This window comes from Punica granatum, unplaced genomic scaffold, assembly GCF_007655135.1.
Source record: "Punica granatum isolate Tunisia-2019 unplaced genomic scaffold, ASM765513v2 Contig00057, whole genome shotgun sequence".
NCBI lineage: Eukaryota > Viridiplantae > Streptophyta > Magnoliopsida > Myrtales > Lythraceae > Punica > Punica granatum.
This window is the reverse complement of record NW_022204062.1, coordinates 1-66,592: the sequence shown is the minus strand read 5'-3', so window position 1 is coordinate 66,592 and position 66,592 is coordinate 1. Positions and strand designations below refer to the sequence as shown.

The 66,592-nt window shown below is 43.7% G+C and overlaps 4 protein-coding genes and 1 long non-coding RNA gene across 7 annotated transcripts; 3 read left to right on the top strand and 2 right to left on the bottom strand.

The window, feature by feature from the left end:
* Positions 1–15: 15 nt before the first annotated feature.
* LOC116189984 (asparagine--tRNA ligase, cytoplasmic 1-like) lies at positions 16–1,709 on the top strand. The gene is given in 5 exon segments (XM_031519651.1): positions 16–173; positions 176–302; positions 372–501; positions 571–629; positions 1,202–1,709. Coding segments are annotated over 5 exon segments (639 nt in total). The 5' UTR covers positions 16–34; the 3' UTR covers positions 1,386–1,709.
* A 26,768-nt stretch (positions 1,710–28,477) lies between these two features.
* LOC116189988 (50S ribosomal protein L20-like) lies at positions 28,478–29,995 on the bottom strand. Of its 2 annotated transcripts, XM_031519655.1 has the most exons (3): positions 29,911–29,995; positions 29,546–29,773; positions 28,478–28,669 (listed from the first exon to the last, which is right to left on the bottom strand). In XM_031519655.1, the coding sequence occupies exons 2-3, from the start codon at positions 29,729–29,731 to the stop codon at positions 28,478–28,480; spliced, it is 378 nt and encodes a 125-aa protein (XP_031375515.1). In that variant the 5' UTR covers positions 29,732–29,773; positions 29,911–29,995. The 2 variants fall into 2 exon arrangements, with proteins under 2 accessions (XP_031375515.1, XP_031375516.1); XM_031519656.1 differs by lacking the exon at positions 29,911–29,995 and having other exon boundaries at positions 29,546–29,861.
* A 3,141-nt stretch (positions 29,996–33,136) lies between these two features.
* LOC116189987 (50S ribosomal protein L20-like) lies at positions 33,137–34,741 on the bottom strand. 2 transcript variants are annotated; one of them, XM_031519653.1, is made up of 3 exons: positions 34,657–34,741; positions 34,292–34,519; positions 33,137–33,415 (listed from the first exon to the last, which is right to left on the bottom strand). In XM_031519653.1, the coding sequence occupies exons 2-3, from the start codon at positions 34,475–34,477 to the stop codon at positions 33,224–33,226; spliced, it is 378 nt and encodes a 125-aa protein (XP_031375513.1). In that variant the 5' UTR covers positions 34,478–34,519; positions 34,657–34,741; the 3' UTR covers positions 33,137–33,223. The 2 variants fall into 2 exon arrangements, with proteins under 2 accessions (XP_031375513.1, XP_031375514.1); XM_031519654.1 differs by lacking the exon at positions 34,657–34,741 and having other exon boundaries at positions 34,292–34,607.
* Positions 34,742–36,969: 2,228 nt separating this feature from the next.
* Positions 36,970–37,764, top strand: LOC116189986. The gene is made up of 3 exons (XR_004152580.1): positions 36,970–36,981; positions 37,132–37,211; positions 37,416–37,764. It is a non-coding gene; the product is annotated as an uncharacterized LOC116189986 (long non-coding RNA).
* Positions 37,765–38,410: 646 nt separating this feature from the next.
* LOC116189985 (asparagine--tRNA ligase, cytoplasmic 1-like) lies at positions 38,411–41,495 on the top strand. Its single transcript, XM_031519652.1, has 6 exons — positions 38,411–38,975; positions 39,097–39,678; positions 39,832–40,088; positions 40,158–40,287; positions 40,357–40,415; positions 40,988–41,495. The coding sequence occupies exons 1-6, from the start codon at positions 38,496–38,498 to the stop codon at positions 41,169–41,171; spliced, it is 1,692 nt and encodes a 563-aa protein (XP_031375512.1). The 5' UTR covers positions 38,411–38,495; the 3' UTR covers positions 41,172–41,495.
* The last annotated feature ends 25,097 nt before the right edge of the window (positions 41,496–66,592 follow it).

The following is a 66,592-nucleotide window of genomic DNA, read 5'->3' as shown; positions in this document are numbered from 1 at the left end:
ATGAATATGGGAAAATTTAGTTATTAAATTCCTGATGTTTTTGAAGGACGATATGAACTGCGCGGAGGCGTACGTGAAATTTCTGTGCAAATGGTTGCTTGACAACTGTCTTGATGACATGGAATTCTTGGCCAAGAACTATGACAAAGGCTGCATCGATCGACTAAGAATGGTGGTTCTACTCCCTTTGAGCGGGTTTCATATACGGAAGCAGTCGCCATGCTAGAGGAGGTTGTAAAGGGTGGTAAAGAGTTTGAGAATAAGGTGGAATGGGGAATGGATCTAGCATCTGAACATGAAAGGTATGCTTCTTGATTAGAACAATGTTTGCTCTCGTGATAGGTACTAAAGATATTATTGTCCAACTACAGATACTTGACCGAGGTGATATTTCAAAAGCCCGTTATCGTGTACAATTACCCTAAAGGAATTAAAGCGTTCTATATGAAGCTTAATGATGACGGGAAAACTGTGGCAGCTATGGATGTCCTTGTACCCAAGGTTGGTCCACTCTTCTACTGTAAAACTCGTATATTAAGAAATCAGTCTTACTGATTCCTGGGACTGTAGGTGGGAGAACTGATTGGTGGAAGCCAAAGGGAAGAGCGCTACGAGATTATCAGGGACAGGTAACAAGTCGCTTTTACTTGCTCTTATGGAACTTGACATAAGGTGCTGGCTAATTTGGGATGCATTGTTTTAACTGCAAACCATCTTTTCTACTTTCAAGTTTTGCTTGCAGACCGGTTTGCACCTTGAAGTTTTCATGTCACTTATCTTTGCCTTGTAGTCTTGAGTTTAAGGTCGCGCATGCTGAATAGTACATAACTTTAATTTTTATTTGATTCCATGTATAATCCACAACACATTTTAGAAAGCTGCGCCAGGAAGAAAAAGAGGGTGAGGTTGCCGAGATTGAATGAGTTGCTGAGAGGTGATGTATAGTCAGGAAGAATAGTGTTAGCTATATGGTGCTAAGTAGAACAAAATTTGGCACTTGAAGGTAAGTTGTTAAAAGAAAAAAAGGGTCTCAACGCCAAACTTAGAACAGCATGGTGCAGATTGTTAAAACCTATACAGACAAACTTAAAGGTGCAAAAATTAATTGATTCTGAAAGGACCTCCAAATTTTTGTTGGATCTGCAGTTCTCCTTATTTGTTTTTTGTTTTTAAATTTGTTGGCATTTTTTTTTTCTGACAGGATTACAGAGATGGGGCTGCCTCTCGAACCCTATGAATGGTACCTTGACCTTCGACGTTATGGTACCGTAAAGCACAGTGGTTTTGGGTTAGGTTTTGAGCGGATGATTCTATTTGCTACTGGTATTGATAACATCAGAGATGTTATTCCGTTCCCTCGGTACCCAAACAGAGCAGATCTCTGAGTTCATTATGCTCAGTTTTCTGCTACGGCTGCTATTATTATTTGCTCTTCTTGTCTAAGGGAAAGCAACTGTCCTTACATAGCCTTTGCTCTTCGAGTTATTTTTGGCATGAATGATGGCATTATAGATGAATTTAGAAGCAGTGCTTATCTGCAGTACCCCTCTTGTTGAATACAGATTAACCGACTTGCCCGATTTCAGTAGAAAAGTTATTATAGAAGAATGGTTTGTAATTTTCTATCTTGTATTGTAAAAAATGACTGATTTATAGGTGTGGCCTTCAGAAATGTGGAATCATTATGTTTCAGAAAAATTCTGGCTCAAGCAAGATGGCACCAATTTTGCTTTCTTAGCTTTGATGCAGAGCTCTCCAGATATTCATTAGTTGATGACAAGGAATGCATGCTTAAGTAAAGCTAGGCGAAAGGCTTGCGAGTGTGTGCAGGCCGAGTTATTGGTTATCGTATTGAAAGCCAATCAAATATTAAGGTATAAGTTATTCCATTATAGCCTTTATAAAGTTAATTTCTTACTTAGACTTCTACATATTTATAGCGTTATATATGGAAATAATCCCTTACCTTGAAAATATTGAGCGATCTTAATATTCAGCTCACTCAAGTGAATGTACTTAATTCCATTCCACGAACAAAAAGACTAATGAACTATTAAAAAAAAGAAAAAAAAAGAGAGACAGAAAGGCTGAACAATATATCAGATTTCATGTATTATATCACTGTAAACTCTTTAGCCTAGTGGTAAGGAGGAGTTTAAGTATGCACTTGATCTCGGGGTTTGAAACTCCTAGGAGCCACCAGAGCGCCTTTGACGTGATTACCTGTTTTGTGAGTCGCCGGGAGTTCACGGAGCTTTGGAAATTAGTGGGGCGAAGTCCGGATATCTCGTTTTAGCAAAAAAAAAAAAAAAGTATTACATCACTGTATATATTTCAACAGTAGAAAGTTCTTGACATATTTGCACGGAAACCTCGCTTTCTAGTTAATGTCGAATTATCTCCCAACTAATCGATTTGTAATATAAATTACTCACCTCGAGATGATGGAGGCCTTCATGGTTTTAAGACTACTTTTATAGTTTTCATTTGGGAGAGCTGATGAACTTTCCAATCCAAATTTTCCTCCTAACCGGAGATGGTAAAGCTGAAAACGGTGGTTTCTCTAGTGGACAACTCGTCTATAGATATTCAATAATCAAACCCAATCAATTATAAATGCAAATCATAAATATATGGCTCGTGACTTTCCATGAATTCAAATCCTTTCGGCTTCGTGAACGGGGTTTGCAACATGATGTAGTGCCAATTGTCACGTGATCTTGATGGTGACTCGAAAGATCTTACAATCAGAGATCTACTCCATCCTACTCAGCACATTTCGATAAATCGTCTCTGTTTCTGTAATATTGTATATAGATAGGGGAAGGGCCCTACTGAATGCAAGACGAGGCATTCACCGCATTCATAAAGTTCTCGCTATGTTGCTTTTGAGTTGAGTTTGGATTAACAAATTGTCCTGGTTTGGTTTCTATCAGTGAATGATAATATAGTTGGAATCCGATAGTTGGCGTGTACCAAAACCCCGCTCTGCTTCACGATATGTGCTGTTCTTTTGACAAACCCGAGCTGGGAATTTCGGATGAGAAGCAATAACATCGGGGAAGTATTGATCCGACTTGCAAACGTAGGAACCTATGTTGCATTCGCTTCGTCCTCAGGCTTACAGTAAACACAGTAATATTCTCATGGCGAGTGGAAAGAGAGCTGGCGCTGTTTGGGTACAGACTGAGCACGGATGCCATTCGACTTCTGTGCACTAGAAGGGCACAAGCAGCTTACTCTGTCCATTCGTACATGGAAAAGCCTTGTTTCTCTCAACGTATAGGGTAGTGGAACTTTCTTGCTCGTCGAATCAATGCGAGAGTTCGGCTTTCATTCTATACAATATCATGCAAATAAACCGTTCGACTTTGAAGCACAAAACGAATGTATCTGAGGAGTTTTGCCCCCTTCGTTTTCAAACATGGGGGACAGCGATGATAATTCTCGATTATATTACATGCGAGGGAAGAATCAACAGCTGCATTCCCATTTTCATATTTCTCTCTTGAACCCTGCTTGACGTTTCCACTGATAAGTCTTTCAGAAAAATCGAAGGGGGCACATCTTCCTCGAGGCATAAGCCTATCAATGTTAATTGAATCATCAATCTCGTAAGGTGACCTTGGCTGCACTTCAGGTCGAAAAAGTACAAGAGTTGAACAAAGTGGGTAATTGCCGCCACAGTGCAGGACCTGATCAATACTGCTAATTGATTCAATTTGGCAGGATGATCCTTGAGTCTATCAGAAGAAGATGCATAGAAGAACAAAGAAGTTGGCCGTGCTGGAGTCGCTGTCTGAGCGGCCTGACAGAGAGTTTGCAGAATGACTGAGCTTTTCCTAACGCTGGACGTTAACTATAGCTCATAAGTCGCCCAAATGTGATAACAACAACCATATGAGATGACAGTTTCACCATGTAATAGATACTTGAGATGACAATAAGATGAAGGTGGGTTTTTCGAAACTAGAAATAGCAGGTAAGGTAATAAAGACTGGATAGATATTTATGTAAATTATGTTTTTGTCTATAAACAAATGGTTTACACTACGAGATTTTACCACACAAACTCAAAGGGCTTCCGAAGGAGCAGAAATTAACTTCAAATTCCTTGCAGCAGTTACAATTTATTTTGGGAGATGGCATGGATAAACACGCACATGTTGAAGCTAAGTCAATACTTGCTAATAATAGATGTTTTAGACATGCAAGCTGAAAACAAGTTGATGCAGAGAGCCAGTGGCCGTGAATACAGACTTCCTCCTGTCAAGACGATGGCCACATTGAAAACATTTCAAAGATAAAATACAAGAAGGGTAAAAAGGAAGCTTAAGTTGAGAAGCATAGTGATCCATATAATTACAAGCGAGGTCATGAATTCTTAAGCAATTATCTGACTGTAAATTAGAATGAGATGAATACGTGCATAACTATTGACTGACGTAATCGATCAGCTTAACTTGTTTGAAATCAAACTAGTAAACCTATGCTAGACTTGCTAGGCTTACACTGTTTCTAAAGTCAATTAGCGTTTGCGCAATTAAGGAAAATTCCAAGTCAGTCTTGCAGATATCTCAAGAAGGCACGCGATGGGATCGAACTATTTGCTAATTCTCAAAAGATGGGGGCAGGAGGGAGGGCCAAAGAGCAGCCATGAACCAAGCGCAAGAAGTTGAATTCTGGAACTAGATGCCCCTTGTTAGTAGAAGTTCAAATTGCCCGTTTTTCTTAAGAATTAACTATTATGATATTAGGAATATATACCTATATATAGAGTAAACTAACAATTTATCCGATATTACATTAAATTTGATCTCAAAAAATATTTTATATCAATTTTGACCTTGACCGATTAAATGTAGATCATATTGCCCATTCCATCATCTTCCGTTAAGAATTTGATGGGAAATGCTAATTTCTCATTATTTCTTACCACTTTTTATTCTTTATTTCTCTCTATGCATTTCGTTACAATATAATATCCGTTCTTTCCTTTTATTACAGTAGTTTGTCTTAAATAAAAAATGTAAAAAGAAAGTCAGAAAATTTGCTCCCTCGATTTCCAGAGTCCACGCTGTCCAATCTCATATGTCCTCCCTTTCTCTTCACAAAACCAAGAAGATGATGAAACACAAACTCATACATTCAAATCGATCAAAAACAAACTCCGGAATCTCCCGCCCCCGCATCAGCGGTACCTCCTCAGGGACGTCGTCGCAGGCTCCACCACCAGCATTCTCTCCGAGGCGATGCTCCTCTCGAACCCGAAAGAGTAGGATCTCTTCAGCATGAAGTCCCTGAATCGATCGTCGGACCCCGGGTTCCCTCTCCTGGGGGATGGCTCCTCACTAATCTCTCCAATAGCCGAAGAGGACGGGGTAGATCGGAATTCCCATCGCCAACCCAACAGACCTCTGCCTCATTCCATCTTCTGCGACCACCGTAGCGGCTGCTTCCAGTCTGCTCCGCCTCTTTCCTCAGTAAAATTTGGCTTCTCAATCCGACAACCATCTCAGCAACCTTTGCTCATCTCTGATATCGTCCTCCTTCTCTCACCGGGGCTGCCCCTTCCATTAACCATGCTCGAGCCACTGCATTGACTCAAATGAACAGCTGCAACGAATTCTATCTCCATCGTCGATCAGGTCGATTCATCGATGAGTTCGATTAACGTGCTTTGATTAGAGTTAGGCAGCTGGGGGACATGAACTTGGGGGTTATTGATTTGTGGTTCAGAGATTTGGGGGTTAACGATTGAATCCAGATAGCAAGGGCCCGCGGGTTACAGAGGAAAGAAAAAAAATTAAAAGAAAAAACAAGAAATAAATAGAAGAGATGGATGAAATAATAACTCCTGAAAAAAATAATAAAATAATGTCATGTCAGGTCGAATTACGGGACATTAGAGGATTCCGTTGACTTTTTAGTGGCAAATAGACGGACGAGATAATATGATCTTCATTTAATATGTACATTTAATGTAATGTCGATCCCTCGAGAGATAAATCGGTGATTTACTCATCTCTATATAACCGTGAAGAAAATAAATATTGAAAATACATGCGATATCTTCTCGTAATATTATAGAATTAGTGTTAGTTGATGTAATCTTATACATTATCTTATCGTTTATATTTATTTATACACTATAATGAAATTTGGAGATTATAAGGAAGGCCTTTTATATAATTCACTTTCTTAAAAACTTCTTGAGAAAATTGTGCACCATAAAACTTCTTAAAAAATAAGTTTAATTAATAATAATCACATAATTACGAATATAAAATTGTATTTTTATATCTATAAATATTTTCTTTTAATTCTTATATAATAATACAACCCAAGAATCTCCAATTTTTTGCTAAGGCAATATGTGGACATTATTATTTAGAAGTTTTTTTTTCATTACATACATATATATTCCTATGCCTAACAAATCCGCCTTTTGTATTATCCATTATATTATTACGATTATAAAGAGAATTAGAGGGGCTTTGGTCACTTTCTTATTTCTATATTCTCATGTTACATTTTCTATTTCTTTTTTTTTCTTTTTGATTTTTTTGGTAGATCAGGTTAGGTATATTCTTTTAATTATCATCATCATCACATAAGAATCATTTATTCTGAATTAAGATGATAAATTTACTCACATATATTACCCACTAACTTCTCTTTTTCACTCACTCTTTCCTCCCAATTTTTCTCCCCCCTCGCCTCTCCCTCCTCTCTCTTCTCTTCATTGTATTCGTTCTTTCTTCATTAGTTAGGCAATTTATTTTTTTGGGTTAATTACCTAAAAAAATACAAACTTTTCATATTTTATCAATTTCAGCACGAATTTTTTTGACCTAAAAATGCACAAACTATTAGTTTGGTATTAATTTTAGCACGCCTCAATATTTCCGTTAATTTAAACGAGAATCTATGGCCATACCCTCCGATCGAGGTAGGGGTGGCAATGGGCCTCGATAAGATCCTCATTGCCTGAATTTGAAAAGGAAAAAGTAAAATTGAGAAAATAATGAATGGATAAAGTAATGGAAGTCTCATTGGCGGCCACCATCCCCCTAATTGAGGTCATTGGAGACCTTTACCGTCATGGGCAATTCTGATTGAGCGAGCAGTGGTTGTCATTGAGACCCACCGATTGAAAAAATGAAAGTCATGCTAACATTGATATCAATTGATAATTTGTACATTTTTATGTCAATAAAAAGTTCCTGCTATAATTGATAAAATGTGAAAATTTTGTATTTTTTCATCGAACAGGTGCTGCCTGTGAGCAGGGGAACGTGACCAGTGCAAGTTACGGATGTAAGCAATACAGGACCAATCCAAACACGACGTACAAATTATAATGCTATTTCATCAAACCCCTTCACAGAGATTTCATCGAACAGGTGTTGCCTGTAAGCAGGGGAACGTGACTAGTGCAAGCTACGGAGGTCAGCAACACAAAACCAATCCAAACAGATCAGTATTTTCGCATTTGAAGCAGTTGGAATTAAGAAATTCACCAACAGCAATAACAAAATCCACCAATCAACTACTACACAGACAACAATCAAACGGAAATCGAGCAAAAATCAAATATTTCTTCAACCAACAGTGTGGGCAAAGAACTTCCCCCAACCCGCCATAACGATGCAAAATCACATAATATAACATGAAATTGGTGGAAGAAATTACCTTTCACTTTGATATGGAAGTGGCAAGTGAAGAAGACGCCTCTTAAGAAGAGTACCCACTGGTAGGGGCCCGGCAAAATTCGTCGTTTGTCCACTGCTTGCATTGGCGACCGAATGCTGCAGGGGTAGGGGATGGCTTCAAGCGTTCGCAGAGGACTGGGAATGTGGGGTAGAATCGACAGATTCGCAAAGAAAATCTTGAACGATGTAGAGCAGAGAAGGAAGAAGGGGGCCGGCAATCTGTCGCAAGGGAAGAAGAAGATTGGGAGGGTAGGGGTTGGCTTCTATTTTGGCTACCAGTCAAATGATCCAACTGAAAGTCACGGGTTGAGTTGGGGTGGGGTGGGGGGGCAGGGAGATAGAAGGGGAGGTGGGGTCCACAAACGGCTAAATTTTTTTTTATCCTTTTCCGCAATTAAAATCTCAGTTACTAATTCAAAACTTTAACTCTGAAATCAAACGGATTGTTAAGCACTGGATGTGTTCAAGTACTATAAAGACCGAGATTAAAAACCAACTTGGGAAGAGGATTAAGACTGTTAGATTTGACCATGGTTGTGAATACTGTAGAGGATTTGATGGGTCAAGCGAACATAGTCCAAGATATTTTGCTAAATCCCTATATGAATATGTTATTGTCTCACAGTACACCATGTTAGACAATCCCAACATCATTGGTGTTGCTGAGAGACGAAACATGACACTTATCACTTTACCAAAATTAGTTTTGGCAGAGGCACTAAAGGCTGTGGCTTGCTTATTTAATAGAGTGCCAATTAATGCTGTATTGAGAACCCCTTATGAACTATGGATAGGTAAGAAGCCTAGCTTAAAGCATCTATGTTTTTCGGCTTGTCCAGCTAAGGCAAGGCCAAATATGTCAAATTCAAGAAATTGGACACAAAAACGGTAAATTGCTATTTTTTGTTGGGTCCTCGGAAAGATCCAAGGTTTATAGATTTTATGATCCTACTATTAAGTGATTATTTGGGATGAGGAATGCTCGATTTATGAGGATGTTTAATTTGGGGGAGATAAGAATAAGGGTGTTGTCTTTGAAGAGGGATTTTGTTTTTCTTCCTGCAGCAGTTGTTGTCTCTGATATTGATCAAGCAATAAATTCGGAACAACATGACAATATTAAAGTTCTCCTTATCCAGTCTCAAGAGGCTACTTCGGAAGAATAAATTCAACAACCTCAAGAACAAGGGCAATCAAAAACTTTGTTTTGGGAGACCCAAAGAAGATGGTTTGCAAATTCATTTACGAGCAAAAGTAGGCATCTCGTCAATATTGTCATAAATTTCATCAAGTTGTCATCCATTTGGTTTCGAGATGAATGCGATTGATGGATATAGATACAATAAGTCTAGTGGGAGTAATTTTATTTACATGAAAGATTGCAAATCTACCCCCGTTGCTAAAGGAGATAAGTTTCTTTCTCAATCAGTGCCCCGATAATAAGTTTGAACAAAAACAATTGTAGTAGATCTCCTATGCATTTGCGGTGGATTCCAATGCATGCATAGGTATGTACGTATTTGAACTTTACGTACATAGTTGGAAAGTTTAGGAGATACTTAAGTAAATTCGATGTGGATCATTTTGGTAAGTAGCAAAACAAGTTTCTTCGGTATTTACAGAGAACAAAGTGTTTCGTGCTCACATACAAGAAGTCAAATTGGTTGGAGATCATTAAGAATGTGTTTGGTTTTTGAGTTGAGTTGAGTTTTGGTTTTAATTGGTTTGTAATGATTGTATAGTTAAATTATAAGAAAAAGTTATGAATAGTTATAAGAAAATAATGATCAAGTAATGATTGTGTTGTTGAATTGTGAAAACAGTAATGAATAGTTGAGAGAATTTAATATTAAAAAATGAATTGAAAGGTTAAAATTTTTTTAAAAAAATGAAAAAAGTGATGATTGTGTTGTTGAATTGAAGATAAGTGGAATTTAGTTGAGTAGAGTTGAAAATTTTTTAAAAACCAAATACACCCTGTATTCTAATTTTGATGGATGTCGAAACAGTTTACAATCAACGTCTGGTGTGCGCAACCAAATTTCGTCTCGTCGGGGCACGTATGCGCTCGCCTAAATGCAATGCGGCTTGGGAGTGTCCACCTTCCCGGGGACGCACGACGGACGCACGTGAGAAGGAGTCGCCACTACCTATTTACGACTCGAAGGTCGAGGGCCGTTGAGTTGCCCGGGTCTAGGGGAATAAGATACACTTAGTATGCTAAGGCAATGGTCTGTACGGAACCTGAAATTCTAAATTCGGGGGTTCTATTACGTGTGGGTCTATTTCCCACACGCCCTTTCGGTACTCTAGCTTGCTAGGCTTGCCATTTTATTTATTTACCGCATGATTTAGGGTTGCACTTGACTCGCCCGTTTTGACACCGTAAATTCGAGGAAACGCTCCGATTGTCCACTCTCCGACCGGGATTCTTACATAAATAAATGCACAACATTAAACCTTCACATTGCTCTCTCAAATAAAAATACAAATTACAATGACTGAATCCCGATTGGTTTGCATTTGGTCATTAATCTACTCGTGCTCACCGTGTGGTTTGAAAAGACTGAAATTGAAATTAATATGCGCGCTCAGTGATTGGGGAATTAGATTCCGTGATTGACGGTTACGAGCGTTGGATCCTGTGTGAATCGTATCCTAAAAGATCAAGCTCGACCCGCAACAAAAACAAACAAAAACAGATAAAAACATATGAAAACAGACAAAAACATATAAAAACATATGAATACAGACAAGTTGTGTTTTAAATGCCGTGTTTACGTTATTTATCAAGTTATGCACCGGGGTTACTTGGCAAGCGAAATCCTACCCTAAACAGGCAAACAGGGTGATGGAGAGGGCATGTAACATTCAACGTTATTTTAGTGGACCTGACAAACACGATGTCTGTAATCAAGTCTCGAATATGTGGATTATTTTTAAATTATTCTGTACCGTGACGATGTGGCTTTTACAGATTATGACAAAAATGTTTTCGCCTAAAAACCCAAAATCTATCCCATTTTGCCTATTTACCCATGTTTGATTATGCCGAATGCCCAGTTAGTCAAATTCTGGATTTTATGACAGAAGAACTTGTTCTTAAATTATCGGTGCGGTTACCGATAATTGATCAATTTATGCATTTTGCTTAAAACCGAGTGATTTATTTAGCCCAATTACACGTCCCTTTCCCCGTACGTGGAATTATTGAGTTCAATTAAAATATGCCGAATGCTTTAGTTTGCGAGTTTCGAGCCATCGAGCTAGTCATTAGTGGACCGTCCGACAAAAGCTCTAATTCCCGACTGTCCTGAATTTAAATTCAATTTTTAAACTGAGTTTATATGATTAATCCAAATTCGTATGAGATTTTAATTAAATTATCAAGGAAACATCCAGACACACAACTCACAGGCACACAATCATGTCAAGCTCATCGAATTCACTCGTCGAACATCGAAAGACCTATTGCATGTTACTAAGATGGAGATTTATACCTGATCCAAAGAGATTCTCAGGATGAGCTAGCTCGGAAGATCCTTGACTACCACGGACCTAGGTGGCCTTCAAGTCGAGACTCAACCTAAGCCTAGGTAAGTCTCCCCGTCATCTTCGAGCCCTACCGGTATCGGCCTACTATATTCTTATCTCTCCGACTTTCTTCTCTTTACTCCAAGGCTCGAGGTGACATGCAAAAGCAATAAACAAACACGAGAGAATCGAGGCAAGGCAACTATACGAACCATGAGTAGGATCAAGAGAGGTAAGCTCGATAACATAAACTCCACGACTTCAACTTAGATTCTGGTCACGACTTAAAGATCTTATATCTCGACTCTATAATACTTGAAATGGCATAGAAAGCAAGGGAAAGTGACCCCAAGGCATCTAGACACGGGGAGGACCCGTCTTATGGCAAGAGGGTGATCAAAACAAGTCTCTAAGGCCGCAAATCAAGACCGATCAGAATGTGTACACCGTTTATATTCGACCTCAAAGAGACGTGCATACAATGGATCGGACATCTATAGGCATCGATCCTTAATATCAAGCAAGAAGTCGGCTTTCCGTTACCATTCCAATTAACCACATTGCTAAACACAACGCCAGATAATCGAACTCATGCCAAATAATTCTAGGTAGATCAATCAATTATTATGAAACTCGGTCTATACCTAGAATTGAAATTCAGGCGATGAATGTCTAATTAAATCACCCTAAACCATCCAAATTAATACTCCAGAATGCAGCTACGTGTTCAATGAAACAGTCCCTTAAGCGTTTTCCCGATTTCTATGCAAGTTCTTCCCTCTCGACTTAAGCAAACTCAACCAAACTTCATATCCCACATGTTTTCGACCTCCTAAGTCCATTTCCAAGCTTAATTTTTGCATTTGAACCCTTCAGCCCCGCATTCCAGAGTTGAGCAGAATCGGGTTTCACGGGTGCATTCCGGGCTTCTTCGACGCCACTCCTTCCCACGACCATGGCGAGTCATGCCATCACTTTCTAAGGGTTCCTCATGATCCTCACTCTCCCCCGTGACGAGGTGGTCACGTGCCGAGAGCCGCTCAACCGCGCACCACCGCCATTTCTCTCTTTTCTCCCTTCACAGATTTTTTCCAGTTTTTTCCGGTTTTCTTTGCATCTCTCAGGGAAATCTACATGTCTAATCTCCACAAAACCACTGCAGGCATGATCCTCAATCAGTTAGGGGTCCAATGCCACCGATCTTGCACCAAAAGACCACCGGGAGCCTCCCGTAGAGCCTTTTCTTCATCGTGTGCCAGTTGGATTTGTTCCTCTGGTCGTCTTTTCTAACCCAAACTTTGCAGGAACGTACAGGTCAGCTCGGGTTGCATCTCACTACGAGCCACCTATTACCGTGTTCCTCACTCAGTTAGGAGTCCAATGCCACCGACCTTGCATCAAAAGACCACCGGGAGCCTCCTGTAGAGCCTTTTTTTTGCCGGGTGCCAGTCGGGTCTGTTTGTCCCGACTGGATCTGTCTTTTTTTTACTAACCCGACTTTGTTTTTTATTTCCAGAAAATCTACGCATGATCTCCTTCTGAAACCTTTGCAGGCATGATCCTCAGTGAGTTGGGAGTCCAATGCCACCGACCTTGCAGCAAAATACCATCGGGAGCCTCCGGGACAGCCATTTCTTTCTGACCTGCCCAGTCGGGTCAATTCCGCCCAGTCGGTTCTGTTTTCTTCTAGCTAACCCGACTTTGTTTTCGATTTCCAGAAAATCTACGCATGCTCTCCTTCCAAAACCACCATAGGAATGATTCTTAGTCTCTTGGGAATCCAACGCAACTGGCCCCTCGGGAAAATTCCATCCCGATCTACCGGTACAGCCCCGACAAGCCAGACTGCCAGTCAGGTCTGCCAGTCGACCCGACTGCACCGGTTCGGGTCTGTTCGTTCCAGCCGAGTCTCCTGACTCCCTTTGCCACTTCTCCGACTCTTTCCTCGTGTTCCGAGGGTAGGTAACATTTCTCTACGACTTAAATGGGTCCAAGGAGCTCTCTTTCACCCCGAAATCAGTCGGTTCCCGTATTTATTTTATTTTATTTTATTTCGTTGTTGCATGAGCCGACGCCGTTTTACCGATTCCCTTTAAATATGATATTTGCGTTTGCATTATGTGCTTGTTTGCGAACCCAAGATCGTGGCGGCATCGGCTTTATAGAATGTGTGTTATTATCACGTTTGACGTTTTACGCATGCAAGAAACGGTCAAAAGGAATTGATTGTAATCACAATTTTCATTTAATGATTGGTTTCATGTTAATTCGTATGTTAGGTACGTTAATATCGAACAATCATTTCATTGATCCATAACAATTGAGGCTCGCGGTCTCAATCATTAAACCACTTCACAAACGGGAAACAGGACGTACCATTCGGCTAAACGAACCACTCGGCCTAAGTAATTGGATAAATCGAATATCAACTCGTAAACGCGTCGACGAATCACTAAACGGTGAGAGTGCCCTTTTAAAATTCACAATTTCAAAACATCGGGACACATAACACGAATAGAATTAGTGTCTAGGGAGCACTCGTGCGCTATGACTTGAGTCAAGGCCCGATTTGAGGAGGCTCATGTCTAAGTGCGCGAGTCCTCTTTGGACCTCTTCGTGTCATGCGATCCCAACTTCCACATACACGCCCTACACGTTTTACCGTTCAAAGGGCATGACCATCATTTCGTGATTCGCCGACATTCTAGGCGTTAGGGAGACCGAAACACCTCGATCTATGGACGAAAAAGGGCAACCCGTTCGGGTGTGAGTTTCATTCGTACGGCCCATTCCATTCACTTTCGGTATTTCTATCTTCCTATCGTAGATTCGGTGGTGAACCTTTTTATTTCAGTTGCAAAAGACGAAGAACCGGATTAATCATGTACTTGATTTAAACAAACATTAGATAATGGATAGGTGGAATATTAGATTCCAATCTAGAGTCAAGATACGAGTTTGGTTAATTCGGTGAAACCGCAGTGTCATCTCACTGAATAAGGATTCTAAAACAAATTCACACATGTAATCGGCTTAGAACCATATTCTAGCCCACCATCTATGTTTGCCTAGGCTAGATACATTGTTTGCAAATCAACCCCGGTGATAACTGATTAAATCACGTACATTCGACTTAATACACAACTTGTCTGAATTCACCTACGTTTATCAGTTGTTATCTGTTTTCCATCAGTTTTATCAGTTTTCTTCTATTTTCCATTTGCTTTTGTTGATTTGTTGCGGTTCGGGTTCGAACCCATAGGCCACGTGTTGCACGGGGTCCAACGCCCCAAATCACCGAACACGAGGTCTAACGCCTCCTCACTCACTGAGTGCGTGCAACCCGAGTGCGGAATGGGATCTAGCCCCGAGTCACCGTCACACTCCAAATATGGCCTATGTGGAAGGCAATTTGGATTGGAAGCGTGAAACGTGTTTAGATATCACCCGGGAACTCGATTGGTCCAACGGTTACAGTGGGAACTAATCGGTTCTCATGCAAACCATCGGTTCAATCGGACCCGACCCCCGGCTCCTTGAGCCCGCGTTGCCTTAATTTATTTATCGGTCATTCAAAACATACGGTGAGCCGGAGCGGAATATTGGCCCAATGCAAACCGATCGGGATCCATTTATTTCATTCAGTTGTATTCTGTAATTATTTGAGTGTACATTGTGAGGACCTTATTTGTACATCTATTCATTCATTTGTAAGGATCCCTGATCGGCAAGCGAGAGGTCCGAGTGTCGAACCGGTCAAGTCGGTCCATTGTTACCAAGAGATGAGTAAGCTCGAATACTCGCGGTTTCGGTTCGCGCAGGGAATCGACCATCACGGTTCGATGAACTGTAACGCTAAGATAATGAACCGATTCCTCGACGCACAAGCCTACTCATCTTTCGGACTCTTGGCCCAACTTGATCAATTCATCGACTTTATAGTGTCAAAACGGGCGAGTCAAGTGCAACCCTAAATCACGTGGTAAATAAACAAAAATGGCAAGCCTAGCAAACTAGAGTACCGAAAGGGCGTGCGGGATATAGGCCCGCACGTAATAGAACCCCCGAATTCGAAATTTCCGGTTATGTATGACCATTGCCTTAGCATTTAAGTGTACCCTGTACCCCTAGACCCGGGCGACTTAACGGCCCTCGACCTATGGGTCGTAAACAGTAAGTGGCGACTCCGAGGGGCCAGGATAGACCTGAACAGAAATTTAAAAGCCAGGATGGACCCGAGGGGCCAAGATAGACCTGAACAGAAATTTAAAGCCGGGATGGACCCTAGGGGCCAAGATAGACCTGAACAGAAATTTAAAAGCCGGGATGGACCCGAGAGGGAATTTGAAACCGGGACAGACCCGAGACACTTGCTCGGGGATCGCGTAAAGAGCCAGGTGACGTGGTTTGCTTGGCGTTGGGCCTGGATTGCATCACGTGCGATGACTGATGATGATTCCCCGATGCTTGCCCTTCTTTGGACGTCGGTCGTTTGGTAGCGTGGGGCATCCCTCAACGGTTTACGGCGTATCGAGAGCACGACCTGTTTGTTGGGGATGGCCCAGTCTTGTGATGTGGGACTCGAGCTCTGTGGTGGAGCGCCTACGTATCCCGAGGGATCGAAAATCAGAGTCTGCAGTAGTTCTTGCGTTTGTTGCACCCGTGATCCTAACATCATTAGTAAGTCATGGGATTGCTAGCGATTTGTAAGCACAGGTAAAAGGAAGTGTTTGTAACGCATGCTCTTCAGTTTCGGGTCGCCTGGGCGACCTGTGGAGAGTTTTTGCTTTGGTGATGCGAATGGGGGTCCCGCTTTCAGAGGCCCCGATGTGAGGCCTCCGGGGCTCCTATTGGCCTTGCATGGGCATATCGAGACGTTCTCAAAGGTGCCCAAGGGGCTGTATCGGTTCTTCGATGCGCCCGTGAACTTAGGACCCTTCTCATCAGGGTGCCGTAGGGCGGCTGCATTTGTAACCCGCATGGGGAATTTTGTTCAAATTTGGTCACCGTCATCGGTCTAGTCATTTTCAGAGTGTTATGACTAGACTCCCGGAAAGAAATGTCTAGGGTTTTGGCTTTGTGGTAGCCGATTGAAGGGTGGCTGTGACCCGTTTTGGAGTTGTGTAATGACAAAGAGAAAAGAGAAAGCTTGGGGAGCACGTTGCCCTAGGCTGAAAGGATACACGGGTTCACGCTTGCCGTGAGATGTACCCCCCTTTCTCTCCCGTCCTTCGGTTGGTGTTGGCTGTCTTAAACTGTTTGGATTGCGTGCTTGGTCGCCCGCTGTGCTTGAAGAAGAATCCGCCTTGGACGGTTGAGTTCGGTAGGAGAGCCGATCGGGGATCGTGTTAGAGTAGATAACCTGGTCATTTCCCTTGGGGATCCCTGGTCCGCGCAGTGTGCGAAGGCCCAAGGTGACTGTTTTGTTTATCTTTCATTTTACTCTCCTTTTGCTAAGGTCACCCGCCTCGGGGCCGTACCTCTCAACCTAAAGGGGATGAACTCTCATTTTGCCACGACCGCCCGCCTCGAGATTTTCAGTCGTGCCTCTCTTTTGCCCTAACTTTTGCCTAGATCGCCCCGAGGCGTTTTCGACCTAGCAGGCTCGATTCTTTTGTCTCTCGAGTTTGCAAGGGCGAAGGGTTCGAATAATTCAACCTCCGAGTGCGTTACGTTCTGTCTCCGTCGAGGAGTTGCGTCTGTTGCTCCCTCTTTTTGTCGGGGTTTGTTGATTTCTTCTTTGAATTGGCGGTGCCGGAGTTTTATATCTCGGCGGTGCCTTGTTTTGTTCATTGGCGGGTTTTTCCCGCATCTTTTCTCTCTCTTCATTGGCGGGTTTTTTCCCGCTTCTTTTCGCTCTTTTTTTCTTGCAGCTGGGGTTTGTATCGTGTCCCCATGTATTTGTTTTACTTTTCCCGACTTTTTCGTTGTTGCAGGTGCTTTGATGCGCTTTGCCTCACGGAGACTTGGTGTTTGTTCTTCATGCATTCGGAAGCCGAACTACGTGTTCTTTGTCCTTACAATCTTTACAAGTGATTTCCCCTATTGTCTAGAGAAAGAAAATGCAAAATTGCCCTAGGGAGTGTGTGATCGAGGTTGTCCTGATGCTTGCTGTGGAAGATGCCCATTCTTGATGCGGATGACTAGGAGCATTCCAGTGTCGTTTGTTGGAGTGACCCACTATGGCGACCTCAGGGCGAACTTTAACTAGGGATGCCCCAGTATACGTCGCTTGCCGAGGTCGTATTTTCGCGAGCTTCAACCGGGGATGCCCCAGTGTACGTCGCTTGGAAATGCTCATCATGGCCGAATGATGTTCGAGGTGGTCTCGGTCTGAATGATGAACGTGAATGCCCTAATCTTCATTGTTAATGTGACCTGAGGTGGGCGCCTTGTACAATCATCGTCCCCGATCGTGCTTGTGGCTCCAACATCAGTTGTACGCCGGAGGGGCGTGCTCTCGAAGCCGATAGGCATGTTTCTTTGTCGATTGAGACGGTTGCGCTGAAGGCATGCGACTCGTTCGGATGCTTCCGTCGTCGGCTTCATAGGGGGTACCTCCTTGTCGAGCCCTTCCCTACTGAAGTATAGGAAGAAAGACCCGATAGGAGTTCTCGAGGAGGTGTGAACCCGCGCATCGCTCTTTGCCCGCGACCGGCGTGTCCCTGTGAAGGATGACAAAGAGGATGATGCATTAGGCGATTATGCGGTGGAATATGTGGTAAGAAATGTAAAGTGGACCCATGGGAAATTCCTTCGTCCAGCGCGCGACCCATGGGGTGCCGCACGTGGGGGACACTCAATTCCGAGATCTAGTCATCGCCACCCTGGAGTGGGTAGACCGTGGCTAGGGGCCACATTGGTGTACTTTCCCCAATTGTGGTTGGCATGAGCAGCCGTCCTAGGGAAGGCTCGAGAAGCCGAATCACATGAGAACAGACGAATCGAACAATTCCGACAGAACCAACAGGGCATCTTCGGGGCTGTCCTAGTGCGCCTGTGAAGGGTTCGCTCATGCCAGGAGCTTGTTTGGGAATGCATATAAATGTAAAAGAGAGTTTAGGGAAGAGTGCATGTTGCCCCAGTGGCTGGTTGATGGCCACAGTGGAGGGTGAGTAGGGATCATTCTCCGGTCGGAGATGTGACCGTGCTAGTGACTTTCGTGGCGGGTGGGCAGGGCCATGCTCTGTTCGTAGGAGCCGTTGCTTGTGATCTTTTACGGTTGAAGGATTAGACTTGCTCCTCGGAGTATCGCTTGGATGAATTTGAATCCAAGTCGATTTTGAATTTTAGATGAGCCTGAAAGCAGTAAATGCGAGGTGTCAAAACCTGAAAGCGGTAAATGCGGGGCCGAAGCCCAAAAGCAATAAATACTAGGCCGGGGCCCAAAAGCAATAAATGCAGGATCGAGGCCCGATGCGGGGCCGAAGCTCAAAAGTGGGGCTGAAGCCCAAAAGTGGGGCCGGAACCCAAAAGTAAATGCAGGGCCGAAGGCCGATGTAAGGTCGAAGCCTAAGGCCGTAAATGCGGGGCCGGAGCCCGATGCGGGGCCGAAGCCCAATGCAATAAATGCGGGATTGATAGGAAAGTGCAAGAAGTGCGAAAGCAAAGGTCAATGCTGAGAAATAGCGTGAGGCGCTGCGATGCGGTGACACTGATTTGCTTGCGGTCTTGCTTTGTGGAGCAGGAATGGGGACTCAGTGTTGAAATCCCAAGGAGCTGAATGGATGGAAGACATTTGTTGTCTCAATTGTGGTCGATCAGTATTCATGCTGTCTTATTGTGTAGAATTTCCTACAATGGGAAAAGAAAACAATGAAGGAGCAAACTATATTCGCGATTTCAGCGTGAGGGCATAGGGGATTGAACTAGCTTGATAGGCGTCCTGCGAGCGCACTGGGAGACATGCACAAGGTGTGTCGAGTATGCGTGCATGGGCAAGGTAGGGGTGTGCTCGCACGACGCGGAAATGGCACGCTCAGTTGTGCTGATGGAAGCACCTGTAGCATAGCGGGACCTGTGCTCCGCCATGCAATGACATAATCGACTGCGCGGGATTAATTGGGAGTTAGTATTGCTTGGATGGTTGGCCCTTGAGCTACTGATCGTCTCGCCGTGGAGGAAGGGTGAGGACCACGAGAGGTCCACCTGCAAAGACTGTCACAACTTTGTCTACCGTGTGGTAGTGTTAAATGTCGTGTAAAACAGTAAATGGATAGGATGCATGCAGTGCGTGAGTTTTCAAAGGCTAATGTTGTCGTTCACATTGACTCGAAAGGTTCAAAGTACAATGCAAATTTTGTAAAATAGAGCCTTAAGCTGATTTGCCACCACACTCGGGGTTTGAGCGAGCGCGGCCTCGGAAAGCACCGGTTCTAGGCGAGGGCCTTGCGGAGATATCTATCCTAGAGTGCATGCGTGGGCCTCCTCGAGCCCTCTTCCTAGACTTCTCCAGGGCGGCGTTCGCTCAAGCGAACTCCTGATCGCATCTCTGCATCTTGGCACGGGTTTGGGAGAGCTCCCTCTAAGGTGGTTGGCCGGCGAGTTCTTCGTCTCTCAGTGACCTCTCGGTGATCGAACCTAGTGTTGATGAGGTCGATCATGTTGTCCCGGAATATACACCATTCGCGTTCTGTGGCGGGTCGGTGAGATCCTCGTGTGTTGGCGGGCTCTGTCGAGGCGCGGGCAGGAGGCCAAGCAAGGCGTCCCTTACCAAGACGATAAGAAAATATGCTTAGGACTTGTCAATGTGAACGATATCCTAGTGTGTTTTGAAAACTGCATGATGCATATGTGCAGAGAAAAGTAAATGCCCACGGCTTAGTACAAATTACAAGGTACATCGCTCTTGAAATAGAAAAGACTCAAATGGCACGCAGGCCGACTCGATGGACTATTGTTAGAGTCGGATTGAAGGCTTGCATGGAGGCATAGCACGATGCAAGGTTCGGTGCTAGAGGGACCGTGCTATCTATAGATGGGGGCTCCTGACTCAAGGGTGTGAATTCCTTGAAATCGAGCAAGGATCTTTGGGGGCCGGTTCGGTGGCATAGCCCACTCAATCCGTTCCCTTACTCGGAACCTCTGACTAACCTAGCTTCCTATTTTGGTGCCCGTGGGATTTCGGACAAGGTACCTAGAAACCCGTTAGAATGATGCGATGCAAGTGCGTAAAATAAATGTGCGCGAAATAAATGTGCTTAAAATAAATGTACGGAAAGCGATAGATAAACATGCAAGCAAGCAAACGGAATTGAGCCCCGAACCCACTAAGTATGTCCCCAGTGGAGTCGCCAAGCTATGCGCACCCGAATTTAATCTCGTCGGGGCACGCGTGCGTGAAGCTTGTGCGACGCGGCTTGGGAGTGTCCACCTTCCCGTGGACGCGCGACGGACACGCGTGAGAAGGAGTCGCCACTTACTGTTTACGACCCGTAGGTCGAGGGCCGTTGAGTCGCCCGGGTCTAGGGGTGCGGGGTACACCTAAATGCTAAGGCAATGGTCATGCGGAACCGAAAATTCCGAATTCGGGGGTTCTATTACGTACGGGCCTATATCCCGCACGCCCTTCGGTACTCTAGTTTGCTAGGCTTGCCGTTTTGTTTATTTACCGCGTGATTTTAGGGTTGCACTTGACTCGCCCGTTTTGACACCGTAAAGTCGATGAATTGATCAGGTTGGGCCAAGAATCCGAAAGATGAGTGGGCTTGTGCGTTGAGGAATCGGTTCACTATCTTAGCGTTACAGTTCATCGAACCGTGATGGTCAATTCCCTGCGCGAACCGAAACCGCGAGTATTCGAGCTTACTCATCTCTTGGTAATAATAGACCAACTTGACCGGTTCGACGCTCGGGCCTCTCGCTTGCCGATCAGGGATCCTTACAAATGAATGAATAGATGTACAAATAGGATCCTCACAATGTACACTCGAATAATTACAGAATACAACTGAATGAAATAAATGGATCCGGATCGGTTTGCATTGGGCCAATATTCCGCTCCGGCTCACCGTGTGTTTTGAATAACCGATAAACAAATTAAGGCAATGCGGGCTCAAGGAGCCGGGGGTCGGGTCCGATTGAACCGATGGTTTGCAGGAGAACCAATTAGTTCCCACTGTAATCGTTGGACCAATCGAGCTCCCGGGTGATATCTAAACACGTTTCATGCATCCAATCCATATTGCCTTCCACATAGGCCATATTTGGAGTGTGACGGTGACTCGGGGCTAGATCCCATTCCACACTCGGGTTGCACGCACTCAGTGAGTTAGGGGGCGGTGGACCTCGTGTTCGGTGATTTGGGGCATTGGACCCCGTGCAACACATAACCTATGGGCTCGGACCCGAACCGCAACAAATCAGCAAAAGCAAATGGAAAACAGAAGAAAACTGATAAAACTGATGGAAAACAGATAACAACTGACAAATGTAGGTGAATACAGACAAGTTGTGTATTAAGTCGAATGTACGTGATTTAATCAGTTATCGACCGGGGTTGATTTGCAATCAATGTGTCTAGCCTAGGCAAACATAGATGGTGGGCTAGAATATGGTTCTAAGTCGATTACATGTGTCAATTTGTTTCAGAATCCTTATTCAGTGAGATGACACTGCGGTTTCACCGAATTAACCAAACTCGTATCTTGACTCTAGATTGGAATCTAATATTCCACCTATCCATTATCTAATGTTTGTTTAAGTCAAGTACATGATTAATCCGGTTCTTCGTCTTTTGCAACTGAAATAAAAAGGTTCACCATCGAATCTACGATAGGAAGATAGAAACACCGAAAGTGAACGGAATGGGCTGTACGAATGAAACTCGCATCCGAACGGGTTGCCCTTTTTCGTCCATAGATCGAGGTGTTTCGGTCTCCCTAACGCCTAGAATGTCAGCGAATCACGAAATGATGGTCATGCCCTTTGAATGGTAAAATGTGTAGGGCGTGTATGTGGAAGTTGGGATCGCATGACACGAAGAGGTCCAAAGAGGACTCGCGCACTTAGACATGAGCCTCCTCAAATCGGGCCTTGACTCGAGTCATAGCGCACGAGTACTCCCTAGACACTAATTCTATTCGTGTTATGTGTCTCGATGATTTGAAATTGTGAATTTTAAAAGGGCACTCTCAACGTTTAGTGATTCGTCGACGCGTTTATGAGTTGATATTCGATTTATCCAATCACTTAGGGCGAGTGGTTCGTTTAGCCGAATGGTACGTCCTGTTTCCCGTTTGTGAAGTGGTTTAATGATTGAGACCGCGAACCTCAATTGTTATGGATCAATGAAATGATTGTTCGATATTAACGTACCTAACATACGAATTAATATGAAACCAATGATTAAATGAAAATTGTGATTACAATCAATTCCAAGAATCGGTTTTGACCGTTTCTTGCATGCGTAAAACGTCAAACATGATAATAACACACATTCTATAAAGCCGATGCCGCCATGATCTTGGTTGCGCAAACAAGCACATAATGCAAACACAAATATCGTATTTAAAGGGAATCGATAAAACGGCGTCGGCTCATGCAACAACGAAATAAAATAAAATAAAATAAATACGGGAACCGACTGATTTCGAGGCGAAAGAGAGAGCTCCTTGGACCCATTTAAGTCGTAGAGAAATGTTACCTAGCCTCGGAACACGAGGAAAGAGTCGGAGAAGTGGCAAAGGGAGTCGGGAGACTCGGCTGGAACGAACAGACCCGAACCGATGCAGTCGGGTCGACTGGCAGACCCGACTGGCAGTCTAGCTTGTTGGGGCTGTACCGGTTGATCGGGATGGAATTTTCGCGCGGGGCCAGTTGCGTTGGATTCCCAAGAGACTAAAGATCGCGCCTGTGGTGGTTTTGGAAGGAGAGCGTGCGTAGATTTTTTGGAAATCGAAAACAAAGTCGGGTTAGCTATCAGAAAACAGAACCGACTGGGCGGAATTGACCCGACTGGGCAGGTCAGAAAGAAATGGCTGTCCCGGTGGTATTTTGCTGCAAGGTCGGCGGCATTGGACTCCTAACTCACTGAGGATCATGCCTGCGGTGGTTTCGGAAGGAGAGCATGCGTAGATTTTCTGGAAATCAAAAACAAAGTCGGGTTAGTAAAAAAAAAGACAGATCCAGTCGAGACAAGCAAACCCGACTGGCACCCGGCAAAGAAAAGGCTCTACAGGAGGCTCCCGGTGGTCTTTTGATGCAAGGTCGGTGGCATTGGACTTCTAACTGAGTGAGTAACACGGTGATAGGTGGCTCGTAGTGAGATTCAACCCGAGCTGACCTATGCATTCCTGCAAAGTTTGGGTTAGAAAAGACGACCAGAGGAACAAACCCGACTGGCACCCGATGAAGAAACGACTCTACGGGAGGCTCCCGATGGTCTTTTGGTGCAAGGTCGGTGGCATTGGACTCCTAACTGACTGAGGATCGTGAAGATTAGACATGTCGATTTTCCTGAGAGATGCAAAGAAAACCGGTAAAAACTGGAAAAAATCTGTGAAGGGAGAAAAGAGAGAAATGGCGGTGGTGCGCGGTTGAGCGGCTCTCGACACGCGACCACCTTGTCACGGGGGAGAGTGAGGGTCATGAGAAACCCTAGGAAATGATGGCACGACTCTCCATAGTCGTGAGGTAGTGGAAATGTTCGGGGAGCCCGGGAAGCCGTGAAAACACCTATTGAACCCGGTTCTGGACAGAGCTGGTTCGGGATGCTGGGAGCTTCAAATCGCAAAACTAACACCGGAAATGGACTCGGGAGGTCGAATACATGTGGGATATGTAGTTTTTTTGAGGCTCGGATAAGTCGGGAAGGAAGAACTCGCCTAGAAATCGAGAAACTCCCTAGGGACCCGATTCTGGACTGGCCTGGAACTGCATGCTGGAAGCTTCAAATGCCGAAACTAACACCGGAAATGGACTCGAGAGGTCGAATACATGTGGGATATAAAGTTTGGTCAAGTTTGGTTCGGGTTGAGTGGCGGTCGCCGGAAAACGGTTGAGTTTTCCGGCAATTTTGCCTTGGTTTCGGGCTGAGGGAAAGCTGGACGAATTTCTGAAAAATGCTGAGCTCTAAGGGGCTTGAGATGATTTTCTAGAGTGAGAGAGCTTGAGAGAGAATGGATGGTGAGTTGTGATTAGGTTAATGATGGGCTTATAAAGGAAGACTTAATGACAAGATTAAGTGGAGTTAAGTGCAATTAAGTGGTGCTTAGGGGATCCGAATTTTTGGAGATGGATTAGGGTGGGGAAATTGTCATGTTGAGTGTAGGGGAAGTTAGGGAAAAGTGGATGGGAGGTGATGGGAAGTGATGGATAGGAGATAGGTGTAAGAAGGTGTAAGAGATATTTGAATTTGTGTGGCGGAGGGAGCTTCTTGAGTTTGAGCCACCGAATTTTGGGATTAAGCCATGGCTTAGGGATTGAGCCGTGGCTTGGTGGCTTGGCTTGGCTGAGCTGTGGGTCCCATTCGAATAAGAGAAAAGCCGGGAAAAGCTCGAGACTTGATTGAACGCGCGTCCGATCTCCGATGTCCAATTAATTAATAGATTTGGAACGCTTGCGCGAACAGGATTTGAGTGAACCCAATATCGCCATATGTCATGTGAACGAATGTTCGGGTGGCTCGGCGCCTCGAGAGTCGGTTTTGCCCTGTTCGGACATTCGGAGTGGAGTTGAGTGCCCCCGGTCTTCGATTGCTCTTTGTGCATCTTAATGTTCGTTTCGGCTACCCTTTTGCCTCGCGGGGGATCGTTGGCTCGTCGTCCCCGACCGAAGACCATTGCCCCGGGGGAGACCTAGGGACTTGTGACCGGGGTTTTCTCAGTGCTCGCTGAATGTCTCGAGGTGTTCGGGAATCGTTGCGATCTCTGTTTTCCGTGAATGTGCCCCGAAGATTCACCGGGAGGCGTTGGCTACCAATGAAACGTCATTCGAGGAGCCCCGTAGAGTTCCGAAAGGCCGTCTGAGGCTTATTCCAAGACCCCGGTGGTCCCTGGGTGCCTGTAGACCTGTTTTGGGGTGCCGTTTACTCGTCAGTGGAGCGGACCCCGGGAGCCCTGTCGGAAAAGGCGTCCGTGAAGGACCGGGGTGTCCTGACTTGAGCAGGACACCTCCGAAATACATCCGAATGCGTCATTGGTCATTTTGGCACTGAGAGGGATTTTTAGAGTCCCATATTGGGCACCTTTCGGTGCTTCAGTGATTCGGTGATGAATAGTGCCACAGTGCCGGCTCCGCTGTTTTCGGGGTTCTTTGACTGTAAGTTCTTCTGACTGCTCTCTTCTGCTTTTCTAATGGACCTAGCTCTTCTCCTGTCGTTCATGACTCTGTGACCGCACGTTCGCCTTCGATTGCCGGGTGATGAACAGTAATCCGAGCTTTGATCGGGGATTCTCATGTAGGAAGCCGATGGGCCAAAATGGGGTGCTGACAATACACATCAGCATTTTCCATTCAAATTAACGGAAAAGTCGACATCGTACTAGAATTTGTGTCAAATCAATAGTTTATGCATTTTTTAATTAAGGAAAAAAATCGTACCAAATTGATAAAGTGTTGATTTATTTCTTAATTTATTTATTTTTGGTTATTAACACAGTACATTATACTTCACAAGCAAGCGGGTGACTAATGAATTTAGAATCCTCTATATATTTCTTCATGAGCCGACAATGGTGCTTCATCTTTCATTGTTAAACTAGTGTTCGGTGATGGGTCAATGATCTTAGTTGAGGTCATGCCGAGAACTGGGATGGTTCCTAAAATCACAGACAAGATGTATAGTATAGGTTGATGCCTTGGACTAACATATAAGTAAACATCCTTGTAATTTTGTTTGCTCCATAAGCTCTCAAATGGAACTTTATCTGGGATTACGAGACCTATGCTAATGGCAAATTCACAGGATTCTAGGACTGACCCATGTTAATCCAACAAGAGTTCATCATGAACCCGTTCTGTTCATCAAAATGATGTCTCCCTTGGCTAGCAAAACCTGCCAAGCCTTGTATTCAACATCAAAACAATGCCTTACTGAGCTATTAATAGACAGAAATCAAACCTCTTCCTACATTGCCCCTCATCTATTCATATCTTCCTCATATCACAAGGGAATGAGAAGCTCCGAGAACATAGAATGCAGAATATTGAGAGAACATGCAAGCAAAAGAAATGGATAGAGGAGATCGGACTCGGGAGAAGAAAGATGTACGGGGACGTCTCAAGCTGCAACCCTTACAACTATGAAGACTCTACCTACATCCCTCATTCCTGATTGAATGGCGGTTGCCTTATTCATTGATTCTTTCCTCTCATGGTTTCAAAATTTTGGATCTTAGTGACAGTGGAGGGGTTTGCTCCTACTCAGAGCTTGCCTTAGAGCATCGGCTAGAGAGGACATTGAACAGACCTCTTGTACATGACTGGGAGTTCGCCTCAGTTCCTGAGCTAGCCGCCCTCGCTGGAGATAGCCATGCGGCCGAATGCGGCCCCGCTTAGGTCGAAGTGGACCCGCCTCTTGGAGCAATATCTCCTCGGGCACTCGTCGGTGACAATGATGTTGACGGCTTGCGCGGGAGCAGATGCTCCCATCGAGGCACCTGACCTTGTAGCAGGGACCGCAACCCTCCCCTAGAATTTATATGGCATATATGTCGGGATTTTGGGTTCATTTCTTCTTCCAGGTACCCGCCCGAAAATCGGGTCGGTTTTAAGAGGTATTGGCCCTAAGTGGGAGAAACACGGGGATCCCAATATCATTCTTTTGGCCCGCCTCAGCACATGCGAGTATGTGCTCGTCAACATTCAATTTCATATTTTTTTTGCTTAGTGATTTGCTCATTGATATTAGCTTTAGATGAAACCAATATGAATGACCAATGTATCTTGTGGAATGCCAGCTGGAATGCAGCATCTAACAACCTTTAACAAAGTTTTTTTTCCGTTTTTTTTTCAATTTACGAGTTATATTATGTATAAGTAATAACGTGATGTCACTGCTCCATAAAATACCTTAAAAATTATGATTCCTTTTATATCCTATATCAAACATAACACACATTAAACTGATATACTCTAAAGTAGTTACAGCTTGTTACGTACATTGCTAAGTATAACTGAGACAAACTTCTATAGTAACCGAGTATTTAAGCCAAGTTTCCACCTCCAAGAATAGTGACCACACTTATAGATGGCTGCAACATCATTCTCAAGGTCAAGGTCTTATTCTTCCGACTAGCACAATGGCAAGTGGTATGCATAATTATCCTATCGATTTGGTCGTAGTGTGTGACCCTGTAGGTTCCCAATCACGTTGACAGTAATATCAAAATCTCTATTTCAATATTATAAACGGTGAGCGACATCTAGGAATGCATCACTGCTACTCAAGTAATAGGAAAGTCAATTTCTCCACGAACTTTGTGACCTATGTTACCGTGCAGTATAATCCATTTGTCCTCTATATCTCTATTGAGCCCAAGGCATGGTCGTTGTCATCCTCGTGTGGCTCAATTTCTCTTTCTTGGTTTACCGGGGTAAGTCTATCAAAATAAATGAGCTCAATATCCCTATATCGACTCATTTGGGTATGCATACACTTTTAGACTCTACCCACCAAGCGGCCGTGAGATATCGCTCCCGTTACATAAGAGGGACAAATCCTATCTTGGTCACTCATATTCCTATCCATGCTCTTTGGCATACTCAATAACTGTCTTTATAACCAGCCTGTTACGGTGGTGTTTGTCAGTATCAAAACATATGACATTGCATATCGGAAACTATGATAACCTTAAGTCAAAGGACCATTGCACCATAGTCACTATGAGACCTGCTAATGACAGTCACGTAACGACCCATATAGCAGTCTCATGGCCGGTCAGTTTAGTACACATTACTCTTAATGTGTACCTACAGTGTCACTCGATGTGTCCACATCCATAACCTATGAGACTTGGTTATCAATCAACACCGACATTAGTCTAACTGCATTATCATCGTCCTAATTAACGATAATTTCTATCTTCCTCATATCACAAGGGAATGAGAAGCTCCGAGAACATAGAATGCAGAATATTGAGAGAACATGCATGCGAAAGATGATTGAGTTCTCAAAGTTCAGGCCGTAAATTCTTTCTAAACCAGTAGAAGCTTTGTAGGAACCACGAAACAATGGTTCAAACATCGAGCTCAAAAAGAGAAACAAGAGACACAAAGCGACCAACATACTAGACACTGACTAGAATGCTTACCTTCCTGGGAGGATGAACCACATTCTTGTTCCCAAGGAAGGCATTACGGGAGATGTCCACAAGGGCCTTGAAGCTAAGAGGCTCATGCATGGACAATTCTGACAGAACTTTCCAGTTCAACTGGATGTTCTCCTTCATCAACCCGTGCATGAAGTTACCGTAATTGACCTGAAAATCAGTACAAATGGTCGTAAGACTATGAGATTATATGCAAAAGTTCATCCACTGCAAATGCCCGTGTTGTTTTGGAAAAAAATTAATATGTTGATGAGGTAAATAACCAATTTCAAGAAAACAATTGGTGCTCAAGCACAAGCCAACAATTATCTAATAAAAACCACCCAAATATCCAACAAATAGTTCATGTTAAAGTTCCGGTATAACATCTGTGCTTAACCATGACATATACACGCATATATAAGAAATGCTAAGATGATTTGCATGGCTAGTTTGAAATCTCAAAGGACTAAAGTTTCTTGAATCCTTAAAAACCGCTATTTCTTATCCTCCAATAGAACTTCGGCTTACACAGCAGACAGGGGATGAAAGTCATTAACTGAAAATGTTTTTTAACTCCCATTGAAGCAGAAGATACCGTTTTTACATCTTAGTTCTCATCTCAGCGTTCATGAAAGACCTTCTATAGCAGTTGATGTTACTCATGAAAAACCTATTTCTTTTGATATATGAGTCAAACATGGCATCAAGAGAATGTTCAGAAAGTAGAAAAGCCAAGTCGGAACGAGCACAATGAACTACTTTCCATGCCTTACAGGCAAAGAATACTCATCAACCACACCACAATACTCATCTCTACACTTGGGAGATTCATGGATGAAGCTTACTCATCCCGGCAAGGGTAAATAACATGATATCGTCAACGGTATTATCCAAAGTTCCATTTAGCTCATATTCAGAATAAGTGCTTCAAGCCGATAAACGAAACGAAATATATGAGACACAAGTAGGGCAAAAATCATTGAAAATTTAGAACAAGCAGTCTTTCGATATATATGTAAAAAAGAAAAGTCGGACGGTACGTACTGAGTGGAAGCGAGTGCCGGCGTTGATGCGCTGGATCCAGAGAGACTGCATATCACGCTTCTTGTTGCGGCGGTCTCTGTAGGAGTACTCCTGGGCCTTCTCGACCCTCTCCCTTGCGATTCTAATGCAGTTCTTCGCCCTGCCTCGGAAACCCTTGGCCAGGTTGAACACCTTTTTCTTGTTCATCTTCCTTTTCCTGCTTTCCTTCTCTTTTTCTGTGAACCAATCCTTTTACACCTCGCAGAAGAACAACATTTAACTTGCAATCAGGCAAGAAACTTCGTAAATCCATCTACCTTCTCCCCTAATTAGCCAAGAAATTAAGAATCTACAAACTAGAAAACCCTGAAAATTAAAATTCTCACTTTTTGCAGTTCAGCCGGGCAACAACGACCGAGCTGCTACGAAGGCGGAACAAGCAGGTCCCGTTTCCGTTCAGAGACCGTCCAGACTGAGAGAGGGGAGAGAGGGGGAGAGAGAGAGAGATGCGAGGGAAGTAGAGAAAGCCTCAATGGTGAGAGGAATTCAGCCCGGCCCAATAAAAAGTGTGTGGGCTGCCCAATAAGAGTAGAAAGCACTTTGCCCCTCGATTTTTGGGGCTAGGAAGCATTTACCCTCCGACCTTTATGAAAAATAGGCACTTTACCCCGTTCAGTCAATTTTCCAGCCAAATCGTGTCATGTGCGGTGCATATGATATTTTCAGGGATAAATTCGTCATTTTATCTCATAAAAATAATAATAATAAATTAGAAAAAAGAAGCTGTGGGAGGAATGGATAAAGGAGATCAGACTCGGGAGAAGGAAGATGTACGGGGACGTCTCAAGCTGCAACCCTTACAACTAAGAAGACTCTACCTACATCCCTCATTCCCGATTGAATGGCGGTTGCCTTATTCATTGATTATTTCCTCTCCTGGTTTCAAAATTTTGGATCTTGGTGACAGTGGAGGGGTTTGCTCCTACTCAGAGCTTGCCTTAGAGCATCGGCTAGAGAGGACATTGAACGGACCTCCTGTACATGACTAGGAGTTCGCCTCAGTTCCTGAGCTAGCCGCCCTCGCTGGAGATAGCCATGTAGCCGAATGCGGCCCCGCTTAGGTCGAAGTGGACCCGCCTCTTGGAGCAATATCCCCTCGGGCACTCGTCGGTGACAATGATGTTGACGGCTCGCGCGGGAGCAGATGCTCCTATCGAGGCACCTGACCTTGTAGCAGGCGCCGCAACCCTCCCCTGGAATTTATATGGCATATATGTCGGGATTTTGGGTTCATTTCTTCTTCCAGGTACCCGCCCGAAAATCGGGTCGGTTTTAAGAGGTATTGGCTCTAAGTGGGAGAAACACGGGGATCCCAATATCATTCTTTTGGCCCGCCTCAGCACATGCGAGTATGTGCTCGTCAACATTCAATTTCATATTTTTTTTGCTTAGTGATTTGCTCATTGATATTAGCTTTAGATGAAACCAATATGAATGACCAATGTATCTTGTGGAATGCCAGCTGGAATGCAGCATCTAACAACCTTTAACAAAGTTGTTTTTCCGTTTTTTTTTTCAATTTACGAGTTATATTATGTATAAGTAATAACGTGATGTCACTGCTCCATAAAATACCTTAAAAATTATGATTCCTTTTATATCCTATATCAAACATAACACACATTAAACTGATATTCTCTAAAGTAGTTACAGCTTGTTACGTACATTGCTAAGTATAACCGAGACAAACTTCTATAGTAACCGAGTATTTAAGCCAAGTTTCCACCTCCAAGAATAGTGACCACACTTATAGATGGCTGCAACATCATTCTCAAGGTCAAGGTCTTATTCTTCCGACTAGCACAATGGCAAGTGGTACGCATTCAATATGTGCCAAGAGTCTACACTCGCCATGCATGATTTTCATTGCTAACCCCATTGTCGCTCTATAGCGCATCTATTTAAGTTGTTGAAAGTGAACTAACTCGGGTCGTTATTTTATTAGCCTTCTCATTTCTGTGTATATTGGAGTTGACTCATTTCAGTGCATTTCGATGCACATTGGTCTTGAATGAAATGTTTAAACTCTATATGAAGGATGTCACTGTATCTTCTACTGGGAATGGTTAAAATTGAGTGGATAAATAAATTTGATTGCTGCTGCAAAAAAATTTAAGAAAAACTGAAATTTGATGTCCATGCAAAAAGTTAAGATCCAGAATAGATCGCTAACAAGAATATCCTCAAAAATGTCAGAACACGAAGTTTTGGCACCAAAAATTAAATAAAAACAGGGTTGTAAATTAACATCTATGGATAAAGAAAAGCTCTGAAACGTTGATCCATGTTCTCAGAAGCTCAAAGGTGATGAATAATCTTTTGCTCAGATTCCGTCATAAAAATCGTCTACTTATTATCTTCATCGTCATCTGCTCCAGCAGCTGAGTTGATGGCATTGAGTCACTCGATCAAACGAGCCTTCCTCTCCTCATATGTTAGCTTCTTCAAGTTGTATACGTTGAAGAAGATGGGTTAAATTGATTCAATACCCACCAGAATCGAGAGTCCCCTAACGTAATCCCGGCAGTTAGGGGCCTCAATCCCGACAACCCACCCCCTACAGGGGTCACCAACGCCATCTGTGGTCACCAGCAACCACAACTGAGGGAGTTAGTGGTTGATAGTGAGGCCCCCATCGCTGACCACCGCCCCTCCTCCATCCCCTTTGATTTTGCTCTTTTCTTGATTTCTTTTTATCTTCTAGAAAAACAATTTTATTGTTGCATAAAATATTATGGGTCCTACTTGAGCTATCATCATAAGCCACGTGGTATCGGTAATACGCATAAGCATTTTCCATTCAAATTAACGGAAAAGTCGACTTCGTACTAGAATTTGTGTCAAATCAATAGTTTATGCATTTTTTAATTAAGGAAAAAATCGTACCAAATTGATAAAGTGTTGATTTATTTATTTATTTATTTTTGGTTATTAACACAGTACATTATACTTCACAAGCAAGCGGGTGACTAATGAATTTAGAATCCTCTATATATTTCTTCATGAGCCGACAATGGTGCTTCATCTTTCATTGTTAAACTAGTGTTCGGTGATGGGTTAATGATCTTTGTTGTGGTTATTCCGAGAACTGGGATGGTTTCTAAAATCACAGATAATATGTATAGTATAGGTTGATGCCTTGGAGTGACAAATAAGTAAACTTCTCTGTAATTTTGTTTGTTCCATAAGCTCTCAAATGGAACTTTATCTGGGATTACGAGACCTATACTTACAGCAAATTCAAAGGATTCTAGGACTGACCCATGTTAATCCAACAAGAGTTCATCATGAACCCGTTCTGTTCATCAATATGATGTCTCCCTTGGCTAGCAAAACCAGCCAAGCCTTGTATTCAACATCAAAACAATGTCTTACTGAGCTTGTAATAGTCGGAAATCAAACCTCTTCCTACATTGCCCTTCATCTATTCATATCTTCCTCATATCACAAGGGAATGAGAAGCTCCGAGAACATAGAATGCAGAATATTGAGAGAACATGCATGCGAAAGATGATTGAGTTCTCAAAGTTCAGGCCGTAAATTCTTTCTAAACCAGTAGAAGCTTTGTAGGAACCACGAAACAATGGTTCAAACATCGAGCTCAAAAAGAGAAACAAGAGACACAAAGCGACCAACATACTAGACACTGACTAGAATGCTTACCTTCCTGGGAGGATGAACCACATTCTTGTTCCCAAGGAAGGCATTACGGGAGATGTCCACAAGGGCCTTGAAGCTAAGAGGCTCATGCATGGACAATTCTGACAGAACTTTCCAGTTCAGCTGGATGTTCTCCTTCATCAACCCGTGCATGAAGTTACCGTAATTGACCTGAAAATCAGTACAAATGGTCGTAAGACTATGAGATTATATGCAAAAGTTCATCCACTGCAAATGCCCGTGTTGTTTTGGAAAAAAATTAATATGTTGATGAGGTAAATAACCAATTTCAAGAAAACAATTGGTGCTCAAGCACAAGCCAACAATTATCTAATAAAAACCACCCAAATATCCAACAAATAGTTCATGTTAAAGTTCCGGTATAACATCTGTGCTTAACCATGACATATACACGCATATATAAGAAATGCTAAGATGATTTGCATGGCTAGTTTGAAATCTCAAAGGACTAAAGTTTCTTGAATCCTTAAAAACCGCTATTTCTTATCCTCCAATAGAACTTCGGCTTACACAGCAGACAGGGGATGAAAGTCATTAACTGAAAATGTTTTTTAACTCCCATTGAAGCAGAAGATACCGTTTTTACATCTTAGTTCTCATCTCAGCGTTCATGAAAGACCTTCTATAGCAGTTGATGTTACTCATGAAAAACCTATTTCTTTTGATATATGAGTCAAACATGGCATCAAGAGAATGTTCAGAAAGTAGAAAAGCCAAGTCGGAACGAGCACAATGAACTACTTTCCATGCCTTACAGGCAAAGAATACTCATCAACCACACCACAATACTCATCTCTACACTTGGGAGATTCATGGATGAAGCTTACTCATCCCGGCAAGGGTAAATAACATGATATCGTCAACGGTATTATCCAAAGTTCCATTTAGCTCATATTCAGAATAAGTGCTTCAAGCCGATAAACGAAACGAAATATATGAGACACAAGTAGGGCAAAAATCATTGAAAATTTAGAACAAGCAGTCTTTCGATATATATGTAAACAAGAAAAGTTGGACGGTACGTACTGAGTGGAAGCGAGTGCCGGCGTTGATGCGCTGGATCCAGAGAGACTGCATATCACGCTTCTTGTTGCGGCGGTCTCTGTAGGAGTACTCCTGGGCCTTCTCGACCCTCTCCCTCGCGATTCTAATGCAGTTCTTCGCCCTGCCTCGGAAACCCTTGGCCAGGTTGAACACCTTTTTCTTGTTCATCTTCCTTTTCCTGCTTTCCTTCTCTTTTTCTGTGAACCAATCCTTTTACACCTCGCAGAAGAACAACATTTAACTTGCAATCAGGCAAGAAACTTCGTAAATCCATCTACCTTCTCCCCTAATTAGCCAAGAAATTAAGAATCTACAAACTAGAAAACCCTGAAAATTAAAATTCTCACTTTTTGCAGTTCAGCCGGGCAACAACGACCGAGCTGCTACGAAGGCGGAACAAGCAGGTCCCGTTTCCGTTCAGAGACCGTCCAGACTGAGAGAGGGGAGAGAGGGGGAGAGAGAGAGAGATGCGAGGGAAGTAGAGAAAGCCTCAATGGTGAGAGGAATTCAGCCCGGCCCAATAAAAAGTGTGTGGGCTGCCCAATAAGAGTAGAAAGCACTTTGCCCCTCGATTTTTGGGGCTAGGAAGCATTTACCCTCCGACCTTTATGAAAAATAGGCACTTTACCCCGTTCAGTCAATTTTCCAGCCAAATCGTGTCATGTGCGGTGCATATGATATTTTCAGGGATAAATTCGTCATTTTATCTCATAAAAATAATAATAATAAATTAGAAAAAAGAAGCTGTGGGAGGAATGGATAAAGGAGATCAGACTCGGGAGAAGGAAGATGTACGGGGACGTCTCAAGCTGCAACCCTTACAACTAAGAAGACTCTACTTACATCCCTCATTCCCGATTGAATGGCGGTTGCCTTATTCATTGATTATTTCCTCTCCTGGTTTCAAAATTTTGGATCTTGGTGACAGTGGAGGGGTTTGCTCCTACTCAGAGCTTGCCTTAGAGCATCGGCTAGAGAGGACATTGAACGGACCTCCTGTACATGACTAGGAGTTCGCCTCAGTTCCTGAGCTAGCCGCCCTCGCTGGAGATAGCCATGTAGCCGAAGCGGCCCCGCTTAGGTCGAAGTGGACCCGCCTCTTGGAGCAATATCCCCTCGGGCACTCGTCGGTGACAATGATGTTGACGGCTCGCGCGGGAGCAGATGCTCCTATCGAGGCACCTGACCTTGTAGCAGGCGCCGCAACCCTCCCCTGGAATTTATATGGCATATATGTCGGGATTTTGGGTTCATTTCTTCTTCCAGGTACCCGCCCGAAAATCGGGTCGGTTTTAAGAGGTATTGGCTCTAAGTGGGAGAAACACGGGGATCCCAATATCATTCTTTTGGCCCGCCTCAGCACATGCGAGTATGTGCTCGTCAACATTCAATTTCATATTTTTTTTGCTTAGTGATTTGCTCATTGATATTAGCTTTAGATGAAACCAATATGAATGACCAATGTATCTTGTGGAATGCCAGCTGGAATGCAGCATCTAACAACCTTTAACAAAGTTTTTTTTCCGTTTTTTTTTCAATTTACGAGTTATATTATGTATAAGTAATAACGTGATGTCACTGCTCCATAAAATACCTTAAAAATTATGATTCCTTTTATATCCTATATCAAACATAACACACATTAAACTGATATACTCTAAAGTAGTTACAGCTTGTTACGTACATTGCTAAGTATAACCGAGACAAACTTCTATAGTAACCGAGTATTTAAGCCAAGTTTCCACCTCCAAGAATAGTGACCACACTTATAGATGGCTGCAACATCATTCTCAAGGTCAAGGTCTTATTCTTCCGACTAGCACAATGGCAAGTGGTACGCATTCAATATGTGCCAAGAGTCTACACTCGCCATGCATGATTTTCATTGCTAACCCCATTGTCGCTCTATAGCGCATCTATTTAAGTTGTTGAAAGTGAACTAACTCGGGTCGTTATTTTATTAGCCTTCTCATTTCTGTGTATATTGGAGTTGACTCATTTCAGTGCGTTTCGATGCACATTGGTCTTGAATGAAATGTTTAAACTCTATATGAAGGATGTCACTGTATCTTCTACTGGGAATGGTTAAAATTGAGTGGATAAATAAATTTGATTGCTGCTGCAAAAAAATTTAAGAAAAACTGAAATTTGATGTCCATGCAAAAAGTTAAGATCCAGAATAGATCGCTAACAAGAATATCCTCAAAAATGTCAGAACACGAAGTTTTGGCACCAAAAATTAAATAAAAACAGGGTTGTAAATTAACATCTATGGATAAAGAAAAGCTCTGAAACGTTGATCCATGTTCTCAGAAGCTCAAAGGTGATGAATAATCTTTTGCTCAGATTCCGTCATAAAAATCGTCTACTTATTATCTTCATCGTCATCTGCTCCAGCAGCTGAGTTGATGGCATTGAGTCACTCGATCAAACGAGCCTTCCTCTCCTCATATGTTAGCTTCTTCAAGTTGTATACGTTGAAGAAGATGGGTTAAATTGATTCAATACCCACCAGAATCGAGAGTCCCCTAACGTAATCCCGGCAGTTAGGGGCCTCAATCCCGACAACCCACCCCCTACAGGGGTCACCAATGCCATCTGTGGTCACCAGCGACCACAACTGAGGGAGTTAGTGGTTGATAGTGAGGCCCCCACCGCTGACCGATGGACAGGTATTACTACCTTGAAATTTCTGCTTTTGTTTCATCCCTATATGATATATATATATATATATATATATATATATATCTATATATATATTCTGGATTTGCGGAGCCTTTTCTTGTCAAATTTTATGGATCATTGACCTTTGAAATCGGCAGATAACATTTTTACGCTGCGGCAGTGGTGCTCAAACAATTTTCCAGAAGCCAAAGAACAGTTAGAACACATGTACAAGGAGGTAAGTTCATAAAATGAACTCTTCCATCGAGCTCCATATGGTTGGCTTGTCATACATCTGAGATTTGGAAGAACTATATCCAAAGAGAGTTTGATGTCTAAAAGATCTGCTGTTGTATTGCTATGTTTCACATCAATTGTGCTCCCTTGTTCTGCTGTTATCTCTTTTCTACTTGGGTGTTGATAATTTTCAATTTAACTGCAGATTGGGATAACTGAGGATTTCGACTATTTGGAACTGCCATCTGCTGGTTGATTCAATAGTGGAACTCAGCTTGAGACTACTTTTGATATCATTCTTCCCCATAATAGAAATAGCAGACTAAGAGAATCAAAACATTCTTGGGCGTGTGAAATTGTGCTTAATTTGAGTGTTGTACTCGATCAAAAGCCAGTCTTGTCAGTGCTCTCGTCGACCTCTTGGTACACGTAATGTTTGCATCATTTCATAGCATGTGAGCGGCGCACCCAGCAAATTGGTCAGGAATGTGAAGCTGGATACATAGTCTCTTCCTATTTTGACATCGTATGGCAGCTAATGATGTTTTCAATCAGTACTTGCAATTCCACAAAACCCTTACACAATCTCACATGCTAATCCCAAGCCGTGACACACAGCCAACCATAAATTCAAATGCATCTTGAGCTCGGTTACTCTGGCATTCGGTACTATGACTCGCGCTAATATTGTCTTGGAATTACTCCTTGGTAAAAGTAATCTGCACAATCCCTTATTTTCACATCTAATGTATGTAGTATCGCCCTGCAACGTACCAATTGAAAACAGATAATTCCATTGGTAATTGGTATCATTGATCCCAGGATGCACATTGATGTGTATTAATTTCGGAAACGTACTTACAAAAAAAAATAATTTCGGAAACGTTTCATCATTCTTTAGCATCTTAGCACAACTTTATTGCCTCCCCTACATTTTGAAGAGAAAAACAATATTCTCAGGATAAAGTAAAGAAATCATATAATTACATAGATTCCATATGACATGACCAAGAATAGATACCCTGCTTAAATTCCCCGTTTACTTGCTCGGCAAGGTTTGCTAGTGGAGCGCAGTCTCATACTGGACTTGGACTCCACGGGTATTTCAATCCGACGTGGACGAATAAAAAACCAGATGCCAGTAGGATTCCGCCACGTGCCAACCTCTATAAAATTGGGACGTGATTTCAACGGGTCCCGCAACACTCGACCCCTCCCCTCCCCTCCCGCCATCGATAGCAAAGAGAGGATACGAAGTTTAGGGTTTACGGGTCAGCCCACTCTAATGGAAGCGCCGCCAGTGGAGCAAATGGCTGCCGCCACCCTCGGCGACGTCGCCACCGTGGCCAAGCACGAGTTCTCGGACCGCGTCCCCATCAGGTCGATCGTCTGCCGCCCAGACGGCGGCGCGGGGCTCGCCGGCCAGCGTGTCAGGGTCGGCGGCTGGGTGAAGACTGGCCGGAAACAGGGCGGCGGGTCGTTCGCTTTCCTCGAGGTGAGCGACGGCACGTGCCCCGCAAACCTCCAGGTCATTGTGGACTGCGGCGTGGCGGATCTCGGGCAGCTCGTCCCGACGGGCACTTGCGTGGCGCTGGACGGCGTGCTGAAGATCCCTCCCGAGGGGACGAAGCAGAATATCGAGCTCCGTGTCGAGGAGGTTGTCCATGTCGGACCGGTTGACCCGGCCAAGTACCCATTGCCAAAGACCAAGCTCAAGCTCGAGAACCTCAGGGACGTCGTACATCTCCGCCCGAGGACTAACACGGTAACCTTAATTTCGTCAAGTTCGATTCTGTGTCTATGCAAATGCCATTCTTTCCTTGAAGCGCGATATGAGTTGCTATGGATTCTGCACGATGAGCTGAGAATCAATGCTTGTCTTTCAGATATCTGCAGTGGCTCGGATTCGCAACGCATTGGCCTATGCAACCCACACGTTCTTTCAGAAGCATGGCTTCCTATACATTCACACTCCGATCATTACAACGAGTGACTGCGAGGGTGCCGGCGAAATGTTCCAAGTGACAACTCTGATCAGTGATGCCGAGAAGCTGCTCAAGTCTCCTCTTCCAACTGAGGCTGACATCGAAGCTGCTAAGCTTGCCATTGACGAGAAGGGAGCGGAGGTTTCTCAGCTGAAATCTGCTAAAACGGGCAAACCAAAGATTGATGCTGCTGTGGCTGAGTTGCACAAAGCCAAAGAAAATCACTCGAGGCTTGAAGAGAGATCAAAACTTAAACCCGGTGTCCTCCCTGTGAAAGATGGGAAGATTGATTATTCGAAAGATTTTTTTGACCGGCAAGCCTTCTTGACTGTCTCAGGGCAATTGCAGGTGGAGACTTTTGCTTGTGCTGTCAGTAGCGTGTATACTTTCGGGCCGACTTTCCGTGCTGAGAACTCGAACACTTCGAGGCATTTGGCAGAATTCTGGATGGTGGAGCCTGAAATAGCTTTTGCTGAGCTGAAGGTAAAAATTCCGAGCCTTTATCATCTGCTTAATCGTAGTGATACTTCCAGCTGATGGTCGCATTAGTTTTTATAGTAGTTGGAGTGTGTGCTGGATATTTGTCTGGCATGAATATGGGAAAATTTAGTTATTAAATTCCTGATGTTTTTGAAGGACGATATGAACTGCGCGGAGGCGTACGTGAAATTTCTGTGCAAATGGTTGCTTGACAACTGTCTTGATGACATGGAATTCTTGGCCAAGAACTATGACAAAGGCTGCATCGATCGACTAAGAATGGTTGGTTCCACTCCCTTTGAGCGGGTTTCATATACGGAAGCAGTCGCCATGCTAGAGGAGGTTGTAAAGGGTGGTAAAGAGTTTGAGAATAAGGTGGAATGGGGAATGGATCTAGCATCTGAACATGAAAGGTATGCTTCTTGATTAGAACAATGTTTGCTCTCGTGATAGGTACTAAAGATATTATTGTCCAACTACAGATACTTGACCGAGGTGATATTTCAAAAGCCCGTTATCGTGTACAATTACCCTAAAGGAATTAAAGCGTTCTATATGAAGCTTAATGATGACGGGAAAACTGTGGCAGCTATGGATGTCCTTGTACCCAAGGTTGGTCCACTCTTCTACTGTAAAACTCGTATATTAAGAAATCAGTCTTACTGATTCCTGGGACTGTAGGTGGGAGAACTGATTGGTGGAAGCCAAAGGGAAGAGCGCTACGAGATTATCAGGGACAGGTAACAAGTCGCTTTTACTTGCTCTTATGGAACTTGACATAAGGTGCTGGCTAATTTGGGATGCATTGTTTTAACTGCAAACCATCTTTTCTACTTTCAAGTTTTGCTTGCAGACCGGTTTGCACCTTGAAGTTTTCATGTCACTTATCTTTGCCTTGTAGTCTTGAGTTTAAGGTCGCGCATGCTGAATAGTACATAACTTTAATTTTTATTTGATTCCACGTATAATCCACAACACATTTTAGAAAGCTGCGCCAGGAAGAAAAAAGAGGGTGAGGTTGCCGAGATTGAATGAGTTGCTGAGAGGTGATGTATAGTCAGGAAGAATAGTGTTAGCTATATGGTGCTAAGTAGAACAAAATTTGGCACTTGAAGGTAAGTTGTTAAAAGAAAAAAAGGGTCTCAACGCCAAACTTAGAACAGCATGGTGCAGATTGTTAAAACCTATACAGACAAACTTAAAGGTGCAAAAATTAATTGATTCTGAAAGGACCTCCAAATTTTTGTTGGATCTGCAGTTCTCCTTATTTGTTTTTTGTTTTTAAATTTGTTGGCATTTTTTTTTCTGACAGGATTACAGAGATGGGGCTGCCTCTCGAACCCTATGAATGGTACCTTGACCTTCGACGTTATGGTACCGTAAAGCACAGTGGGTTTGGGTTAGGTTTTGAGCGGATGATTCTATTTGCTACTGGTATTGATAACATCAGAGATGTTATTCCGTTCCCTCGGTACCCAAACAGAGCAGATCTCTGAGTTCATTATGCTCAGTTTTCTGCTACGGCTGCTATTATTATTTGCTCTTCTTGTCTAAGGGAAAGCAACTGTCCTTACATAGCCTTTGCTCTTCGAGTTATTTTTGGCATGAATGATGGCATTATAGATGAATTTAGAAGCAGTGCTTATCTGCAGTACCCCTCTTGTTGAATACAGATTAACCGACTTGCCCGATTTCAGTAGAAAAGTTATTATAGAAGAATGGTTTGTAATTTTCTATCTTGTATTGTAAAAAATGACTGATTTATAGGTGTGGCCTTCAGAAATGTGGAATCATTATGTTTCAGAAAAATTCTGGCTCAAGCAAGATGGCACCAATTTTGCTTTCTTAGCTTTGATGCAGAGCTCTCCAGATATTCATTAGTTGATGACAAGGAATGCATGCTTAAGTAAAGCTAGGCGAAAGGCTTGCGAGTGTGTGCAGGCCGAGTTATTGGTTATCGTATTGAAAGCCAATCAAATATTAAGGTATAAGTTATTCCATTATAGCCTTTATAAAGTTAATTTCTTACTTAGACTTCTACATATTTATAGCGTTATATATGGAAATAATCCCTTACCTTGAAAATATTGAGCGATCTTAATATTCAGCTCACTCAAGTGAATGTACTTAATTCCATTCCACGAACAAAAAGACTAATGAACTATTAAAAAAAAAGAAAAAAAAAGAGAGACAGAAAGGCTGAACAATATATCAGATTTCATGTATTATATCACTGTAAACTCTTTAGCCTAGTGGTAAGGAGGAGTTTAAGTATGCACTTGATCTCGGGGTTTGAAACTCCTAGGAGCCACCAGAGCGCCTTTGACGTGATTACCTGTTTTGTGAGTCGCCGGGAGTTCACGGAGCTTTGGAAATTAGTGGGGCGAAGTCCGGATATCTCGTTTTAGCAAAAAAAAAAAAAAAGTATTACATCACTGTATATATTTCAACAGTAGAAAGTTCTTGACATATTTGCACGGAAACCTCGCTTTCTAGTTAATGTCGAATTATCTCCCAACTAATCGATTTGTAATATAAATTACTCACCTCGAGATGATGGAGGCCTTCATGGTTTTAAGACTACTTTTATAGTTTTCATTTGGGAGAGCTGATGAACTTTCCAATCCAAATTTTCCTCCTAACCGGAGATGGTAAAGCTGAAAACGGTGGTTTCTCTAGTGGACAACTCGTCTATAGATATTCAATAATCAAACCCAATCAATTATAAATGCAAATCATAAATATATGGCTCGTGACTTTCCATGAATTCAAATCCTTTCGGCTTCGTGAACGGGGTTTGCAACATGATGTAGTGCCAATTGTCACGTGATCTTGATGGTGACTCGAAAGATCTTACAATCAGAGATCTACTCCATCCTACTCAGCACATTTCGATAAATCGTCTCTGTTTCTGTAATATTGTATATAGATAGGGGAAGGGCCCTACTGAATGCAAGACGAGGCATTCACCGCATTCATAAAGTTCTCGCTATGTTGCTTTTGAGTTGAGTTTGGATTAACAAATTGTCCTGGTTTGGTTTCTATCAGTGAATGATAATATAGTTGGAATCCGATAGTTGGCGTGTACCAAAACCCCGCTCTGCTTCACGATATGTGCTGTTCTTTTGACAAACCCGAGCTGGGAATTTCGGATGAGAAGCAATAACATCGGGGAAGTATTGATCCGACTTGCAAACGTAGGAACCTATGTTGTATTCGCTTCGTCCTCAGGCTTACAGTAAACACAGTAATATTCTCATGGCGAGTGGAAAGAGAGCTGGCGCTGTTTGGGTACAGACTGAGCACGGATGCCATTCGACTTCTGTGCACTAGAAGGGCACAAGCAGCTTACTCTGTCCATTCGTACATGGAAAAGCCTTGTTTCTCTCAACGTATAGGGTAGTGGAACTTTCTTGCTCGTCGAATCAATGCGAGAGTTCGGCTTTCATTCTATACAATATCATGCAAATAAACCGTTCGACTTTGAAGCACAAAACGAATGTATCTGAGGAGTTTTGCCCCCTTCGTTTTCAAACATGGGGGACAGCGATGATAATTCTCGATTATATTACATGCGAGGGAAGAATCAACAGCTGCATTCCCATTTTCATATTTCTCTCTTGAACCCTGCTTGACGTTTCCACTGATAAGTCTTTCAGAAAAATCGAAGGGGGCACATCTTCCTCGAGGCATAAGCCTATCAATGTTAATTGAATCATCAATCTCGTAAGGTGACCTTGGCTGCACTTCAGGTCGAAAAAGTACAAGAGTTGAACAAAGTGGGTAATTGCCGCCACAGTGCAGGACCTGATCAATACTGCTAATTGATTCAATTTGGCAGGATGATCCTTGAGTCTATCAGAAGAAGATGCATAGAAGAACAAAGAAGTTGGCCGTGCTGGAGTCGCTGTCTGAGCGGCCTGACAGAGAGTTTGCAGAATGACTGAGCTTTTCCTAACGCTGGACGTTAACTATAGCTCATAAGTCGCCCAAATGTGATAACAACAACCATACGAGATGACAGTTTCACCATGTAATAGATACTTGAGATGACAATAAGATGAAGGTGGGTTTTTCGAAACTAGAAATAGCAGGTAAGGTAATAAAGACTGGATAGATATTTATGTAAATTATGTTTTTGTCTATAAACAAATGGTTTACACTACGAGATTTTACCACACAAACTCAAAGGGCTTCCGAAGGAGCAGAAATTAACTTCAAATTCCTTGCAGCAGTTACAATTTATTTTGGGAGATGGCATGGATAAACACGCACATGTTAGAAGCTAAGTCAATACTTGCTAATAATAGATGTTTTAGACATGCAAGCTGAAAACAAGTTGATGCAGAGAGCCAGTGGCCGTGAATACAGACTTCCTCCGTCAAGACGATGGCCACATTGAAAACATTTCAAAGATAAAATACAAGAAGGGTAAAAAGGAAGCTTAAGTTGAGAAGCATAGTGATCCATATAATTACAAGCGAGGTCATGAATTCTTAAGCAATTATCTGACTGTAAATTAGAATGAGATGAATACGTGCATAACTATTGACTGACGTAATCGATCAGCTTAACTTGTTTGAAATCAAACTAGTAAACCTATGCTAGACTTGCTAAGCTTACACTGTTTCTAAAGTCAATTAGCGTTTGCGCAATTAAGGAAAATTCCAAGTCAGTCTTGCAGATATCTCAAGAAGGCACGCGATGGGATGGAACTATTTGCTAATTCTCAAAAGATGGGGGCAGGAGGGAGGGCCAAAGAGCAGCCATGAACCAAGCGCAAGAAGTTGAATTCTGGAACTAGATGCCCCTTGTTAGTAGAAGTTCAAATTGCCCGTTTTTCTTAAGAATTAACTATTATGATATTAGGAATATATACCTATATATAGAGTAAACTAACAATTTATCCGATATTACATTAAATTTGATCTCAAAAAATATTTTATATCAATTTTGACCTTGACCGATTAAATGTAGATCATATTGCCCATTCCATCATCTTCCGTTAAGAATTTGATGGGAAATGCTAATTTCTCATTATTTCTTACCACTTTTTATTCTTTATTTCTCTCTATGCATTTCGTTACAATATAATATCCGTTCTTTCCTTTTATTACAGTAGTTTGTCTTAAATAAAAAATGTAAAAAGAAAGTCAGAAAATTTGCTCCCTCGATTTCCAGAGTCCACGCTGTCCAATCTCATATGTCCTCCCTTTCTCTTCACAAAACCAAGAAGATGATGAAACACAAACTCATACATTCAAATCGATCAAAAACAAACTCCGGAATCTCCCGCCCCCGCATCAGCGGTACCTCCTCAGGGACGTCGTCGCAGGCTCCACCACCAGCATTCTCTCCGAGGCGATGCTCCTCTCGAACCCGAAAGAGTAGGATCTCTTCAGCATGAAGTCCCTGAATCGATCGTCGGACCCCGGGTTCCCTCTCCTGGGGGATGGCTCCTCACTAATCTCTCCAATAGCCGAAGAGGACGGGGTAGATCGGAATTCCCATCGCCAACCCAACAGACCTCTGCCTCATTCCATCTTCTGCGACCACCGTAGCGGCTGCTTCCAGTCTGCTCCGCCTCTTTCCTCAGTAAAATTTGGCTTCTCAATCCGACAACCATCTCAGCAACCTTTGCTCATCTCTGATATCGTCCTCCTTCTCTCACCGGGGCTGCCCCTTCCATTAACCATGCTCGAGCCACTGCATTGACTCAAATGAACAGCTGCAACGAATTCTATCTCCATCGTCGATCAGGTCGATTCATCGATGAGTTCGATTAACGTGCTTTGATTAGAGTTAGGCAGCTGGGGGACATGAACTTGGGGGTTATTGATTTGTGGTTCAGAGATTTGGGGGTTAACGATTGAATCCAGATAGCAAGGGCCCGCGGGTTACAGAGGAAAGAAAAAAAATTAAAAGAAAAAACAAGAAATAAATAGAAGAGATGGATGAAATAATAACTCCTGAAAAAAATAATAAAATAATGTCATGTCAGGTCGAATTACGGGACATTAGAGGATTCCGTTGACTTTTTAGTGGCAAATAGACGGACGAGATAATATGATCTTCATTTAATATGTACATTTAATGTAATGTCGATCCCTCGAGAGATAAATCGGTGATTTACTCATCTCTATATAACCGTGAAGAAAATAAATATTGAAAATACATGCGATATCTTCTCGTAATATTATAGAATTAGTGTTAGTAGATGTAATCTTATACATTATCTTATCGTTTATATTTATTTATACACTATAATGAAATTTGGAGATTATAAGGAAGGCCTTTTATATAATTCACTTTCTTAAAAACTTCTTGAGAAACTTGTGCACCATAAAACTTCTTAAAAAATAAGTTTAATTAATAATAATCACATAATTACGAATATAAAATTGTATTTTTATATCTATAAATATTTTCTTTTAATTCTTATATAATAATACAACCCAAGAATCTCCAATTTTTTGCTAAGGCAATATGTGGACATTATTATTTAGAAGTTTTTTTTTCATTACATACATATATATTCCTATGCCTAACAAATCCGCCTTTTGTATTATCCATTATATTATTACGATTATAAAGAGAATTAGAGGGAGCTTTGGTCACTTTCTTATTTCTATATTCTCATGTTACATTTTCTATTTCTTTTTTTTTCTTTTTGATTTTTTTGGTAGATCAGGTTAGGTATATTCTTTTAATTATCATCATCATCACATAAGAATCATTTATTCTGAATTAAGATGATAAATTTACTCACATATATTACCCACTAACTTCTCTTTTTCACTCACTCTTTCCTCCCAATTTTTCTCCCCCCTCGCCTCTCCCTCCTCTCTCTTCTCTTCATTGTATTCGTTCTTTCTTCATTAGTTAGGCAATTTATTTTTTTGGGTTAATTACCTAAAAAAATACAAACTTTTCATATTTTATCAATTTCAGCACGAATTTTTTTGACCTAAAAATGCACAAACTATTAGTTTGGTATTAATTTTAGCACGCCTCAATATTTCCGTTAATTTAAACGAGAATCTATGGCCATACCCTCCGATCGAGGTAGGGGTGGCAATGGGCCTCGATAAGATCCTCATTGCCTGAATTTGAAGAAGGAAAAAGTAAAATTGAGAAAATAATGAATGGATAAAGTAATGGAAGTCTCATTGGCGGCCACCATCCCCCTAATTGAGGTCATTGGAGACCTTTACCGTCATGGGCAATTCTGATTGAGCGAGCAGTGGTTGTCATTGAGACCCACCGATTGAAAAAATGAAAGTCATGCTAACATTGATATCAATTGATAATTTGTACATTTTTATGTCAATAAAAAGTTCCTGCTATAATTGATAAAATGTGAAAATTTTGTATTTTTTCATCGAACAGGTGCTGCCTGTGAGCAGGGGAACGTGACCAGTGCAAGTTACGGATGTAAGCAATACAGGACCAATCCAAACACGACGTACAAATTATAATGCTATTTCATCAAACCCCTTCACAGAGATTTCATCGAACAGGTGTTGCCTGTAAGCAGGGGAACGTGACTAGTGCAAGCTACGGAGGTCAGCAACACAAAACCAATCCAAACAGATCAGTATTTTCGCATTTGAAGCAGTTGGAATTAAGAAATTCACCAACAGCAATAACAAAATCCACCAATCAACTGCTACACAGACAACAATCAAACGAAATCGAGCAAAAATCAAATATTTCTTCAACCAACAGTGTGGGCAAAGAACTTCCCCCAACCCGCCATAACGATGCAAAATCACATAATATAACATGAAATTGGTGGAAGAAATTACCTTTCACTTTGATATGGAAGTGGCAAGTGAAGAAGACGCCTCTTAAGAAGAGTACCCACTGGTAGGGGCCCGGCAAAATTCGTCGTTTGTCCACTGCTTTCATTGGCGACCGAATGCTGCAGGGGTAGGGGATGGCTTCAAGCGTTCGCAGAGGATTGGGAATGTGGGGTAGAATCGACAGATTCGCAAAGAAAATCTTGAACGATGTAGAGCAGAGAAGGAAGAAGGGGGCCGGCAATCTGTCGCAAGGGAAGAAGAAGATTGGGAGGGTAGGGGCTGGCTTCTATTTTGGCTACCAGTCAAATGATCCAACTGAAAGTCACGGGTTGAGTTGGGGTGGGGTGGGGGGGGCAGGGAGATAGAAGGGGAGGTGGGGTCCACAAACGGCTAAATTTTTTTTTATCCTTTTCCGCAATTAAAATCTCAGTTACTAATTCAAAACTTTAACTCTAAATCAAACGGATTGTTAAGCACTGGATGTGTTCAAGTACTATAAAGACCGAGATTAAAAACCAACTTGGGAAGAGGATTAAGACTGTTAGATTTGACCATGGTTGTGAATACTGTAGAGGATTTGATGGGTCAAGCGAACATAGTCCAAGATATTTTGCTAAATCCCTATATGAATATGTTATTGTCTCACAGTACACCATGTTAGACAATCCCAACATCATTGGTGTTGCTGAGAGACGAAACATGACACTTATCACTTTACCAAAATTAGTTTTGGCAGAGGCACTAAAGGCTGTGGCTTGCTTATTTAATAGAGTGCCAATTAATGCAGTATTGAGAACCCCTTATGAACTATGGATAGGTAAGAAGCCTAGCTTAAAGCATCTATGTTTTTCGGCTTGTCCAGCTAAGGCAAGGCCAAATATGTCAAATTCAAGAAATTGGACACAAAAACGGTAAATTGCTATTTTTTGTTGGGTCCTCGGAAAGATCCAAGGTTTATAGATTTTATGATCCTACTATTAAGTGATTATTTGGGATGAGGAATGCTCGATTTATGAGGATGTTTAATTTGGGGGAGATAAGAATAAGGGTGTTGTCTTTGAAGAGGGATTTTGTTTTTCTTCCTGCAGCAGTTGTTGTCTCTGATATTGATCAAGCAATAAATTCGGAACAACAGGACAATATTAAAGTTCTCCTTATCCAGTCTCAAGAGGCTACTTCGGAAGAATAAATTCAACAACCTCAAGAACAAGGGCAATCAAAAACTTTGTTTTGGGAGACCCAAAGAAGATGGTTTGCAAATTCATTTACGAGCAAAAGTAGGCATCTCGTCAATATTGTCATAAATTTCATCAAGTTGTCATCCATTTGGTTTCGAGATGAATGCGATTGATGGATATAGATACAATAAGTCTAGTGGGAGTAATTTTATTTACATGAAAGATTGCAAATCTACCCCCGTTGCTAAAGGAGATAAGTTTCTTTCTCAATCAGTGCCCCGATAATAAGTTTGAACAAAAACAATTGTAGTAGATCTCCTATGCATTTGCGGTGGAGTCCAATGCATGCATAGGTATGTACGTATTTGAACTTTACGTACATAGTTGGAAAGTTTAGGAGATACTTAAGTAAATTCGATGTGGATCATTTTGGTAAGTAGCAAAACAAGTTTCTTCGGTATTTACAGAGAACAAAGTGTTTCGTGCTCACATACAAGAAGTCAAATTGGTTGGAGATCATTAAGAATGTGTTTGGTTTTTGAGTTGAGTTGAGTTTTGGTTTTAATTTGTTTGTAATGATTGTATAGTTAAATTATAAGAAAAAGTTATGAATAGTTATAAGAAAATAATGATCAAGTAATGATTGTGTTGTTGAATTGTGAAAACAGTAATGAATAGTTGAGAGAATTTAATATTAAAAAATGAATTGAAAGGTTTTTTTTTAAAAAATGAAAAAAGTGATGATTGTGTTGTTGAATTGAAGATAAGTGGAATTTAGTTGAGTAGAGTTGAAAATTTTTTAAAAACCAAATACACCCTGTATTCTAATTTTGATGGATGTCGAAACAGTTTACAATCAACGTCTGGTGTGCGCAACCAAATTTCGTCTCGTCGGGGCACGTATGCGCTCGCCTAAATGCAACGCGGCTTGGGAGTGTCCACCTTCCCGGGGACGCACGACGGACGCACGTGAGAAGGAGTCGCCACTACCTATTTACGACTCGAAGGTCGAGGGCCGTTGAGTTGCCCGGGTCTAGGGGAATAAGATACACTTAGTATGCTAAGGCAATGGTCTGTACGGAACCTGAAATTCTAAATTCGGGGGTTCTATTACGTGTGGGTCTATTTCCCACACGCCCTTTCGGTACTCTAGCTTGCTAGGCTTGCCATTTTATTTATTTACCGCATGATTTAGGGTTGCACTTGACTCGCCCGTTTTGACACCGTAAATTCGAGGAAACGCTCCGATTGTCCACTCTCCGACCGGGATTCTTACATAAATAAATGCACAACATTAAACCTTCACATTGCTCTCTCAAATAAAAATACAAATTACAATGACTGAATCCCGATTGGTTTGCATTTGGTCATTAATCTACTCGTGCTCACCGTGTGGTTTGAAAAGACTGAAATTGAAATTAATATGCGCGCTCAGTGATTGGGGAATTAGATTCCGTGATTGACGGTTACGGGCGTTGGATCCTGTGTGAATCGTATCCTAAAAGATCAAGCTCGACCCGCAACAAAAACAAACAAAAACAGACAAAAACATATGAAAACAGACAAAAACATATAAAAACATATGAATACAGACAAGTTGTGTTTTAAATGCCGTGTTTACGTTATTTATCAAGTTATGCACCGGGGTTACTTGGCAAGCGAATTCCTACCCTAAACAGGCAAACAGGGTGATGGAGAGGGCATGTAACATTCGACGTTATTTTAGTGGACCTGACAAACACGATGTCTGTAATCAAGTCTCGAATATGTGGGTTATTTTTAAATTATTCTGTACCGTGACGATGTGGCTTTTACAGATTATGACAAAAATGTTTTCGCCTAAAAACCCAAAATCTATCCCATTTTGCCTATTTACCCATGTTTGATTATGCCGAATGCACAGTTAGTCAAATTCTGGATTTTATGACAGAAGAACTTGTTCTTAAATTATCGGTGCGGTTACCGATAATTTATCAATTTATGCATTTTGCTTAAAACCGAGTGATTTATTTAGCCCAATTACACGTCCCTTTCCCCGTACGTGGAATTATTGAGTTCAATTAAAATATGCCGAATGCTTTAGTTTGCGAGTTTCGAGCCATCGAGCTAGTCATTAGTGGACCGTCTGACAAAGCTCTAATTCCCGACTGTCCTGAATTTAAATTCAATTTTTAAACTGAGTTTATATGATTAATCCAAATTCGTATGAGATTTTAATTAAATTATCAAGGAAACATCCAGACACACAACTCACAGGCACACAATCATGTCAAGCTCATCGAATTCACTCGTCGAACATCGAAAGACCTATTGCATGTTACTAAGATGGAGATTTATACCTGATCCAAAGAGATTCTCAGGATGAGCTAGCTCGGAAGATCCTTGACTACCACGGACCTAGGTGGCCTTCAAGTCGAGACTCAACCTAAGCCTAGGTAAGTCTCCCCGTCATCTTCGAGCCCTACCGGTATCGGCCTACTATATTCTTATCTCTCCGACTTTCTTCTCTTTACTCCAAGGCTCGAGGTGACATGCAAAAGCAATAAACAAACACGAGAGAATCGAGGCAAGGCAACTATACGAACCATGAGTAGGATCAAGAGAGGTAAGCTCGATAACATAAACTCCACGACTTCAACTTAGATTCTGGTCACGACTTAAAGATCTTATATCTCGACTCTATAATACTTGAAATGGCATAGAAAGCAAGGGAAAGTGACCCCAAGGCATCTAGACACGGGGAGGACCCGTCTTATGGCAAGAGGGTGATCAAAACAAGTCTCTAAGGCCGCAAATCAAGACCGATCAGAATGTGTACACCGTTTATATTCGACCTCAAAGAGACGTGCATACAATGGATCGGACATCTAGAGGCATCGATCCTTAATATCAAGCAAGAAGTCGGCTTTCCGTTACCATTCCAATTAACCACATTGCTAAACACAACGCCAGATAATCGAACTCATGCCAAATAATTCTAGGTAGATCAATCAATTATTATGAAACTCGGTCTATACCTAGAATTGAAATTCAGGCGATGAATGTCTAATTAAATCACCCTAAACCATCCAAATTAATACTCCAGAATGCAGCTACGTGTTCAATGAAACAGTCCCTTAAGCGTTTTCCCGATTTCTATGCAAGTTCTTCCCTCTCGACTTAAGCAAACTCAACCAAACTTCATATCCCACATGTTTTCGACCTCCTAAGTCCATTTCCAAGCTTAATTTTTGCATTTGAACCCTTCAGCCCCGCATTCCAGAGTTGAGCAGAATCGGGTTTCACGGGTGCATTCCGGGCTTCTTCGACGCCACTCCTTCCCACGACCATGGCGAGTCATGCCATCACTTTCTAAGGGTTCCTCATGATCCTCACTCTCCCCCGTGACGAGGTGGTCACGTGCCGAGAGCCGCTCAACCGCGCACCACCGCCATTTCTCTCTTTTCTCCCTTCACAGATTTTTTCCAGTTTTTTCCGGTTTTCTTTGCATCTCTCAGGGAAATCTACATGTCTAATCTCCACAAAACCACTGCAGGCATGATCCTCAATCAGTTAGGGGTCCAATGCCACCGATCTTGCACCAAAAGACCACCGGGAGCCTCCCGTAGAGCCTTTTCTTCATCGAGTGCCAGTTGGATTTGTTCCTCTGGTCGTCTTTTCTAACCCGAACTTTGCAGGAACGTACAGGTCAGCTCGGGTTGAATCTCACTACGAGCCACCTATTACCGTGTTCCTCACTCAGTTAGGAGTCCAATGCCACCGACCTTGCATCAAAAGACCACCGGGAGCCTCCTGTAGAGCCTTTTTTTTGCCGGGTGCCAGTCGGGTCTGTTTGTCCCGACTGGATCTGTCTTTTTTTTACTAACCCGACTTTGTTTTTTATTTCCAGAAAATCTACGCATGATATCCTTCTGAAACCTTTGCAGGCATGATCCTCAGTGAGTTGGGAGTCCAATGCCACCGACCTTGCAGCAAAATACCATCGGGAGCCTCCGGGACAGCCATTTCTTTCTGACCTGCCCAGTCGGGTCAATTCCGCCCAGTCGGTTCTGTTTTCTTCTAGCTAACCCGACTTTGTTTTCGATTTCCAGAAAATCTACGCATGCTCTCCTTCCAAAACCACCATAGGAATGATTCTTAGTCTCTTGGGAATCCAACGCAACTGGCCCCTCGGGAAAATTCCATCCCGATCTACCGGTACAGCCCCGACAAGCCAGACTGCCAGTCAGGTCTGCCAGTCGACCCGACTGCACCGGTTCGGGTCTGTTCGTTCCAGCCGAGTCTCCTGACTCCCTTTGCCACTTCTCCGACTCTTTCCTCGTGTTCCAAGGGTAGGTAACATTTCTCTACGACTTAAATGGGTCCAAGGAGCTCTCTTTCACCCCGAAATCAGTCGGTTCCCGTATTTATTTTATTTTATTTTATTTCGTTGTTGCATGAGCCGACGCCGTTTTACCGATTCCCTTTAAATATGATATTTGCGTTTGCATTATGTGCTTGTTTGCGAACCCAAGATCGTGGCGGCATCGGCTTTATAGAATGTGTGTTATTATCACGTTTGACGTTTTACGCATGCAAGAAACGGTCAAAAGGAATTGATTGTAATCACAATTTTCATTTAATGATTGGTTTCATGTTAATTCGTATGTTAGGTACGTTAATATCGAACAATCATTTCATTGATCCATAACAATTGAGGCTCGCGGTCTCAATCATTAAACCACTTCACAAACGGGAAACAGGACGTACCATTCGGCTAAACGAACCACTCGGCCTAAGTAATTGGATAAATCGAATATCAACTCGTAAACGCGTCGACGAATCACTAAACGGTGAGAGTGCCCTTTTAAAATTCACAATTTCAAAACATCGGGACACATAACACGAATAGAATTAGTGTCTAGGGAGCACTCGTGCGCTATGACTTGAGTCAAGGCCCGATTTGAGGAGGCTCATGTCTAAGTGCGCGAGTCCTCTTTGGACCTCTTCGTGTTATGCGATCCCAACTTCCACATACACGCCCTACACGTTTTACCGTTCAAAGGGCATGACCATCATTTCGTGATTCGCCGACATTCTAGGCGTAAGGGAGACCGAAACACCTCGATCTATGGACGAAAAAGGGCAACCCGTTCGGGTGTGAGTTTCATTCGTACGGCCCATTCCGTTCACTTTCGGTATTTCTATCTTCCTATCGTAGATTCGGTGGTGAACCTTTTTATTTCAGTTGCAAAAGACGAAGAACCGGATTAATCATGTACTTGATTTAAACAAACATTAGATAATGGATAGGTGGAATATTAGATTCCAATCTAGAGTCAAGATACGAGTTTGGTTAATTCGGTGAAACCGCAGTGTCATCTCACTGAATAAGGATTCTAAAACAAATTCACACATGTAATCGGCTTAGAACCATATTCTAGCCCACCATCTATGTTTGCCTAGGCTAGATACATTGTTTGCAAATCAACCCCGGTGATAACTGATTAAATCACGTACATTCGACTTAATACACAACTTGTCTGAATTCACCTACGTTTGTCAGTTGTTATCTGTTTTCCATCAGTTTTATCAGTTTTCTTCTATTTTCCATTTGCTTTTGCTGATTTGTTGCGGTTCGGGTCCGAACCCATAGGCTACGTGTTGCACGGGGTCCAACGCCCCAAATCACCGAACACGAGGTCTAACGCCTCCTCACTCACTGAGTGCGTGCAACCCGAGTGCGGAATGGGATCTAGCCCCAAGTCACCGTCACACTCCAAATATGGCCTATGTGGAAGGCAATTTGGATTGGAAGCGTGAAACGTGTTTAGATATCCCGGGAACTCGATTGGTCCAACGGTTACAGTGGGAACTAATCGGTTCTCATGCAAACCATCGGTTCAATCGGACCCGACCCCCGGCTCCTTGAGCCCGCGTTGCCTTAATTTATTTATCGGTCATTCAAAACATACGGTGAGCCGGAGCGGAATATTGGCCCAATGCAAACCGATCGGGATCCATTTATTTCATTCAGTTGTATTCTGTAATTATTTGAGTGTACATTGTGAGGACCTTATTTGTACATCTATTCATTCATTTGTAAGGATCCCTGATCAGCAAGCGAGAGGTCCGAGTGTCGAACCGGTCAAGTCGGTCCATTGTTACCAAGAGATGAGTAAGCTCGAATACTCGCGGTTTCGGTTCGCGCAGGGAATCGACCATCACGGTTCGATGAACTGTAACGCTAAGATAATGAACCGATTCCTCGACGCACAAGCCTACTCATCTTTCGAACTCTTGGCCCAACTTGATCAATTCATCGACTTTATAGTGTCAAAACGGGCGAGTCAAGTGCAACCCTAAATCACGTGGTAAATAAACAAAAATGGCAAGCCTAGCAAACTAGAGTACCGAAAGGGCGTGCGGGATATAGGCCCGCACGTAATAGAACCCCCGAATTCGAAATTTCCGGTTATGTATGACCATTGCCTTAGCATTTAAGTGTACCCTGTACCCCTAGACCCGGGCGACTTAACGGCCCTCGACCTATGGGTCGTAAACAGTAAGTGGCGACTCCGAGGGGCCAGGATAGACCTGAACAGAAATTTAAAAGCCAGGATGGACCCGAGGGGCCAAGATAGACCTGAATAGAAATTTAAAGCCGGGATGGACCCTAGGGGCCAAGATAGACCTGAACAGAAATTTAAAAGCCGGGATGGACCCGAGAGGGAATTTGAAACCGGGACAGACCCGAGACACTTGCTCGGGGATCGCGTAAAGAGCCAGGTGACGTGGTTTGCTTGGCGTTGGGCCTGGATTGCATCACGTGCGATGACTGATGATGATTCCCCGATGCTTGCCCTTCTTTGGACGTCGGTCGTTTGGTAGCGTGGGGCATCCCTCAACGGTTTACGGCGTATCGAGAGCACGACCTGTTTGTTGGGGATGGCCCAGTCTTGTGATGTGGGACTCGAGCTCTGTGGTGGAGCGCCTACGTATCCCGAGGGATCGAAAATCAGAGTCTGCAGTAGTTCTTGCGTTTGTTGCACCTGTGATCCTGACATCATTAGTAAGTCATGGGATTGCTAGCGATTTGTAAGCACAGGTAAAAGGAAGTGTTTGTAACGTATGCTCTTCAGTTTCGGGTCGCCTGGGCGACCTGTGGAGAGTTTTTGCTTTGGTGATGCGAATGGGGGTCCCGCTTTCAGAGGCCCCGATGTGAGGCCTCCGGGGCTCCTATTGGCCTTGCATGGGCATATCGAGACGTTCTCAAAGGTGCCCAAGCGGCTGTATCGATTCTTCGATGCGCCCATGAACTTAGGACCCTTCTCATCAGGGTGCCGTAGGGCGGCTGCATTTGTAACCCGCATGGGGAATTTTGTTCAAATTTGGTCACCGTCATCGGTCTAGTCATTTTCAGAGTGTTATGACTAGACTCCCGGAAAGAAATGTCTAGGGTTTTGGCTTTGTGGTAGCCGATTGAAGGGTGGCTGTGACCCGTTTTGGAGTTGTGTAATGACAAAGAGAAAAGAGAAAGCTTGGGGAGCACGTTGCCCTAGGCTGAAAGGATACACGGGTTCACGCTTGCCGTGAGATGTACCCCCCTTTCTCTCCCGTCCTTCGGTTGGTGTTGGCTGTCTTAAACTGTTTGGATTGCGTGCTTGGTCGCCCGCTGTGCTTGAAGAAGAATCCGCCTTGGACGGTTGAGTTCGGTAGGAGAGCCGATCGGGGATCGTGTTAGAGTAGATAACCTGGTCATTTCCCTTGGGGATCCCTGGTCCGCGCAGTGTGCGAAGGCCCAAGGTGACTGTTTTGTTTATCTTTCATTTTACTCTCCTTTTGCTAAGGTCACCCGCCTCGGGGCCGTACCTCTCAACCTAAAGGGGATGAACTCTCATTTTGCCACGACCGCCCGCCTCGAGATTTTCAGTCGTGCCTCTCTTTTGCCCTAACTTTTGCCTAGATCGCCCCGAGGCGTTTTCGACCTAGCAGGCTCGATTCTTTTGTCTCTCGAGTTTGCAAGGGCGAAGGGTTCGAATAATTCAACCTCCGAGTGCGTTACGTTCTGTCTCCGTCGAGGAGTTGCGTCTGTTGCTCCCTCTTTTTGTCGGGGTTTGTTGATTTCTTCTTTGAATTGGCGGTGCCGGAGTTTTATATCTCGGCGGTGCCTTGTTTTGTTCATTGGCGGGTTTTTCCCGCATCTTTTCTCTCTCTTCATTGGCGGGTTTTTTCCCGCTTCTTTTCGCTCTTTTTTTCTTGCAGCTGGGGTTTGTATCGTGTCCCCATGTATTTGTTTTACTTTTCCCGACTTTTTCGTTGTTGCAGGTGCTTTGATGCGCTTTGCCTCACGGAGACTTGGTGTTTGTTCTTCATGCATTCGGAAGCCGAACTACGTGTTCTTTGTCCTTACAATCTTTACAAGTGATTTCCCCTATTGTCTAGAGAAAGAAAATGCAAAATTGCCCTAGGGAGTGTGTGATCGAGGTTGTCCTGATGCTTGCTGTGGAAGATGCCCATTCTTGATGCGGATGACTAGGAGCATTCCAGTGTCGTTTGTTGGAGTGACCCACTATGGCGACCTCAGGGCGAACTTTAACTAGGGATGCCCCAGTATACGTCGCTTGCCGAGGTCGTATTTTCGCGAGCTTCAACCGGGGATGCCCCAGTGTACGTCGCTTGGAAATGCTCATCATGGCCGAATGATGTTCGAGGTGGTCTCGGTCTGAATGATGAACGTGAATGCCCTAATCTTCATTGTTAATGTGACCTGAGGTGGGCGCCTTGTACAATCATCGTCCCCGATCGTGCTTGTGGCTCCAACATCAGTTGTACGCCGGAGGGGCGTGCTCTCGAAGCCGATAGGCATGTTTCTTTGTCGATTGAGACGGTTGCGCTGAAGGCATGCGACTCGTTCGGATGCTTCCGTCGTCGGCTTCATAGGGGGTACCTCCTTGTCGAGCCCTTCCCTACTGAAGTATAGGAAGAAAGACCCGATAGGAGTTCTCGAGGAGGTGTGAACCCGCGCATCGCTCTTTGCCCGCGACCGGCGTGTCCCTGTGAAGGATGACAAAGAGGATGATGCATTAGGCGATTATGCGGTGGAATATGTGGTAAGAAATGTAAAGTGGACCCATGGGAAATTCCTTCGTCCAGCGCGCGACCCATGGGGTGCCGCACGTGGGGGACACTCAATTCCGAGATCTAGTCATCGCCACCCTGGAGTGGGTAGACCGTGGCTAGGGGCCACATTGGTGTACTTTCCCCAATTGTGGTTGGCATGAGCAGCCGTCCTAGGGAAGGCTCGAGAAGCCGAATCACATGAGAACAGACGAATCGAACAATTCCGACAGAACCAACAGGGCATCTTCGGGGCTGTCCTAGTGCGCCTGTGAAGGGTTCGCTCATGCCAGGAGCTTGTTTGGGAATGCATATAAATGTAAAAGAGAGTTTAGGGAAGAGTGCATGTTGCCCCAGTGGCTGGTTGATGGCCACAGTGGAGGGTGAGTAGGGATCATTCTCCGGTCGGAGATGTGACCGTGCTAGTGACTTTCGTGGCGGGTGGGCAGGGCCATGCTCTGTTCGTAGGAGCCGTTGCTTGTGATCTTTTACGGTTGAAGGATTAGACTTGCTCCTCGGAGTATCGCTTGGATGAATTTGAATCCAAGTCGATTTTGAATTTTAGATGAGCCTGAAAGCAGTAAATGCGAGGTGTCAAAACCTGAAAGCGGTAAATGCGGGGCCGAAGCCCAAAAGCAATAAATACTAGGCCGGGGCCCAAAAGCAATAAATGCAGGATCGAGGCCCGATGCGGGGCCGAAGCTCAAAAGTGGGGCTGAAGCCCAAAAGTGGGGCCGGAACCCAAAAGTAAATGCAGGGCCGAAGGCCGATGTAAGGTCGAAGCCTAAGGCCGTAAATGCGGGGCCGGAGCCCGATGCGGGGCCGAAGCCCAATGCAATAAATGCGGGATTGATAGGAAAGTGCAAGAAGTGCGAAAGCAAAGGTCAATGCTGAGAAATAGCGTGAGGCGCTGCGATGCGGTGACACTGATTTGCTTGCGGTCTTGCTTTGTGGAGCAAGAATGGGGACTCAGTGTTGAAATCCCAAGGAGCTGAATGGATGGAAGACATTTGTTGTCTCAATTGTGGTCGATCAGTATTCATGCTGTCTTATTGTGTAGAATTTCCTACAATGGGAAAAGAAAACAATGAAGGAGCAAACTATATTCGCGATTTCAGCGTGAGGGCATAGGGGATTGAACTAGCTTGATAGGCGTCCTGCGAGCGCACTGGGAGACATGCACAAGGTGTGTCGAGTATGCGTGCATGGGCAAGGTAGGGGTGTGCTCGCACGACGCGGAAATGGCACGCTCAGTTGTGCTGATGGAAGCACCTGTAGCATAGCGGGACCTGTGCTCCGCCATGCAATGACATAATCGACTGCGCGGGATTAATTGGGAGTTAGTATTGCTTGGATGGTTGGCCCTTGAGCTACTGATCGTCTCGCTGTGGAGGAAGGGTGAGGACCACGAGAGGTCCACCTGCAAAGACTGTCACAACTTTGTCTACCGTGTGGTAGTGTTAAATGTCGTGTAAAACAGTAAATGGATAGGATGCATGCAGTGCGTGAGTTTTCAAAGGCTAATGTTGTCGTTCACATTGACTCGAAAGGTTCAAAGTACAATGCAAATTTTGTAAAATAGAGCCTTAAGCTGATTTGCCACCACACTCGGGGTTTGAGCGAGCGCGGCCTCGGAAAGCACCGGTTCTAGGCGAGGGCCTTGCGGAGATATCTATCCTAGAGTGCATGCGTGGGCCTCCTCGAGCCCTCTTCCTAGACTTCTCCAGGGCGGCGTTCGCTCAAGCGAACTCCTGATCGCATCTCTGCATCTTGGCACGGGTTTGGGAGAGCTCCCTCTAAGGTGGTTGGCCGGCGAGTTCTTCGTCTCTCAGTGACCTCTCGGTGATCGAACCTAGTGTTGATGAGGTCGATCATGTTGTCCCGGAATATACACCATTCGCGTTCTGTGGCGGGTCGGTGAGATCCTCGTGTGTTGGCGGGCTCTGTCGAGGCGCGGGCAGGAGGCCAAGCAAGGCGTCCCTTACCAAGACGATAAGAAAATATGCTTAGGACTTGTCAATGTGAACGATATCCTAGTGTGTTTTGAAAACTGCATGATGCATATGTGCAGAGAAAAGTAAATGCCCACGGCTTAGTACAAATTACAAGGTACATCGCTCTTGAAATAGAAAAGACTCAAATGGCACGCAGGCCGACTCGATGGACTATTGTTAGAGTCGGATTGAAGGCTTGCATGGAGGCATAGCACGATGCAAGGTTCGGTGCTAGAGGGACCGTGCTATCTATAGATGGGGGCTCCTGACTCAAGGGTGTGAATTCCTTGAAATCGAGCAAGGATCTTTGGGGGCCGGTTCGGTGGCATAGCCCACTCAATCCGTTCCCTTACTCGGAACCTCTGACTAACCTAGCTTCCTATTTTGGTGCCCGTGGGATTTCGGACAAGGTACCTAGAAACCCGTTAGAATGATGCGATGCAAGTGCGTAAAATAAATGTGCGCGAAATAAATGTGCTTAAAATAAATGTACGGAAAGCGATAGATAAACATGCAAGCAAGCAAACGGAATTGAGCCCCGAACCCACTAAGTATGTCCCCAGTGGAGTCGCCAAGCTATGCGCACCCGAATTTAATCTCGTCGGGGCACGCGTGCGTGAAGCTTGTGCGACGCGGCTTGGGAGTGTCCACCTTCCCGTGGACGCGCGACGGACACGCGTGAGAAGGAGTCGCCACTTACTGTTTACGACCCGTAGGTCGAGGGCCGTTGAGTCGCCCGGGTCTAGGGGTGCGGGGTACACCTAAATGCTAAGGCAATGGTCATGCGGAACCGAAAATTCCGAATTCGGGGGTTCTATTACGTACGGGCCTATATCCCGCACGCCCTTCGGTACTCTAGTTTGCTAGGCTTGCCGTTTTGTTTATTTACCGCGTGATTTTAGGGTTGCACTTGACTCGCCCGTTTTGACACCGTAAAGTCGATGAATTGATCAGGTTGGGCCAAGAATCCGAAAGATGAGTGGGCTTGTGCGTTGAGGAATCGGTTCACTATCTTAGCGTTACAGTTCATCGAACCGTGATGGTCAATTCCCTGCGCGAACCGAAACCGCGAGTATTCGAGCTTACTCATCTCTTGGTAATAATAGACCAACTTGACCGGTTCGACGCTCGGGCCTCTCGCTTGCCGATCAGGGATCCTTACAAATGAATGAATAGATGTACAAATAGGATCCTCACAATGTACACTCGAATAATTACAGAATACAACTGAATGAAATAAATGGATCCGGATCGGTTTGCATTGGGCCAATATTCCGCTCCGGCTCACCGTGTGTTTTGAATAACCGATAAACAAATTAAGGCAATGCGGGCTCAAGGAGCCGGGGGTCGGGTCCGATTGAACCGATGGTTTGCAGGAGAACCAATTAGTTCCCACTGTAATCGTTGGACCAATCGAGCTCCCGGGTGATATCTAAACACGTTTCATGCATCCAATCCATATTGCCTTCCACATAGGCCATATTTGGAGTGTGACGGTGACTCGGGGCTAGATCCCATTCCACACTCGGGTTGCACGCACTCAGTGAGTTAGGGGGCGGTGGACCTCGTGTTCGGTGATTTGGGGCATTGGACCCCGTGCAACACATAACCTATGGGCTCGGACCCGAACCGCAACAAATCAGCAAAAGCAAATGGAAAACAGAAGAAAACTGATAAAACTGATGGAAAACAGATAACAACTGACAAATGTAGGTGAATACAGACAAGTTGTGTATTAAGTCGAATGTACGTGATTTAATCAGTTATCGACCGGGGTTGATTTGCAATCAATGTGTCTAGCCTAGGCAAACATAGATGGTGGGCTAGAATATGGTTCTAAGTCGATTACATGTGTCAATTTGTTTCAGAATCCTTATTCAGTGAGATGACACTGCGGTTTCACCGAATTAACCAAACTCGTATCTTGACTCTAGATTGGAATCTAATATTCCACCTATCCATTATCTAATGTTTGTTTAAGTCAAGTACATGATTAATCCGGTTCTTCGTCTTTTGCAACTGAAATAAAAAGGTTCACCATCGAATCTACGATAGGAAGATAGAAACACCGAAAGTGAACGGAATGGGCTGTACGAATGAAACTCGCATCCGAACGGGTTGCCCTTTTTCGTCCATAGATCGAGGTGTTTCGGTCTCCCTAACGCCTAGAATGTCAGCGAATCACGAAATGATGGTCATGCCCTTTGAATGGTAAAATGTGTAGGGCGTGTATGTGGAAGTTGGGATCGCATGACACGAAGAGGTCCAAAGAGGACTCGCGCACTTAGACATGAGCCTCCTCAAATCGGGCCTTGACTCGAGTCATAGCGCACGAGTACTCCCTAGACACTAATTCTATTCGTGTTATGTGTCTCGATGATTTGAAATTGTGAATTTTAAAAGGGCACTCTCAACGTTTAGTGATTCGTCGACGCGTTTATGAGTTGATATTCGATTTATCCAATCACTTAGGGCGAGTGGTTCGTTTAGCCGAATGGTACGTCCTGTTTCCCGTTTGTGAAGTGGTTTAATGATTGAGACCGCGAACCTCAATTGTTATGGATCAATGAAATGATTGTTCGATATTAACGTACCTAACATACGAATTAATATGAAACCAATGATTAAATGAAAATTGTGATTACAATCAATTCCAAGAATCGGTTTTGACCGTTTCTTGCATGCGTAAAACGTCAAACATGATAATAACACACATTCTATAAAGCCGATGCCGCCATGATCTTGGTTGCGCAAACAAGCACATAATGCAAACAAATATCGTATTTAAAGGGAATCGATAAAACGGCGTCGGCTCATGCAACAACGAAATAAAATAAAATAAAATAAATACGGGAACCGACTGATTTCGAGGCGAAAGAGAGAGCTCCTTGGACCCATTTAAGTCGTAGAGAAATGTTACCTAGCCTCGGAACACGAGGAAAGAGTCGGAGAAGTGGCAAAGGGAGTCGGGAGACTCGGCTGGAACGAACAGACCCGAACCGATGCAGTCGGGTCGACTGGCAGACCCGACTGGCAGTCTAGCTTGTTGGGGCTGTACCGGTTGATCGGGATGGAATTTTCGCGCGGGGCCAGTTGCGTTGGATTCCCAAGAGACTAAAGATCGCGCCTGTGGTGGTTTTGGAAGGAGAGCGTGCGTAGATTTTTTGGAAATCGAAAACAAAGTCGGGTTAGCTATCAGAAAACAGAACCGACTGGGCGGAATTGACCCGACTGGGCAGGTCAGAAAGAAATGGCTGTCCCGGTGGTATTTTGCTGCAAGGTCGGCGGCATTGGACTCCTAACTCACTGAGGATCATGCCTGCGGTGGTTTCGGAAGGAGAGCATGCGTAGATTTTCTGGAAATCAAAAACAAAGTCGGGTTAGTAAAAAAAAAGACAGATCCAGTCGAGACAAGCAAACCCGACTGGCACCCGGCAAAGAAAAGGCTCTACAGGAGGCTCCCGGTGGTCTTTTGATGCAAGGTCGGTGGCATTGGACTTCTAACTGAGTGAGTAACACGGTGATAGGTGGCTCGTAGTGAGAATCAACCCGAGCTGACCTATGCATTCCTGCAAAGTTTGGGTTAGAAAAGACGACCAGAGGAACAAACCCGACTGGCACCCGATGAAGAAACGACTCTACGGGAGGCTCCCGGTGGTCTTTTGGTGCAAGGTCGGTGGCATTGGACTCCTAACTGACTGAGGATCGTGAAGATTAGACATGTCGATTTTCCTGAGAGATGCAAAGAAAACCGGTAAAAACTGGAAAAAATCTGTGAAGGGAGAAAAGAGAGAAATGGCGGTGGTGCGCGGTTGAGCGGCTCTCGACACGCGACCACCTTGTCACGGGGGAGAGTGAGGGTCATGAGAAACCCTAGGAAATGATGGCACGACTCTCCATAGTCGTGAGGTAGTGGAAATGTTCGGGGAGCCCGGGAAGCCGTGAAAACACCTATTGAACCCGGTTCTGGACAGAGCTGGTTCGGGATGCTGGGAGCTTCAAATCGCAAAACTAACACCGGAAATGGACTCGGGAGGTCGAATACATGTGGGATATGTAGTTTTTTTGAGGCTCGGATAAGTCGGGAAGGAAGAACTCGCCTAGAAATCGAGAAACTCCCTAGGGACCCGATTCTGGACTGGCCTGGAACTGCATGCTGGAAGCTTCAAATGCCGAAACTAACACCGGAAATGGACTCGGGAGGTCGAATACATGTGGGATATAAAGTTTGGTCAAGTTTGGTTCGGGTTGAGTGGCGGTCGCCGGAAAACGGTTGAGTTTTCCGGCAATTTTGCCTTGGTTTCGGGCTGAGGGAAAGCTGGACGAATTTCTGAAAAATGCTGAGCTCTAAGGGGCTTGAGATGATTTTCTAGAGTGAGAGAGCTTGAGAGAGAATGGATGGTGAGTTGATTAGGTTAATGATGGGCTTATAAAGGAAGACTTAATGACAAGATTAAGTGGAGTTAAGTGCAATTAAGTGGTGCTTAGGGGATCCGAATTTTTGGAGATGGATTAGGGTGGGGAAATTGTCATGTTGAGTGTAGGGGAAGTTAGGGAAAAGTGGATGGGAGGTGATGGGAAGTGATGGATAGGAGATAGGTGTAAGAAGGTGTAAGAGATATTTGAATTTGTGTGGCGGAGGGAGCTTCTTGAGTTTGAGCCACCGAATTTTGGGATTAAGCCATGGCTTAGGGATTGAGCCGTGGCTTGGTGGCTTGGCTTGGCTGAGCTGTGGGTCCCATTCGAATAAGAGAAAAGCCGGGAAAAGCTCGAGACTTGATTGAACGCGCGTCCGATCTCCGATGTCCAATTAATAATAGATTTGGAACGCTTGCGCGAAGAGGATTTGAGTGAACCCAATATCGCCATATGTCATGTGAACGAATGTTCGGGTGGCTCGGCGCCTCGAGAGTCGGTTTTGCCCTGTTCGGACATTCGGAGTGGAGTTGAGTGCCCCCGGTCTCCGATTGCTCTTTGTGCATCTTAATGTTCGTTTCGGCGACCCTTTTGCCTCGCGGGGGATCGTTGGCTCGTCGTCCCCGACCGAAGACCATTGCCCCGGGGGAGACCTAGGGACTTGTGACCGGGGTTTTCTCAGTGCTCGCTGAATGTCTCGAGGTGTTGCGGGAATCGTTGCGATCTCTGTTTTCCGTGAATGTGCCCCGAAGATTCACCGGGAGGCGTTGGCTACCAATGAAACGTCATTCGAGGAGCCCCGTAGAGTTCCGAAAGGTCGTCTGAGGCTTATTCCAAGACCCCGTGGTCCCTGGGTGCCTGTAGACCTGTTTTGGGGTGCCGTTTACTCGTCAGTGGAGCGGACCCCGGGAGCCCTGTCGGAAAAGGCGTCCGTGAAGGACCGGGGTGTCCTGGCTTGAGCAGGACACCTCCGAAATACATCCGGATGCGTCATTGGTCATTTTGGCACTGAGAGGGATTTTTAGAGTCCCATATTGGGCACCTTTCGGTGCTTCAGTGATTCGGTGATGAATAGTGCCACAGTGCCGGCTCCGCTGTTTTCGGGGTTCTTTGACTGTAAGTTCTTCTTCTGACTGCTCTCTTCTGCTTTTCTAATGGACCTAGCTCTTCTCTTGTCGTTCATGACTCTGTGACCGCACGTTCGCCTTCGATTGCCGGGTGATGAACAGTAATCCGGGCTTTGATCGGGGATTCTCATGTAGGAAGCCGATGGGCCAAAATGGGGTGCTGACAATACACATCAGCATTTTCCATTCAAATTAACGGAAAAGTCGACATCGTACTAGAATTTGTGTCAAATCATTAGTTTATGCATTTTTTATTAAGAAAAAAAATCGTACCAAATTGATAAAGTGTTGATTATTATTTTTTATATTTTTGGTTATTAACACAGTACATTATACTTCACAAGCAAGCGGGTGACTAATGAATTTAGAATCCTCTATATATTTCTTCATGAGCCGACAATGGTGCTTCATCTTTCATTGTTAAACTAGTGTTCGGTGATGGGTTAATGATCTTTGTTGTGGTCATTCCGAGAACTGCGATGGTTTCTAAAATCACAGATAAGATGTATAGTATAGGTTGATGCCTTGGAGTGACATATAAGTAAACTTCTCTGTAATTTTGTTTGTTCCATAAGCTCTCAAATGGAACTTTATCTGGGATTACGAGACCTATGCTTATGGCAAATTAACAGGATTCTAGGACTGACCCATGTTAATCCAAAAGCAATTTCATCATGAACCCGTTCTGTTCATCAATATGATGTCTCCCTTGGCTAGCAAAACCAGCCAAGCCTTGTATTCAACATCAAAACAATGTCTTACTGAGCTTGTAATAGTCGGAAATCAAACCTCTTCCTCCATTGCCCTTCATCTATTCATATCTTCCTCATATCACAAGGGAATGAGAAGCTCCGAGAACATAGAATGCAGAATATTGAGAGAACATGCAAGCAAAAGATGATTGAGTTCTCAAAGTTCAGGCCGTAAATTCTTTCTAAACCAGTAGAAGCTTTGTAGGAACCACGAAACAATGGTTCAAACATCGAGCTCAAAAGAGAAACAAGAGACCAAAGCGACCAACATACTAGACACTGACTGGAATGCTTACCTTCCTGGGAGGATGAACCACATTCTTGTTCCCAAGGAAGGATTTACGGGAGATGTCCACAAGGGCCTTGAAGCTAAGTGGCTCATGCATGGACAATTCTGACAGAACTTTCCAGTTCAGCTGGATGATTCCCCTTCATCAACCCGTGCATGAAGTTACCGTAATTGACCTGAAAATCAGTACAAATGTGTCGTAGACTATGAGATTATATGCAAAAGTTCATCCACTGCAAATGCCCGTGTTGTTTTGG

Coding starts and splice junctions, on each gene's coding strand:
- LOC116189988 (XM_031519655.1), bottom strand. CDS start 29,731: ATGAACAAGAAAAAGGTGTTCAACCTGGCCAAGGGTTTCCGAGGCAGG. Junction 28,670..29,545: donor CCGGCACTCGCTTCCACTCA/GTACGTACCGTC, acceptor ACTGATTTTCAG/GTCAATTACGGTAACTTCAT.
- LOC116189987 (XM_031519653.1), bottom strand. CDS start 34,477: ATGAACAAGAAAAAGGTGTTCAACCTGGCCAAGGGTTTCCGAGGCAGG. Junction 33,416..34,291: donor CCGGCACTCGCTTCCACTCA/GTACGTACCGTC, acceptor ACTGATTTTCAG/GTCAATTACGGTAACTTCAT.
- LOC116189985 (XM_031519652.1), top strand. CDS start 38,496: ATGGAAGCGCCGCCAGTGGAGCAAATGGCTGCCGCCACCCTCGGCGAC. Junction 38,976..39,096: donor TCCGCCCGAGGACTAACACG/GTAACCTTAATT, acceptor CTTGTCTTTCAG/ATATCTGCAGTGGCTCGGAT. Junction 40,089..40,157: donor CTAGCATCTGAACATGAAAG/GTATGCTTCTTG, acceptor GTCCAACTACAG/ATACTTGACCGAGGTGATAT.